We start from the raw sequence: 72,089 nt of genomic DNA, 5'->3' as shown, positions 1-72,089 counted from the left end.
GATAAGAAAAAGACTTCGTGCCCAAGAACTATACAGTAGTAGATAGTTACGGATTCCCGAGTTAATCAGGCAGCACAAGATTGATCGCCTAAATTGGTGTCTTCAATATTGAAACTGGAACATTGAAAACATATGACTGATAAATTTGTGTACTTAGAGGGCGAGGAAGACAAACAAGAACAGAAACAGTCAGATCTGTTTACAGACCTGAGGATGGATGTGTTATGTTCTGGGGAAGTAATATGGTCGCTAAAAAACACTCTTTAAATTCCATTTAACCAACTTTAATAGCTCGAAGGTATGTTGATTTGGTTCTTGAATCTCTGGTTAGATTCTTAAAAAGGGCAGTGCGAAAAAATTTAATTTTCATGCACGTGAATGCACCTCCATATACCACGTACGCATAGTCACTACAGACTTTCTTGAAGCAGAAGATATCGCTATTCTGTATTGACCTGCTTGCTTACCCGACCTTAACCCTATAGAGCATTTGTAGGATATGCTTAAAAAAAGAATTAGATCTTTACCACAATAAAATGTTGACAACTTGTTTAGGAGCATGCCCACGGGAATTGAAGCTTGCATAAGGCCTCGAGTTAGTAACAATGACTATTAAAAAAAAACATAAATAAATAAAAACAATTTGAACATCATTCCTTGTACATTGAAATTTTGTATGAATTCTTATGAAATCTTATTATTTAAGACTTTATATTCTTTTTTTAATTTTTATTCATTGGTGATTAAATTGCTTTAAAATAAATATTATTTGACTTAATAGGTTGGTTTTTTTAATTCGCTTAAAATAATAAGAACTATCAGCTGATTCCATATAAGTTTGGTTGTGTGTAAGTGTCTGCAGCAGTAATAATGCAGCAATTAAATGAAGTTAGGTTATAAATTGTCAATGCGTTCTGATAATTGAAACTGTTATGATTTGCTTTCATTGAATAAATGAACAATTCTCCCAGTCTAGCTGACTTAATTTCCATTTAGATATGATATAATAGATTTATCTGAATTATCTGATATTATGATCGGAAAATGATTACTACTTTTATCAAAATAATCATTAAACAAAGAATCCCAAGAGTAATAAATTAAAAAAGAAAATCCTAGATTTATTCACAACGGTGCTTTATCTGACAAATACACATACAAATAAAGAAGTCTTAATGTCAAAATGAAATATAAAGCTGTGTAACATAAAAATACATATCAATATAAAAACGCAACAACTGATTAGACCATTGAATAAAGACAGCTATCAGGTGAATACACCGAGAGATATAAATTAAAAATTCCCATTGTTGGAGCTCTCCCTATGTTCCACCACCCAGTTCCAGTTAGTTATCCGTTTTTGCAGACACTCACATGTCAGTGTGAAATATACATCGTAATTAAACAACTCCGCTTTTGGAAATAAATCACGTAGACCAGTAGAAATCGAATATTTGATTCTAAAGAAAAATTCACATTTTCCCATTATTTAAAAATGTTTCCTTAAAAATTATATCAAGAATTCCCTTTTTTATATTTACAAAATATATGTCGCCATAATATTTCTTCCCCTTCTATTTCTTTTTTATATAATGAATGTTTTTTAAAGGTATATAATTTTAAATTACCAATCCTTTTTTATGGCAGCCATTTTAACAGCAGGTAATTGATTATTGTTTAGTTTGGCTTGCCATTTTAACCTGAATAGACTGACGCCTAAAACAGAGCTTCCAAATTGTGTAAATTAATTTCAAAAATCATGGTTGTCTTCAAAATACTTATCGATATGTAAGTCCATTTTAAGCTCAACATTATCGCCCATCAGCACAATTAACTCGATTAACAAATAAACATTTTCCCACCACGTTTACTTTTAATGATAAGCCTCATGAAGGGAGAAGTCTCTTCATTCTAAGCATCCCTCTGTAACACCAGATTTCAAATGACTGTAGCTTATTTATGTTTTCTTGCTTCAGTGTCCAGCTTTTAAGTCCGTATTGTAATATATAAAACACGTATCATCTTAGAGCTCTTCTAATCTAAGGTCTTTCTTGGAGACATTTGTTTTCATTTTTGCAAAAGCATTTCTTTCTATTTCTATCCTTACCTTCATTTCTGCTGTTTGATAAGTATTTTATGAATTCCCAGGTGTGTGTATTTTCAACCCTTTCTATCGGTATATCTCCCAAATGTATGTTTGTTTGTATATTGTTTTATTTGTTATCATGTATTTTGGGCTTTTAATATTCATTTTTAGTCAGTATTTTTTAAAGTAACTATTTGTCTTGCTTAATAGTAGTTGGAGTTGTTTAGCAGAGCTCGCCATAATCACTGCTTATCTTATGTTTTTAATATTTATTCCGTTAATAATTATTCCTTCACTTTCAGAGATAGTAATGCTTCTTCAAAAATGGATTCACTATATATATATATATATATATATATATATATATATATTATATATATATATATATATATATATATATATATATATATATATATATATATATATATATATATATATAATATATATTGTATAGTAATGGAGACATAATACATCCTTGTCTAGCTCCTTTAGTGATTTCAATGTCTGAACTCGGACTGATATCTATTACAACTTGTGCTCTTTGATTCCAGTAAAGGTTTGTTATTATTCTTAAATCTCTTTTGTCTATGTTTTTGTCTTTAGAATTTGGACATATTTTTCATGTCTTATTTTGTCAAATGCTTTTGCTACATGAACATAACAAATATGCTTATCTACATTAATATCCATGCATTTTTCACATTAAAGGCAAAAAACGCATCTCTGGATCCTAGACCGTTTCTGAATCCAAATTAATTATCATCTATTCCTTCTTCCAGTTTTTTATTTATACGACCATGTATTATTTTCAAGAATAATTTAAGAACATGACTTAATATTAATATTATTCTGTATTCACTGCAGTCTTTAGCGTTTGTATTTTTAGGAATAGCGCAAAAGGTGGAGAGTAACTATTGTTTCGATATATGTCCTGTTTTGTATATTAAGTTAAACAGGTCTACTAGAATGTCGTAGAATGGTAGAAAGTAGAAGGTTAGGATCATTTCTGCATCTTAAGCTTTCAACTGGGATTTGGTCTGAAACTACTACTTTACCATTTTAGTGATATAATTAATAATTATTATTGATGATAGTTTAATCGACTATCATCATTTTTGTTTTTTGTTTATTTATGTTGAGACCATATCCATTACTTTTCGTTTCCACTAGCTGTACAGGCGTAACATTTCTTCTTCTAATGCAGTTATTAGAGTTGTATCATCTCCATATCTAAGGTTTTATTTTTGTTTGTCTGCGATAAAGATATCTCCATTCCATTTGACAAGAACTTTTCTCTGGAAGTTAAAGAGAGTTGAAGATAGAATTCATCCTTGAAGACCTCCCTTTCTGACTTTAAAAGGGTTGGACTGAAATTTTTATTCTGGTTTCATTCCTCTAGTATAGACCCTTTACCAGAGCAAACAGATGATCTGGAACTCTTATCTCGAGCTGTTTCATATTGAGAATTTGTTTCCTTATACCCTCACCGTTAACAAATCCTGATTGTTATTATGGTATTTTTTTGTCTCTACAGGTATGTTTGCATGCAACATTTGATGATTCTCAATAATTGTATTTAGGTATAAAATTAGTGAAATGGTTCGTTAGTTACTGCATGCTGTAGTTACACCTTTTTAAAGAATAAATAGCGAATTCTTTATAAATGATTGCACAGTTTCCATATTAATTGGAGACCAGTTTCACCCATGTTCTGTCAAATCATCATAACCAGGAGATTTAATTCTTTTAAGGTGTTTGATGGCTTCATTAACTTCATACGTTAGGATATCTGGTTGAATAGCGCGTTTTGCAGTAACTTTGCAGTAGGAGCATAGGGCATGAAAAAATCTTAAGGAACCTTAAAGCTCAGTGTTGCTGGTTTTAAGTAGGTGGAAACACTTAAAGTTCGTCTAAATATAATATTCCAGAATTTTCAAACACCTTGATTTAACTAATTCATAGACATTACGGAAGGTATTTATACGATATTAACTATATAGTATTTGAAAATTATAATTAGCCTGTGATTAATATTTAACCGAATATCCATTTTCTAATATTCTTTTCTTAAATACGTAAATTACTCTGGTTATTATTACGATTTAAGATCATGCGTTGTTTTCACGTAAATTGATGTTTAATTATTACGACTATTAGTGTAACTACCTTAATACAGCCTAATGTTTTTGGAGAGAATATTAGTTAGTGGGGACAAGAAAAATTAAATTTAAAAGAGATCATGTTTAGAAAATTGTTAGTCCATATTTATTAGTGTATGCTTTTAAATTGTTATTTAACAATTGTCATAGTATTATTTTTGTTATTTTGCCATGAAAAATATTGTAAAATATTCGCTGGAAAAGCATTACACATTGTGGAAAATAAACGTTAATGAATCTTGTGAATCATCGAATAAACCAAAGAAAAAAATATATTATTAGAAACATATAAAACTAGTACGCTATTTTTATTGAGTACAGACAAAGATAAAAAAATATAAATTCACGATCGCTCATCAGAATAAAGATATATATTTAAATTTAGTTCCGCCTAATTCAACCGGACTAGTGCACTTTTTCTGCAATCACCTGTGGAATATGGATGGATCATTTCCTGAAATCGTAATTTACAGCTGGAAATCACCATGAGATCACGAAAGGTTGTTAGAAACGCTTTCTGGAATTTATAGCAGAATTAAAAGGAAGGGCAAAAACTATATTTATTACTCTTCTTTCTACAGTTTAATGTTTCTAGGTTAATGTGTGTCATCCATTTTAAAATGTGTGTAGTCTGTACCTGTTGTTTGCTTTTTATTACTACAGACATAAAGATTAAAATATTGCATGAACAACAATAAATTGAATGCATTATTTTAGCACTCTCTAGCACAAAAAAATACGGTCACAAATTAAAATATCTTTAAAGTTGCAAAAACGTACAATTAATTAAACAATTTGTAATGTATAATGGTATATATTTATTATAACATTTAAATTATGCAAAAGACTATAAAATTTCAGAACGTCTTTGGTCTTATCAGACCATCATCAGTGAAAACCTAAAAGTAAGTATTTCCACATTAACATAATTAATACATACATAATATATAATAAAAAGAGATAAAATGTTGACTGTTTAACGCAAAAAAGAGTGGTTAATTCTAATAGTAGATAAGACTGGCCACTTAGTAAGGTCTAATAACCCCCAGATTACATTTTGAAATTGTAGATTTTGCTGCAAGAAGGAGGCAGCTGAATTTTTAGTCAAATTTTAGTTTATAGATGCATATTATGTAAAAAATTAGTTGAATCGATTGGTGCAAGAAAGAAGCAGATCCATTTATAAATGGTAAACCTATAACTGTTTATGTACCTGCCTCCGAAATTGTTTGCTGCAAGAAGGATGCAGCTCCGGAGCTGCCCCCTTCTTTCGCCAAACATCGAGATCCTTTGGCTGTAACCGTTAGCTTGGCCTCGAATGGAATTAACGGAAGTTTAAGTTTAGTATTCAGTCTATGATTCAGTCGATTTAATTTCATTGCTCTAACGGTCTAACGTATTCTCGCAGTGCATTTTACGAAAGTTGACCACGTTTGTTTCTATATAACTGTTTATTTATTTTTTAAGTGTTTTTTATTATCTATTTGTATCATGAGTGGTACAGAATCTGATTTTGATAATGTTAGTCTGTTTAGAGAGGTATCAGTACAGAGGATCTGTATAATCCATTCGAATCGGAAAAAAGCTCTGATCCTGATGAAGCGGGGCCTTCAGTGAAAATAAGTGTAAAAAAACACAAGCTTCCAGTCAATACGATTCAAAACGAGGTTTAGAGTGTTTCGTTTGCGAAGAATAGAAAAAGTGTATTGCAGAAGGAAAAAGTTATGGTAACTGGAAAGGTAGTAGTGTGGGACCTAGGCGAAGTGGACCTAACTGTGAATGTAAGTTTAAATGTTTTGAAAATGTAAACGAAGAATAGAAGCAATCAGTTTTAGTAACTTTTAATGAAATAGAAGACAATCAGATTCAAGCTATCTACTTGGGTGATTTAATAACAACAAGCAATGTTGCCAGAACACAAGCTAAAACTGGTGAGCGAGAGAGGCGTAGTTGTATTCACAAGTACTATATTAAGCTGGGTATGGAAAAATACGAGAAAAATACTGCATTCGAAGCAATACACGGGATATCCAAAAAACGAGTGAATAATATTGCTAAAACTTTGCGAAGTCATAACATTACACTCCCGAACAGCAAACAAGGTAGACATAAAAATAGAAAAAAACCGCATTTCAAAAGATTTACTACAGAAGGTAGATAATCACATAAAAAGTTTTCCACGACGTGAGTTACACTATAGCCGAGTGAAAACATCCCGTTTTTATTTGTTTCCTGATCTCAATGTTAAAAAGATGCATGAATTTTATTTTCAAGTGAATGAACCGGAAAGTGTTGTTGATAAAAACTATAAACCAAAAGTAACCTACGATTTTTATTTTAGGTATTTTAAAGTAAATTTTAATTATAGTTTTGGGGCGCCTCGTTCAGACACCTGCAAATAGTGACATATTACACAATAGCCTTCAAGATCCAGCTCTTGATGATACTGAAAAGGAAAATTTACCACCAGAAAAGAAAGTATATGGGGAAAAAACTGAGCCAGTAAAATAACGACGTAAAAATTTTAACGTTTGATTTTCAGCAGAATCTTCCTCTGCCGAAAATTCCGGCCGGCGAAGCATTCTACAAACGTCAACTATGGGTCTACAATTTTTGCATGCATTCGGGCAAAACCGGCAAAGCTCATTTTTACATTTACGATGAAATAATCACTAGAAAATCACAGAATGAAGTTGTTTCTTTTCTTTATCATTACATAAAAAAAATCCTTCTAAAAAATGACAACTGTACCTACCTCTTTTCCGATAATGCTGCAGCTCAAAATAAAAATTCAACGATACTACAGTTTCTGCATCTTCTTGTAAGAACCACGTCTCTGCAGAATATTCAACATCGTTTTCCTGAACCAGGGTACAGTTTCCTACCGTGTGACCGTTGTTTTTCATTTCATTTCATTTCATACCCATTATGGTTCATCAAGATATCATCTTGAACTTTAGCAGTAATTTTGAGAACCATTTTAAAAAAGTTATAATGAATTCTCAGAAACAGAAGTTTAACACCGGATTTTTGAATACAGTAAGGACCACATGGATACAGTTAATGTGTCTATTACAACCGGTATTCCTATTTTTGAATGGTACTACATTTTGAGGGACAATAAAGATAATCTTTTAGTTGAAACTAACTTGATGGTGTATGATTCATTAATACCCGTAAAAAAGGCCAAGTACAAAAACTTAATGCAGTTAGGTACCAACTACGTTCCAGCGAACGAAATGTAGTTTTACCAATCCCTTAAATGTGATGACGTTGGTAATGATAACCATGATTCCCAGATTTCATGCACGGATGACGACGACCCAGCAGAAGAATAGACTGATTTTCTGTTTGAATATAAAACAAAAAACGTTTTTTTGTTAATTTTTAATATTAATAAACAGATTTTGCAGTAACTTTTTTTTTTAATTTCCAATAATAACTACAATGGATACTATTTTTTTGTAATTTTGATGCAAGAGAGGGCCAGTTCCAAATTTTTTTGCATTTTTTCTGGAAAAATAAGCTTATATAAATAAAGGAAAAAGTTGGCAGGTGTACCAATATGATTATCTTTTAACTAAACTGCTTTATTGTAATTAATACATGAGTAAATTTTTATAAAACATTTTTTCTATTTTCCCAAAAGTTACTATAAATGGAGCTGTCCCCTTCATGCAGCAAGGTCGTCAATTCTTAAATTTTAAAATTGATGTAACACCAGGTTGATATTAATAGAATTCACGTTAATGAAATATAACTTATCCCTACTCGAAAGAAGCACGTTAGTGTACTGAGGAAGATACCAGCTAACTGACTAGATCAGGAAGTGAAATTAATTACAATTGACAATTACTTCAAGACAAGTGATAGTTAATTTTTAGTTGTTACTAAAATAGTAAACGCCCACTATGGGTTTTGTTTTGAACCAAATTTAGGTGTAAATTTGGTTTTTTAAATTATTTTAAAATAAATAAAGTTATTGTTTTTAAAGTAAACTTAAAACTTACTTATATGGTATGACGTTATATAGTCAGCTGATTTGCTATGAACAAATACATCAGTAAAATACTCCTAAACAAATATATTGTTGCAGTGACTATAACATGTCGGTCAACAAGGCTATACATACACCAACCGTCAAGCCCAACGTTCTCGTTCACGACAGTTGGGTGGTCTTGTCGGGACCACCTGTGTATATATTTAACATGAATATGTTATACACATATTTTAACATGTATATATTCTGCCCAGCTAAGGAAAAGTGCAGTAAGTAACAGTAGTAGGGTTTTGAGAAAACTCCACGTGTAGTTTAGAAGCATGCTGTAATTTTCAGTATGATATTTCAGTTGTTAATTGTTTATTCTTCAAGTACATTTATTTTAAATACAAATAAAAATTTTTAATCCATTATTCTAATTTTTAATGCAAAAAAGGTGAAAATACAAAATGATGTCGTACATACGGCACTCTTCCTTAGTAATGTGAATGGCTCTATTTGCCGTATGTACTGCTTTACATTTTTAAAAGTTTGTTGAAAAAACAATGCATTTAGTTAATTTTTGATCTATTAACTTTATAAAAATAAACTTAATATAATCTTTGATTGACATTAATAAACAATATACAGTGTTAGGAACATCTTTTCTAAAAATATATTATAACTTATAACCAATACTTTCACATAACTAGATGGAATGTCACAAGAGGTTCAGTCTTTTGGCTGAGATGCATATATAGGCAAGTCTTTCCAAAATTGTTTTCGATTTTCTGGCAGTACTTCGTTTAATGACTGAAGGATATTTCTCTTCTTATCTTCTGGAAATCCACATGGTGCAGTGTGATGGCAGAGCAGTTTAATCCCTTTCATTGATTTTTTTTTGTAGGAAGTCCGGTTGTTAGTAGGGGCTCATTACATCATAGTTTGTCTTGCACAACAAATGGTAACTGCCTCGTTCAGCTTTAATATTAACTATGTCACTTAAGTACAAACGTGATGGTAATTTTAGCTTTTGTTAGGACACGAAATTGGGCTAGTGGTGGAAATCAAAATGTTGCATTTTATATACATTGACATTTTCAGATTTAGATTTTTTCACTGCATCAACAAAGTCTTTAAAATCACAAGTTTTTTCTTGAGCCTTTAATGATTGCTTTACATAGATCTGATTGCCCAATGGTGGCATCTATCTGTACTCATGAATGAATGACCAGGTTGAAAATAGTTTAAAACTATTTCAGTAGCTGCATGTCATCAGAATTTATTATGAGAATAAAAATGTGTAAAGGTTTTTGCTTTGGGAAGAGCAGTCGTCTAACCAAAGCATGTACAACGCACTAACACTGTCTTCTTTATTGCGGCCGGAAATTCCTTCGTGCCACAACATAGAGTAAACTTTTTCTTTACTTTTTCTCCCTACAGGTTTTATGATAGGCTACCAAACGCTTTACAAATAATACTTTTTTGAACATGTCCACTCTTGGCAACATGATAACCTTCTGCATGTCACTTGAAAAACATATTCCATTATTTGATGTTTCCTTGTCAGAAAATCTTTTATTTACGTTTCTTGCTTCTATAACTAATTTGTTATGAACTTTTTATTGTTTATAAATATCACACAATATATCAAGAGTTTCTTTTTTGTAGGCATGAAGAGTAAACTGTTCACATTTTTCGCACTCCTCGCTTACTCTTTGTGTAAATGATATATGTTGTTGCTTAAGGATTCACCTGTATAAATCATATGATACTTTCCCTTTAAACTCAGAAATTTTTTTTATGAATTCACTGGGCGTAAGTGCTACTTACGCACGGAGGAGCATGCTCTCGTCTGTAATGGGAAATCATGGGCTGAAATGATTTGATGTGTTCGATAATTATGTGATGGGGTCCTTTATTTTTTCATGTCTGGCTTTCTTTCTTATCACTAGGTGGAGTTGAAGCACCTTTAGGAGTATTTGTGAGTGTGTAATGCACAAGCCTGTCATTATTTTTCTTAAAGTCTAATGTGGCGAGGAAAAAACTCTTACAAACCTCTTGTGTAATGTCACAGCAATCTTTTAGTTTGTATTGAATATAGTGATCGTCTTTCTTTTTCTTTGTTTTTATTTCTTCTTCGTTCAACATCAACCTTATCACATTATGTCAAAATGAAATGCCAAAGTTCAGACCACGCCATTTCCCAAAACTTTTTGTTTATAAACTCTCTTCTTTCTGCAGTAGTTTTCTGTCCACACTTTTTTGGAAAAAGCATCAGCGTTTTCACACGGTATGTGTTTTACTGCATAAGATATTTTCATGACTTTTATATTTTTTTCCTTTCTTATAGGCTGGTTTCAAACCTTTTTCTTTTCTTTGTGACAGGGGTTAATTGATTTTCTATGTCTATATTGCCAATATGTTGGCCTGCATTGTCATTATAATATACACTCGTTTGTTTACTATTTTCACTTGCAGTTGGCAGAACATTAACACTAGCAGCTGGCAAACCTAAATCTTCTTCTAAGTTTATATTATCATTGTTTGGTTGGACCACATTTGTAAATAGATTCTCAAATACTTCAGTTACAGCTATAACTTGGAGGTTAGTATGTGATTCTAAATAAACAGATTTAACAACATCAAATTCTTCCATTGGACGTGATATCAGTGTATTTGCACTAAGGTCAAAAACTAGTATATGGTTGTCTGTTACCTGTTAAATTATATTGTCAGGTAATCTCACATCACCAACATCTGACAACGTTACAGTGGAGCTGGATAGTTGAGGTCTTTCATTAGCTTCTAATAAATCACTGGAAGGACATTTTGTAGGTAAAATTAGCTCGAATTTCTGATCTTGTTTAAATCTTGTGTCAGTCTTGGTGCTTTTTAGAGCTAAGTTTACAATAAGTTCAGAACGAGTTGACACAGTATTAAACTTTGAAGCACTCTTCTTCATTTCTTCATTCGTTCGTTTATATACTTCATTAATCACTGCAGCAAAACAAATATTGGCTTATTATAACCTAAACTGAACACAAAAAATTATTAGCAAACTCGTGTGCTATAAATATAACTTCACAATTTACAGTTAATATAAATAAAATATAGTATGTACATCAGCTGTTTATAACCACTAAGCATGACTGCAGTAAGCTTAGCGTAATAAGCATAAACTTAGTATATGCAAAGAAGTTACTGTATTCTTGATTCTTCTTCTTCTTCTTCAAATGCCCTGTCCGTTGCGAACGTTGGCTATTAACATGGCAATTCTGATCTTGTTTGCGGCGCTTCTGAATAGTTTGACCGATGTGAGCCCGAACCACTTCCTCAGATTTTGGAGCCACGAGTGTCTTCTCCTGCCTGGCACTATTCTTGGTTAGTCTATTATATTTACGGCAGTCTTGCTTACTATTTTGAAACTTTTGATGCACATACTGCAAAAAATTCTTTTATATCTCAATTCTTTTATATCTGTAAGGTTGAAAATATAGAAAACCATATATAACTCAATATTCAATATTTTTGGACTTACGGCACTTTTCTGGCAGCTGCTTTTTCTTAGCTAGGCAGTATTATTATGTACATGTTAAAAATTATTGACAAACTTAAACAGTTTTAGTATTATATTGGTAAATGAATCAGAATAAGTAATGGGTAAACTGGAAGTTGTCGGTAAAACTTGAAAGTTGTAAGAAGATAGATTGGAAGTAATGAAGGAAATAAATGTTTAAACTATCAGAGACAAATGGGGGAAAAGAAGGTAATTGAAAACATATGTTGAGGTGTGAGCATTAATTTGGAAAACGAAGTGAAGGGGGAGGACACTGAATTAGAAGATATTAAAAATGGTCATATAAATAAAGAAGATTATTTAAGGTGGATGTGGAAAATTTGTGCTTAATCGAAGACTACGGAAAAATAAAAGGGGTAAAAGAAAGATTGTAGGAGAAAGAATGATTAAAAGGACAAAAGTCTCAAAATAATATTAATTGGTTAAATAATTAATTGTAAATACTTGACGATGTATATGAATAAAGTCACGATTGAAGAAGGAGTAACGATTGATGCAACTGAGACTATTCCTTATGTTTCTAACAATTTGTAGATCTTCATACAAATCCAAACGTCGTATATTATTATCTTGAATGTAATGTATCAAAGTGACACTATCTGAGATGTTGAGATGTTTATTAACTTTTAGGTGGTCAGAAAAAACTGAAGTGTTATCTCATTACTGAAATATGCTAATCAACTGAAGGATAATAATCTGTACGTTCTACATTTATAGGAGGCATCACAATCGGAATATGTTAATCTGTAAACTGCACTGCTGTTCACATAGTTGATATAATCTTTGGTGTTAGTTAAATTTTTTTAGAGTATTGTAAACTTTAGAAGATATATGAGTATTTTCAGATGTGCTCAACAAAATGTGTTTGATTTTGAGACATAATTGAGTTATGGAACGCAATGACATGTAAGTGGGAGCGTTGATGAGTTCGTAAGAAAGGCAAAGTGCTGCAGAAATTTGTCTTCTCTGGATAAGTTTCTGGATAATATTTAAGTCATATCCATTGTTGACTGCTATTTATTTGATGATGTTTATTTCCTTATTGAATGCAAGTGTAAACAAAAGAATGGCATGTTATCTGTGAATGCAACTTCTAAAGAAGGAAAATTTGTGCGATAGAGGGTGATTAGATGAAGAGTGAATAACGTGGTCGGTTTGAGTGTGTTTACAGTAGATACTAAAGTGTAACTGAACGTTGAGTCTGTTAATAGACAAATCTAGAAAATGTACGGCATTTGAAGATTCTAGTTTCAAAGTAAATTTAATATTGGAGTAAATTTTGTTTATTTTTAAAAATAGGTGATAAGCTGAGTCAGAGTTACCTAAAATGAAGACGGAATAGTCGTCGACATAACTGAACCAAAGAAAAATTTCAGAATTTTTCATAATATAATTGGATTCTAAGTGATCCATAAAGACATCAGTTAGGATTGGGGATAAGCAACTGCCCATTGCTAAACCGTCAGGTTGTTTGTAAAATGTATTATTAAACATAAGAAAATATTGAGAATATCTAGTATCGATTAAATAATGTGAAGCTGACTTGACTTATTTAAGAGTGTGTATTAATTTAAGGTTACTTAACAGTGAATTTACCAGGCCAATAATTGTTTCCTGCTTAGGCACTGAAGTGAATAAATTGTCAACATCATATGAAAGTACTGTAATATCGGGATTTAGAGTAGCGATTTGAAGTTTATCAACAAATTGATAGGAATTTGATGCTGATAATTGTAAAGTGAAGTTTATTAACGTTTTTAAAGTGTTATGAAGGAAATCACGAAACGAAATCCAAAGATTTCTAGTTGTCGTAACCAAATTCAGATTTCTGCTTTAATCTGTATCTTCTAAAAATTGCAAGGCAAAACAGACGTTGATAAAGATGTAATTAGAGATATGGGGAATATAAAATTGCATTCCACAACATATCTCCTCAACTAAGCAAAAATCCTTAACGAATTGGTTTCTAGTACTCATAAAGAGTATACCAAAATAAAAGGAAGGACAGTTAAGCTTTAATTTCACGTACAGTGCGTTTGTGTATCCGCTTATACGTATTTCATCCTAAAAGAAATCTTCGTAGCTTCTATTCAGAACCGCTCTGAACGTGAAATCAATCTTTCCTGTCGTAGTAAAAGCAACACTAAAATGGCTTCGATATGGATTCAATAGCGACATCTGATGATAAATCACGATATCCGAAGATTTATAATTGTCGAAATTGTCCAAACCAAATTCAGATTTCTGCTTTAATCTGTGCCTTCTAAAAATTGCAAGGCAAAACAGACGTTGATAAAGATGTAATTAGAGACATTGGGAATCTAAAATTGCAAACCACAACATATCTCCTCGACTAAGCAAAAATCCTTAGCGAATTGGTTTCTAGTACTCATAAAGAATATACCGAAATAAAAGGAAAGATAGTTAAGATTTGATTTCACGTACAGTGCGTTTGTGTATCCGCTTATACGTATTTCATCCTAAAAACCAAACCACTGTACGTGAAATCAAGTCTTAACTGCCTTTCCTTTTATTTTTGTATACTCTTTATGTGTACTAGAAACCAATTTGCCAAGGATTTTCGCTTAGCTGAGGAGATATGTTGTGGAATGCAATTTTAGATTCCCTATGTTTCTAATTACACCTTTATCAATGTCTGTTTTGCCTTGCAATTTTTAGAAGGCACAGATTAAAGCAGAAACCTGAATTTGGTTTCGACAATTAGAAATCTTCGGATTTCGTTTCGGAATTTATCATCAGATGTCGCTATTGCGTCCATATCGAAGCCATTTTAGTGTTGCTTCTACTATGACAGGAAAGATTGATTTCACGTTCAGAGCGATTGTGAATAGCGGCTGCGAAGATTCCTTTTAGGATGAAATACGTATAAGCGGATACGCAAACGCACTGTACGTGAAATCAAATCTTAACTGTCTTTCCTGTTATGAAGGAATTTAGATAAAATAAACACAAGAGTAATAATCAAGCTGACGACGAGATGAACAGGAATGTCAACTTAGTGTATGTTAGGCAACCCATGTAGCCTGAGGGTTAAAGGGTTCTTGCGGATTTTGCTATATGTTACATTATAATCAGACAAGAAGTCAAAATCAAATTTTTTTGATAATATTTTAAGTTTGGAAATAAATCTTTTAGAAGGGTCAACCGGTAATAGAGTGAAGTGGTTGTCATCCAGAAAAGATGTAATTTAATTATTATAGGAATCATGTTTATAAATTACTAAACAGTTGTCTTTGTCCGCGTTACTGAAGATTAAGATGTGGTTAGATGTTTTTTGTTTGATGGATTTAAGGGTTCTAAGATGTGAATTGGTTTTTTTAAAAGATGGATTAAGAGAAAATTATGAGTACGTAGAGAAGATGAAGAAGATATTAAAAAAAATGGTTTTAAATTTATTGATAAAGTGATAACAGAAATTTCTGATTCTTTCATTCTTTGCAAAAGTGACAGTAACAGCTTTTGTATTACTATATCTGTCTCAATATCTACTCTTGTTAAAATTTTAAGACTTCTTCTGAGTAAGGTAATTGTACAATAATTGGTAGGATCTTTCCAGTTTCCTTTCTTGTGTATTGTTATTGTTGTACTTGTCCTCCACTGGACGGTCTGAAGACACTGGCTATATATTATCTCCCAAGAGCTTTTTTATGTTTTCGATCAGCGTTTATTCTTCATGTTTTAACAGTTCATTCGGTATTTCATTGGGCTTTATTGTTTTTTTTTATTTACATATTCCTTCTCTTTTGTGATTTCTGTTCGTTTCTATGCTTGATTTATATTCACTTTCTATTTCTTCTTCTTCAGGTATAATACACTCCCCGACGCGATAAACGGAGCTCTTCCATTTTTAAAATAAAAACTTAAAATTTTAATTCCCGTTAAACTTTTATTATTATAATACCGTAAATACAAACGAAACAAACTCTACAAAAGTACAAAAAACAAAAGAATAACTATTCTTATCACTTTTAAAAGTGCAAAGGTAGCTGTTGGTATTTTATTGTTATTATTTTGTTCTTGTTGATGTTAGCAAACTGTCAAGTCGAATCAAGTATCAAGCACCATTTGAAGCTGTATTACGTTGATTTAATCTCAAGAATTATGGTTGTAAATCCCGAAATAGCAGCTGCTATTATTGCGTTGCTTCAAGATGGAAGAAGTGAGCTACTTGTTTCTCAAAAGTATCAAATATCCAATAATACTGTGCACTGTATTCTAACATGTTCCTTGCCAACCGAAGCTTACATTAGATGACCTGGAACCGGTCCCGAATGAAGAACTAGCCGGTGATGATCGCTTCATCCTCTTACAAAGTCTATTGAGATCGTCGTGCCACCTGTACAAATCCGAAATCAACTTCAGTACGTCCGGAATACTAACGTAAGTGAAAGAACAATTAGACGGAGTCTTAAAGAAGCAAATTTAAGCAGTGCCAGACCTGCAACAGGCCTACAACTTCTTAGGCGGCATGGAGTTGCCCGGTTTCAGTTTGCCAGAAACCATGCTCATTTGACTGTAAATAATTGAAGGCACGTTTTATTTACCGATGAGCCCAGGTTTACCTTGCGGTCTCCAGATGGCCGTCCTGGGGTAGGCTATCAAGAGAGCTCAATTATGGTGTGGGCTGGAATTTTTCTAGAGGCACGTACTCTTTCTGGTTTTGTTGGAAATGACTTTGTTCTGATGCATGATAATGCCAATCCCACAGTGCGAGAATCACTTAACAGTTTTTAAATGAACTAAACATTTCTGTAATGGATTGGCCAGCACTGAGTCCAGACGCAAACCCAATCGAACATGCTTGAGACATGCTTGGGCGAAGGATACGAAGTCGTGTTCCTGCCCTATTAACCTTAAGTGAGTTACAAGAAGCCCTTTTAAAGGAATGGAAACTTATCCCTTAACAGGACATTTCTCATTTGATTGTAGGCATGCCAAGGAGAATTCAGGCAATAATTCGAGCACGTGGAGATAACATTCATTATTAAAATCAGGACACACGATTTAAGTTTTCATTAATTAATCGTCATTTTGTTATAACATATACTTACGTTTTTTCCTTAATTTTTAAATTGTTATCTGCTGAAACAGTTCTTTGCTCAAAAGTTAAATTTTTATTAAAAATTACTCAAAACAGTTTGTTTCGTTTGTGTTTACCTTATTATAAATAATAAAAGTTTAAAGAGAATTAAAATTTTAAGTTTTATTTTAAAAATGAGAGTGCTTCGTTTTTCGTGCCGGTGAGTGTAGTATCTCCCTTGTATAGTTCTTTTAAATATGCGTTCCATGATTCTGTTTCTATTTTATTTAAACTTTTATATTCGTTAATGGGGTTTCCGGCCTTTTAGTATTTTCCAAACCACATTTTTTATGGTAAAATTTATAATATCTCTATGACTGTCGACCTATTTCACAAACCGTACAAATATATTTTATTGCAGTCATTAAGTTATTGTATTAGAAATTGTTTTTATCTACCGATATTCTTATCCCTGTCGTTTTTACAATCATAAAAAAGCTGTCCAAACAAAAGATCCAACACGTAGATTTTCCATTAAGTAATTCATAGAGAAAATATTAAACGAAAAGGAAATCTATCTAAACGTTTATCACATTCACAGAAAATAAAAAAGAATCTCATATCTCAGATGGCACTTTCTCCTTATTGAACAGGAAGTTATCCGCAGTGATTTCATTTTCCATAGCGATTGGACTATGTGTCGTCGACGGTGTCGAGGAAAAGGCGACATAAACCATGGAATAAAAGTAATTTTTGAATATGGGAAGAGCAATAAAAGCGGTAACTAAACCAGGACAGGGGTGGAATTAGGATTTTGAAATTAAAATTCGAATTAAAAACTATTTTTTTTAACTTTATTTATTGCAATCTGTTATTAATATTACAATGCAATCTGTTAACAATGCAAATATGTAAAAAAATTAAACAGTGGGACTGCATCCAGTGGTAAGCATCCTTTATGTATATTTAGTTAACATTACCAAATTTCTATCTATTATACAAATGGGTAAATTCTATCTAGTTTTTAGCGGCGAAGAGATCTAGAGGAACCAACTTTTTAAGTCTTCTAAGCAGTGGTGGGATCAGAACGTCGTTCTTCTCTTAGAACGACGTTCTGACTTATATTCTCTTCAAATAGTTTGTTTTCAAAAAACGAATACAAGAGGATCCACGCAATAATCATGCAAAAGATAAGACACGCAAAAACATAATTTCATAGTAAAGAATGTAATGAAATTGAACAATATGAAAAGAAACACGATACATTTCATCTGCACAAGAAATTAAAAGAGGTCGCTGAAATCAAACGGAAACAAGTATCCCAAAGTTTAGAAGACAGAAACGGACACAGAATATTAGACATCAATGAACAGTTAAAATAATGGGAAAACTACATTTCTGAATTATTTGAAGATGAGAGAGTAGAACACTATACACCGATTGCTATATCAAGTCCATCTATAACAGAAAGTGAGGTTACACGTTCAATACAAAGGGCAAAAAATGGAAAAGCACTTGGCCCCGATGAAGTAAGTGCTAAAATACTAAAGTTTTTGGGAGGATGGAATTAAAGCTCTGTGTAATCTCTTTAACAGAATTTATGACACTGGGATATTACCAACTGATTGGTTAAAGTCGACATCTGTCACAATACCTAAGAAACATCGTCCAAAAACATGCGGTGATTATCGGACAATAAGTCTGATGAGTCACGTTTTGAAGATCTTCCTGCGAGTAATTGGCTTGGGTACAAGAGAAGCTTGTTTAGTATACAGGTGCTAGTATAGAGATGCAGAGATATAAATTAAAATGTGTACATTTGTGCAATCGATTTTGAAAAGGCTTTTGACAAAGTCCGACATAACACAATGCTAGAAATATTGGAAACAGCTGGATTGGACGATAAAGATCTACAAATAATTACAAATCTATACTGGCATCAAGTGGCAAGAATAAAGGTTGAACAAGAACTGTCGGATGAAATAAATATAAAAAGAGGAGTGAGACAAGGCTGTATATTGTCGCCTTTACTTTTTAACTTATATTCGGAGGAAATATTTAAGGAAGCCTTAATGGAGACAACCGAAGGTATTATTGTGAATGGATTAACCGTCAACAATATTATATATGCCGACGATACCTTAGTGCTTGCTAATTGCGAAGAAGACCTTCAAAATCTAATGAACAAAATAAAACAAACTTGTGATCAATATGGATTAAAACTCAACGTTAAGAAAACTAAATATATGACAGCAAACAAAATTATATACAGGATGACGGTATAAAAGTCGGAGATGCCACACTGGACAGAGTAGAGAAACTCGTGTATCTCGGCAGTAATATCAATGAGAGCTGGGATCCAACCGCAGAAATTAAAAACCGAATAGAACAAGCCCGAGCTGCCTTTGTAAAAATGAGAAACGTACTTTGCAGTCACCATCTTAGCATTGACCTTAGAGTTCGAATCATATCTTGCTACATTTCTCCTGTCCTGCTGTATGAAGTGGAAGCGTGGACTTTAACTGAGGCTATCCTTAGACGCTTGACAGCCTTTGAGATGTGGGTATACAGACGACTACTGAAAATAAGCTGGGTCGACAGAGTTAGAAATGAGGAGGTCCTTAGACGGCTGAACCAAACAACACAACTGGTCAATATAATAAAGAAACGCAAGCTGGAATACTTCGGTCACATTATGAGACACCCTGAAATAGATGATCTTTTACATTTGATCATTCAGGGAAAGATCCAAGGTAATCGTGGTCCTGGTAGAAGAAGAACATCATGGCTGAAAAATCTAAGGCAATGGTATGGAAAATCAACTACATCGTTATTTAAAACTGCTGTCAATAAAGTCACGATAACGAATATGGTAGCCAACATGATATCCCACGATCGATAACGGTCATGGAACTAGAAGAAGAAATAGTTTGTACACTGAGTAACGGCTGCTTCTTTAACAGTTTTAAGATTCAGGTTATAATGAATAACATAGTTTTGTACATACCATGGGGCATTAAAAACATAACAAAGGACTTTAAATTGGGATCTTTATAGTCTTTGCAAATTTGTATTACTGGCAGTTCCAAAGATTTGAATCCCGTACACCCATATTGGTTGTAGTATTATCTTACAGAGAATATACCTAGTTGTAGCCGTTAGGACCATACATGTTTTGCCAATTTTAAGTGATTATCTATGTATATACCCATACCCGTGTCATCATTCCTAGCAGGTAGTATATCGATTTATAGATACCAGAGGGCAGTTCTCTGTTTTTAACGTGAACCTGAATTTGGTATAATTTACTTTGACACGCCATAGTTTTAACCAATTTTCCAATTTTTTTAAACAATTTTGCAAATTTTTTGATGCTAATCTTGGCTTTACATAAGTAATCATTAAGACAGTAATATCTGCATACGTAGCAATCATAAAGGGTGTCTTTTTTGAGATGTATAGAAATGTAAGTTGGTAACACTTTTTTAACTGTCAGCTATATTGATAGCTGTCAAGTGATTTATGTTAAGTGGTGTTTGGCATTTCAGCATAAATAGACTTGACGCCTGAACAATGCATCCAAATTGTACAAATTGATTTTGAAAATTGTGGTTCTGTTCTAAATACGTATCGCGCGCTACTTCCATTTTATGGTCAACATAATAGTCCATCAAAGCAAGTAATTCGATTAAGCATAAAACGTTTTTGCACCATGTTTATTGTGAATGATAACATGCATCCACAGATCGACAGACACGTCTTACAATGCATACAGAAGAAGTTGTAGCTGCTATAGAGCATAGAGCATATATTCGGAATAACCGAATCAGTCTATATGCTATCGTACACAGTAGTTGGATATACAGTATCCAATATATACACAGTAGTGTCCATCCACTTTATGATTATGATTATTAAGATCTTGATTTGCGTGCTTACAAAATCCAACTCATACAAAAAATTGAAGGTACATCACCACCTAGCAAGGCGTAGATTCGTAGATTTGGTGAGTGGGTCCAAAACGAGATTGCCGTTGAGTCCGACTTTCATAAGCGAATTTTGTTTAGCGATTAAGCTCACATTTCGTTAAATGGCTACGTCAACGGACAAAACTGCCCTATTTGGAGTTAAGATAATCATCGAATGTATATTGAGAGACCTTTACATCCAGTAAAACTGACTGTTAGGTGTGCTTTATGGTCAGGTGGAATCATTGGACCGTACCTCTTCAAAACCGATGCTGGCCAGAACGTTCACTCAATGGTAACGGCTATAGAGCCATGATTACTGCATTTTTCATTCCCCAATTAAACAATTATAATGTGCATGAGCTGTCGTTTTAATAAGACGGCGCACCACGTCACACAGCTCGTACCACAATTGATTTATTGAAGAAAACGTTTGGTAACTGCATAGTTTCACGTTTCGGACCATGATTTGGCCTCCAAGATCGTGCCATTTAATACTACTAGACTATTTTATGTGGTCAATTTTATTGATAAAAACCATCTTTGTTTTATTCTATTTGAAAGTTCTTTACCTCTAAAAAACACCAAGCAAGCAAGCAAGCAATTTAATTAAACCCAGCCTGTGAGACATGTTCACCCCTAAGAATTACGTTCGAGTGTAACAATTCATTGGAACGACGTGTATTAACTCGAGTAAAAACAGGAGTCACCCTACTGCGCTCCAATGCTCCAGACCATCCCGTCCCCCCTATAGCACTCTGATGCGCGATAGGGACACAAATATTAGCCAAATGCTCTTCATGTGGAAGTCCTGGGTAATAGAACTTCAACATGGTTTCCTAACCGAATTCAAAACTCAGGACAGCGCATTGTCGCTATAATCCTGTTATCTTACTGTGGCTTATCCGGGAACTAAAATTGCTTACTTGGGCCTCAAGTCTCCGCTCTGAGCTAGGCTCAGTTCGGCGACTTGGTGCTCAAGGGGTTGGGCCCTACGTGCCCGGGTTTTTAATGGTTTTTGTTATTATTTTTTTTTGTGGCTTGAGCCGGTTTTTGTTAGTAGTTTTTTGATTTTTTTGGTGGCCAAAGCCGTTTTTCTGTGTTTTTTGGATTTTTTTTTTGTAGGATGCCTGAAACATAAAATCAGAATTAGTGGATATTAGTATAATAATTAACCCCTTAAAATTAACTGGGTCCATGCTCTACGTTGCGATTGTCCAAGAGTTTTTTGAGCTACGAACTATCTTCTTGGTGCGTTGTTTTTGTTGTTTTTGGTAGTGTTTTCTCTCTGGTTTATTTACTGATTTTCTCTCTAGTACGTTTGGTTTTATTCTACTATTTGTTTTTTGGGTCTCTTGTGCTTCCATCTGTGGAAAGCGTCGTACCTCATAATCTCTCGCAATATGTGACTAGTATGGTTCTCTATCTGCGCGAACTTTGTCCTTGCTTTTTCCTTCATTATATCACTCTAATTTGTTGTAATTCTATGAAGAGGAATGTTTTTGCAACGTATCTCGGTACGTTGACTGCTTCTCTTAGTCTCTTAGGGTGCTGTTATGTGCCGTTTGTATTTTCTTTTTTGTTGTGTTACATATGTGTCCTCATGCAAGAAATGGATATGCTAGTATAGGCAGAATTATACTATTTATTAATCTTATTTTTGTTTTTATTCTGAGTTTGCTTTTTCTTCCTGCTAGGCCTCTTATTAATGCTCTTGCCATGTTGGCTTTTTGTATTGTAGCGTCTACGTGTTTACTAAACGTTAAACCTTTGTCCATGATTACTCCGAAGTATTTTGCTTCGCTTTTCCACTCGATGGGATTGTCTTGCACAAGCACCTGTTCTTCTGGTTGTTGGTGCCTCTTTTTGAAAAGTATAGCCTGTGTCTTTTCGGATTTTATAGCGATTTTCCATTTTAAACTCTATTCTTCTATGTCATCTAGCGCTGTTTGTAAGTTGTTTACCGCTGTGTCTACATTTCTGCGTTTGGCCGCTATCGCTGTGTCGTTTACACACACCCTTTACACACACCGTAAAAAACACCCTTTAGTATTATTTGTTGTAGGAACGTCAGCTGTGAACAGTAAATATAGTGTTGGACCGAGTACACTACCTGGAGGGACTACTAATTGAATATAGGAATCGTGTAAGCTTCGCCATGATTAATTAAGAAGGATCGATCGGTTAGATATGACTGTAGAATTTTGGCTATGAGATAAGATAGCTGTGACTGTAATACAACTAAGAAGAGGAAATACTCAGTGTTAATTTTGATTTATTAAGTTAATTTACTTTTATATTCATTACATAATGACTTTCATTCATAACATGTTTTCTCACATACAATAATAAGTTAACTTTGGTATGTTCTTTACTTACTAAATTTGTAAATATTGGTATCATTGCAATAAAAAGTACTTTTGTTTACGATATTTTACTTTCAATTTTACAAAAATGTGGATATACACTGGCCAAACAGAGTAGTCAAAAAATATAACTTATGTTACTTTTTAGTCAATTTTTTTGCTCGGAAGTGTATATACGTCTTTGCAAATATATCAGAATTAAAAAAAGGGCATGCGAGTATAAATTGCTGACACATTGTCGTGGAGCTCCTGGGGACCACTATTTAAAATTCATCATGTTACCAATATCTTGTATCTTTATTTTAGCAGTTTGCATTTGGATGTGTAACATAGTTCTAACTTACCAGAAGAAAAGCAAAACTGTTATAGTTTTATAGTTTGAATTTTCTAAAAAATATTTTTAATAATATTGTTTTAGCGGAATATTTTTTATAGTAAAAATAAATATTTTTTGTAGTTTAAATTAATAATTTAACTTATTTATTATTAGTTAACTTACTTAATAATGTAATTTTATTGTGTGATCATGATTAAGACGGAGATAATAATATATGAAAAGTAGTGACCTACTCCCAAAGAGATATGGAAACTAAAAATTGACTAAATCGAGCTCTCAAATAAATAATTAAAATGACTGGTACATTTTACATTCCCGTGTAATCTAAACAGCTATTTCACACAGGTTAAATTCATAAAACTACTTATACAGAGATAGCTCCCAATAATTATCTGTCTGCGGAAATTACACTAACGAAGCACCAGTTTGTCACATTAAGAAATTACCTTTCTCTTTACGAGTGGCGGAGTACTTAGATAATTATAAGTGTTATACATGATTTTTTCATTTGTATACCAAACTTGTATGCTAAACAATGTAGTGATCATCGCACTATCAGTCTGATGAGCCATGTACTGAAAATTGTCTTAAGAATACTGCACTCAAGAATTAACAACAAAATAAAAGTACAGCTAAGTCAAACACAGTTTGGTTTCAGAAAATGCCTTGGAATCAGAGAAGCATTATTCAGTTTGTAAGTCATGGTTTAATATGTCAAGTTTTATATATCAAGAACAGATGTATATAGAGCAACCGGATTATACGTGTTTTATCGACTTCTAAAATAGTTTTGACCGGATCACCCACGACAATCTGATATGTGTTTTTTAATGGGTGATAACTGATGATCATCTGAAGACCACCGTATTATTAACAATTTGTATTGGTATCAATGAGCAAACATACGAATTGGTCAGAACATGAGAATTGCAGTAGAAATATTACGTAAAGTGAGACAAGGGTGTATTTTATCGCCTCTTCTTTTTAATATCTACTTCAAATTTATTTTCAAAGAAGCCTTAGATGAAGATGCGGGCATTAAAATCTACGGAATTATGTCAACGGAATGTCAACAATCTCAGATACGCAGACGACACGGTCCTGATTGCTTCCAATGAAAAAGTGTGGCAACGATTTATAAAAAGGGTGACCGACACATGTATTGAATATCGGCTAAAACTTAATACTTCTAACACAAAACTTTGATTGTCAGCAAAACAGAGTTACAACGGATAAACATCAGAGCATATGGGATAAAGTTAAAAAGTGTCCACAATATCACCTATTTGGGAGCTAATGTTAACGATAACTCGGAGAAATAAAAATACGCATTGGAAAAGCCGGAGCCGCCTTTATAAACTAAAAAAAAATTGATTAATAGAGATATAACATTACATTAAAATCAGATTAACACGCTGCTTCATATTTTCCACTATGCTGTAGGGCATCGAGAGCTCGAGAGCTGAACGCTTAGAGAAACAATAATAAAAAAAATTGGAAGCCTTTGAGATGTGGATCTACCTACGAATACTCAAAATAAGTTGGGTTGATTGAATAAGAAATGAAATACATAAACAAGAAAAACAATAAAAATTCGGAAGTTACAATATTTCGGCCATGTAATGAGACATTCAGAGAGGTATAATCTTCTATACCTCATATTATAGAGCAAGATCGCCGAAAAAAGAGGCTCAGGCCGAAGAAGAACATCCTAACTCCGAAATTTCCGAGAGTAATATCAATAGACATCCGCTAATCTACTTCGAGTTGCCGTAAACAATGTAATTACTGCCAATATGATCGTCAACGTTCGATAGTCGGACAGGGTACTGAAACAAGAAGCAGATTACTTATTTAGTAATTATTTTCATTGTATATATTTTGTATCATTTTTAATATTTTGTTGTATATTATTTTTTCTATTAATCTTTGCCTTAGTTTATATCTGGGTACTTTATCCAAGGCTTTTTCAAAATTATATTTTTTATTGATCACCAAGCCTGCAGCCAATATTTTAAAATTAACAAATTTTTAAAAGAATTAAAAATTAAATTTTTAAAATAATAAACCTTGTGCATGAAAGGGCTGGTCTTTTCACGTTCAGATAAGTATTGTCCTATCTGACAGATAGTTATCTAGAGGATATACATTTATTCATAGAATAAAATGTACCCGTCTTTTCACGTCAAATTATGTTGCGGTTACTTATTTGTAAGACAAACGTAAAATTTATTTCGAAACACACCAATATTTAATTAATTATAAAAGAAATCACACCAATGTTTTAATATCTGTTTTGATTATACAATTTATGATGACAGGAATAAATTAAAATATGTACAAAAAATTAATAACGAATAATAAAAATGTATATTAATGATTCTTTTGAGGTTTTCCCATAATACTAAAATATTATATAAAGTTAGCTCAAACATCTTTAACTTCAGTAGGTTCAAGGATGTCTTCATTTAGCAATTCATCTTCAAAATTGTCTTCATTTTAATCTCTCGTTAGGTTATAAAATGTTGCTGTAGATTAGAACGGTTAAATCTTTTACAGCCACTTCCATTAGATTAAATAGTACCTAAACCTCTTCTAGACATAAAAAGTCCTATTACATCTTCTTCTTCTGCTTCTTCTTCTTCTTCTTCACTGGCTTTACAACTCGGGGTAAGTCTTTGCCGCATCCACTATCGCCCTCCATCCTCTACGATCTTGCGCTTCTATTTCCCATTGTTGTACCCCAATTACATACCTAGTTTTAATATGTAATTTATTATAGAAATTTTCTTCATTGATTGTTTAGTGTACTCCTTAAAAATGGCTTCATTATATAATCAGAATCTCAAAGTAAAAATCAATTTCTATTATATCCATTTAAACTTCCTATCAAGAGTACAGAATATATTTATACCTATATAGTTTTCATTTTCTATACGGCTATTATTTATTCAATAGCACCAAGTAAACGTTAATTATTGCATTGTTTAATTATCAAGATTATTAAAACATTGAATGCCAAACTAATTGAAGAAAAGGTAGAATACATACTTTTATAATCTTTTTTTAACAACTATTCTCAACTATTCTCATAATATAGATTACTATCGGATTACTTAATCTAAACCCCTTTTAAAAGTCATCATTACAATAATTAAAATGGTCGATTCTGCTTCTAATATTATATTCTCGCACTAAGTTCATAAAAATAAACATGATATTCTTTAATTTTATTAAATCTTCTAATACCGGATCCTTGTCTCTCACCCACAATAAACAACAATATTTAGGTTATATTTTTAATTTCGCGATAACCTACAACAATAAACTACAATAAACAGAAGTTATCTTCCAGATAACTTCTTATTCGGTTCTTTATTTGGCAAATAAATATTTTACATTTTATTTGACAGATAAGTTTATTCATGTCAGTTGGTAGTTCAGATTTCTTTCCTAGGTGGTACTTGGCGTATGCATATCGAAGAAAAATAAGATGAAAATGACTGCTGGAGTACCCCAAAGGTTAGTCCTGGGACCCACACTATAGAATATTTTATACAACGGGGTACTAGAAGTAAACAAAAAACACAAGGGGTAAGGGTTATAGCATACGTAGATGACCTAGCCCTACTTATAGAAGATAGGATTTGGGGCATTATAAACAAAGTAAATGAAACAATAGAAAAAACTGCGAGATAGACAGAGGGAAATTGCCTAAAACTTGAAGTAGAAAAGACAGAAGTAATCATACTAGACGACAAAATGGCATTCAGGCATCACATACAACAGGCATGTCAGAAGGCGGAAGACCCTTAATAAGATAATGCCAAATATAGGAGGCCCCAGGTCACACAAAAGATAAGTTATCCTATAATCAATCATGTCCATCTTCTATATATTGCCCCAGTGTGGCATGAGATCCTCAACAAAGCAAAATATAAAGACATGCTTCTTACGACACAGAGGAAACCATTGATCAGCGTATGCAGCGCGTACAGGACAGTATCAACCATTGCCGTACAAGTAGTGGCCGGTGCTGTGCCGGTGCATATTCTGGTTAATGACAGGGTTCAAATGCACCAAAGGGGCAACGGAGCTTTAGGTTCAGAAACGCAAAAAAGAAAAAGGAGTTTGAAGATCTGGCAGGACCAATGGTCAAGAGAAACAGAATGGCTGTTTGGACGAGGGTCCTCATCCCAGATGTAGTAAGGTGGTATGAGTGTAAACACAGACGTGCCAACTACTACTTTACCCCAGTTTTGACGGGGCATGAATCTTTCCAGTCTTATACATATAGAATAAAGAAGACCGAGGACGATCTGTGTCCGAGTGTGGAGTGGTGGATGACGCGCATCATGTGGTATTCGTATGTCCTGCATACAATGTGGGGCGAACCTTGCTGCAGCTGGGCCTGGGGTCACCTCTAGGCAAGCCACACAAACTAATAAATAAAGCAATTAAAAACAAAAGAATTTTTGGCTTGATCATTGGTTTTATAACAGAAAGCATAAAACACAAGGAAGAGAAAGAGAGAAGTCTGCAACAAAGATGAATTGGTTATTTTAATGTGTCCAATCTGTCGGCGTCAGTAGGGTGGGCCACTATTTAGCTTCCACTACTAACGCCGAAATCTTAAATGAATTCTCAAAGAACCTGACTACATTACAGAAATCAATTTACATACGTGTTGTTTTGTTTCTACTTGTATCTAGTGTCAAGTGTGTGTCTCCTTTTTGGAGCAGCCTATTACTAAGTAATGGGCTTGTGTAAATGACGGGATGAATGGACCACCCCCTGGGGTGGAATATGAATGTCTGGAGTTGCTTGTACCTGTTTTCAGATCTTTCTCGTTAAGTTCAAAATGGTTGAAATAACGGCGCTGTCGCTCCTTCCTGCCTTTTCTCTGTACAAGGATGGTTATGCCAATCACGGAGCGCAGACAGAGAGCGATAAATGGGAGTTATAAGTAAAGGCCCGTCGGTTGCCTTTACTTATCGTCAGAATCCAACACACCTGAGACACCTTCTCAGAGGTCTTTGAAGATTCTCACCTTAAAAAAAAAGGTTTAAATCATTATCTTTAAATTACAGCAACCAATATTTTTGGCAACTCTGCGAAAAAATGTATCGTATTATTAGTTATATTCATATGTAATCAATATTATTATGTAGTATTATTCATTAAACGTATCATTTTAAAAACAAAATATGATTGAAATGTCAGATGTTGGTAGTTCAAATTTCTTTCCTAGGTGGATTAGTTACCTTACTGGACAAACAGTGTGGCTTTTCGTTCTAGCCTTTTATAATAATACAAGGTAATTATATCTATGTAAAAATTGGCAAATGTAGCAATCTTTACAAAATCTCTACCATAATTCAAATTTAATGCTACTTAACAATATAAAATCTTGTTTCCTTCAGAAGGGAAAATTAAATGTACAGGATATTTAAGAACACAATCATTTTAACCAAACGCTTATATCTTTGCTCAAAGAAAAATGTAGCTGATATAAAAGTCATAATGAAATTAAGTGAAGAAGAGGGATTTAAAGAGTACTACAGCCAACTTCTTTCTGCTAATCAGCCTGAGTTACCATCTGAGCCCGATAATCTTCCCGATGATCAAAGCGATTTTTAGAAATCAGATTAACTTTAGTCAATAGCTTGTAGCTTTATTTGTAAAAAATAGAATAAGAATAAAAATGTAATGATCTGTTCAAAGAAAGAACCTATTCAGTCCATATTTTGTTTAAAATAATAAATAACTAACTACGAAATAAAAATACAATACAATCATATCATAATTCATAAAAAAAAGTACATATCGAATTAAATAAATAAAAATATTTAACTAAAAAGGTAATAAAGCGTAGTATTTGTATGGTTTCAAATTTTGTTTTCTTTCTCCTGAAACATATAATTTTTAGACTTAGTTGCTTTTTTCCCTATGCCCTTTATTTGAAAAAAGCCACACACAAAATAGTTTAAAACCTTTGTTTTACATCCATAATATTGTTAATTCAACTTAAAATTTAATGAGAATGAGAATTTACTGAGCCTTTACCCGGAAATTGGGACTATGTATGGGTCAAACCAAAGTTACAAACCAATCATTCAAGAAAGATATTAGTCACAGTAAAGTTCTCGTTTTGACTAAATTAGATTAGTCTGATTCTGTTCTTATTTCTAATACCTAATCGAATTCCTCTATATAACCTTCTACATTTTCACTAACTTTGGTGTTAAAGTGTCCCAGGATAAAATTAAATGTTTTTAAGACTGCGTTAGTAAATATAATGAATAATTTTGCACATGCATAATGTTGATGATTCATTCCGATGAGTTTTATTCTACTTGCAAGGCTATTCGTTGCTTGCTTTAATATTTAGTTCTGATATGTACAATAACGTAACAATAATAGTTTTATTTTTTTCATATTTCGTAGAATAAATAGTAACTATTTTACTGTTGTTTACAATTTTTTTAGAAAACAATTCGGTCCTGATCAAATAGGGCTTAAAGTAGAGCGTCCTCTAGTGGCCGGGTTCAGATCCGCGCGGCGTGGCGCGGTGTCTCACCAAATCCGATTGTGGCTTTGGCGGAGGAGAGGCTATCACAATAAATCCTCGAAATGGGGCCACATCCACAGGACGTACAATTCGGTTTCGGGTATTTGGGAATCCGCCGTCGCCCGTATCACAAATCTGGTTTGCTTTGTTTCGACTCCTCTTTTGTTATTGCTCTCTGGTTATGGGACCAACTCCGGACCCCTGTTCCCTTCCGCACTTCCCTTATTAACGGTCGGCGGTAGTGTAAGATCGCTACGAAGCTGTTATTTATTTGTACTGCTTATACGAGTTGGTTTCATCAAATACAAATTCAACAGTTGTACACTATTTCTCCTAAAATGACTAACTTTTAATTATCAATCGACATCCGAAAATTAGAATTAAAATAGAATTAAAAATTTAAAAATGTCGACTCTATATAGTTGGTGGTTTTAAGATATCATTGATTAAAGGAATTAATGGTAAAAAATTTACGGTTTCTAAATTGTACCAAAAATTAATTACCATATGATGTAGCTTCTCTTTAAAAAGTTGTAAAATAATAACAACTCTTCTGATCTCATCTGACATTATTGAAGTTATTTGTCGCATTGAATGCTTTATTATTTGTAATTTCTTTTTACTGCCTTTTCCTGTCCACTTTTGTTAACACTCTTTCCCTTGTGTTTTCCTTGTCTTAAGTTATCTGTTGCCTGTTTCTCCCTGCTTTTTTTTTACTGTCAGTGATCCATCTTTTTTTGATCTTCCTATGCCTCGTTTATGTGCTTTTGATCACCATTTATATTTGTTCACTTCTCTGTCTACTTCTCTTTACGTGTCTTTTCATTTTACCACTTATATTTTGCGATAGCTTTGACACAGCCTTCTACGTTGGCTATTTTAGATCTTCGTTTCTCATATGATCTCTTAAACGTACATTTATCATGATTTTCACAATAGCTTTTTGAGTTGTTTTAACTCTTTTGAGAGATTTGTTAGTAAGTGTAATGATTTTCATTACATAAGTCATGACAGGAAGGATACATGTGTCAAAAACCATTTGTTTTAAATTATTTCGGATATTCGGATCATTATAATAAAGCTTAATTTAATTACTGCTAGCCAGGTCATTTTTATTTTTCTTGTAACTTCTCCAGTTTTATTTTGTTTTCCTCGCTTTATTTTGATCTAACCGACTAATCTGTTCTTGTGCCGCAGTCATTCAGTGACGTTTTGATTTCGTTTGGTGTAGCTTTTATTTTTGAGTAATCTGTAGCAAAAGTTTGATATTGATGAAAAATGTGTACTAGAAGACTGCAATTTTTAGAAGATCTCCGAAAAGAGTGTACTGAACGTGTAAGTATGATTATTATTACCTATATATATATATATATATATATATATATATATATATATATATATATATATATATATATATATATATATATATATATATAATATTATAACCTATAATTATAAGGCAATAAGACCTTCAATAAGGCAAACACTCTTACAAAACGGCTATCATAAAACCCAAATCAATAGAAGCATTCAAAAACATCTAAACCCCATTCCATCCAAAAAAGAAATCTTGCCGCTGGATCAACCCAAAATCTTTCTACCTTTATTAAAGGTGTCACTGACAAGATCAGTAGAACTTTTATCCCTCTAAACATCAAAACGATCTTCACTACTCACTCCAAGTTGTCCAATCTCGTCAGATCCGTAAAAGACCAAATCCCCAATGAAGACCATGATGTCTACAAAATACCTTGTTCCAGTTGCCTACGTTCATACATAGGACAGACAAACCGACGAATCCATAATCGTATTTACGAACATTCTCTATCAGGCAAACATTCCGATACTACTTCAGCCCTAGCCCAACATCATATTCAGACAGGCCACAAAATAGATTTCGAAAAAGCAAAAACCATCGCTCCAATCCGCTCCTTAAAATCAAGAATCACTCGTGAAGCCATCGAAATTGAAAAACGGCCCAACAGCTTGAATAAGCGCGATGACGCTAAACGACTGCCGGCAACATGGCGACCGCTACTTCATCGACCAACCACCCCAACCCACAGCGCTCAGGCCACGTCATCTCGCGTCATCTCGCATCAGCGCATACTAGTAGTATAAAAGCAGCATCACAGGATAAGACCGGTCGTCACTCGACACTGAGGAGTAGGCAGATTGAGACCTCAGTGCCGTTTTACGGTTCTTGTATTTATACAGAACACGATACTGGTACGTCACGAGTGCGGGGAGTAGGCAGATTAAGACCCCGAACTCGTACACAACCCTACCACTCTTGAAAATGGCTCCAAAATGGGCGCCGAAACGTCCCCATGGTTTCGAAATCGAAATGGTTCCTGAGAATTTAGTGATTTTCATTCTGGTAACAATTCTGGTTTTAACTGATGTCCATTAAAATTAACAGTGTACATTTTCAACCAATCTATAATGTCTGATTTTAACCATTTAGCGAAGGGGTTTGTATTCATGATTTTACCATGGTAGGGTGTGTTGTCCATAACAATCAAAGATGGGTCTTATAAATCAGGAACAATTTGGAATTTTAGAACAAACTAACAAACTGACGTCCGAAATAAAACGTTTTGCTGAACCAGCATGAACCACAATAAATCTTTTTTAAACATAACCACCTGGTTTATGTACACTTCTGCTGTTGTCACCCTGCCACGACATCATTTTATTTCCCCTTGAAAAAATCTTCGTTTCGTCTAAAAGTACAATACTTTTCGTGGATATGTTCTACTTCTGTTTTCCATGCATTTACGTAAGAAACACGCTCGTTGTACTGCGATATGAGTTTTTAAATAAATGCTTTTTGATGATCATATTTTTTAAATTTAAAGCCCAAATCTTTTAATATATTACTCAAGGATGTTTTACTTATGTAGAAACAATTTCTTTGGCCTGCAGCTCGTTGATCAACGCTTAAGCCCCAATCTTTTAATATTGTACCTGAACAATTTCCCTTCGTTGGCTCAGTGAAGATGTTCGTTCTGTTGTAATGGAAACACCAAATAATAGTAACAGAGTTTATTGTTGAGACGTACACTATGGGTGTAGACCCGGGATTACTTTGAGTAGAGACTGATGAAGTTGATCGTTGAAGACTATATGTTCGTTGAGTGAATATTGATTGAATGCTTCTCTAGTCAAGAGATATTAGTTTTATATAAATTCTATTTGGGTCAATATTTTTCGCGTACCTAGCGTGATATGTGTATTTAATTTATGTAAATTGTTTAACTTTGTCAGTACTTTTGACTGATGTCCAAATTATTATTTATAATTGACCAAATGTGTATGTAACCTAATTAACTACGTGTGTGTATTTAATAACAAATAGATTCATTCGGTCTACTGGGTGATAAAATTATACTGTCCAATTTCGGATATGAATTCTGAAGATTTGATATTGGACAGTACCCAAGGATGTTTTATTTGTAGAAACAATCTCTTTAGCCTGTAGCTAATTGATCAATGCTTCACGGGTTTCTTTAAAAAGTTATTTATTTTAATATATTACTATAACAGAAAGTTGGTTTACTTACTATTCTGGTACATATTATATGTTGTATTTCACATTGCCATTTTATTGCCCTCAGGTAAATCAGTAGTTTTCGTTTTTAAACAAGGTCGGCTTTCTCCCGGAGAACACAAATCAGGTTTTTTTCTTTTCTTTTTCGTATATTGTATACTGTTTTTCTCGCCAATTTAAGTGCAGATGATACCCTCTACAACAAAGATAGAATATTATTAATATTTTTAACTTAAATTGAAAAAAATCAAAAATAAAAAATTTCTAATTTTAAATATTTTGTTATGCAATAAAGAATGCAAATAAATAATATTAGTAATATGTATATTTATATGTATATATATATATATATGTATATATATATGTATATATATATGTATATATATATATATATATATATATATATATATATATATATCTATATGTATATGTATGTTATAATATGCTTATCATCATTTAAGCTTTATACTAGTGCACATTCAAAAATTGTACTTTTTGTAACACTTGAACAGATGACAACGGTTTTAACGGTCCCCCATTTTTTTCTCTAATTTAAAGTACTGAATTAAAGTTAAAACGAGTTATTATATTTTTGATATCATAATCTACAAAAATTTAATAAAACATTTCCTTTTTGTCATTTCTTTCACTTTTGCGGAAACTTTACAAAACCATTCCTTTACTGTGTAAAAGCAAAATAAAATACACTTACCATAAAATTTCAAATTCCAATATATAATTGATTGTGAAAATTGTTTGTCTATAAATGTTATCTATCTTCTAAAACCGACTAAGTCAATTGGTTCAGCAGCCTTTATAGTGTTACATAATAATTCTGTTATATAAGACTCGTCGTTCAACAAGAACCACGTTGAGTTAGTCTGTGTCGTTTTAACTGACAAGAACCACGTGTTAAAAACCGAGCAGGGAGACATGTAGCTCCTCAAGTATTAAATTTTATTCAATGTCATCGACCTAAAATCACCATATAATTTCATTTTGGAATGATGTTAACCCATATATAGATGTCAAGGCCACACATTTATTGTTACCTTCAACTACATAAGGCACTGAGGATGATCTGATTAAATCGAAAACGTTATGCTACTGTATAAATTTTGAAGACACTTGTAAAAGTTGTAACTATATGTTTATATATAGCTAAATACAATTGTGTAGTGTTATAACTTCTGTATGTTTTTTTAAAAACAGATATGACCTGGGTCTGCAGAAAAACAACAGTGTTCGCAGAGCATCTTGCAACTGTATTCGCAGCATCAGGTACTATTAACGATAGAAATGATGATATAAGAATGTATTTTGAAACTTCATGTCAACTATATCTTCCTCTGACAACATTTACTCCGACTCATACTTAGTTATGAAATAACAGGAGAATTACTTCAGAAGCTACCGAGAAAAGCAGTGATGTTATTACCAACAATTTACAAAAGCCTACTACGTCTTCGATAATTTTCAATACAATGGAAATTTGCTCAAGTTACTATGATTTCGAAACCTAGTAAGCCCGCAACGCAAGCAAATTAATATCGCCCTATAAGCCTACTCCCAATAATGTCGAAAGTATTAGAAAGGCTACTATTACATAAAATAGAGCAAGTTGTTCTCATAAACGAAATTATACCACAACACCGATTCGGATTTAGACGTAAACACTTAACCATCCAACAATGCCACAGAATAGTAAATATAATTAAAACAACTCTAGAAGAGAAATTTTTTTGCACTGGATTGTTTCTAGATATACAACAGGTATTTGAGAGAGTATGTCATAAAGGTCTCCTCTACAAACTGAAATTACACCTAACAGACCAACTATATTTTATACTATCGTATCTTACTGACCGTTACTTCCAAGTCAAAATTGAAAAAAGCTACTCAAATTACCATATCATATAATCTGCGTCCCTAGCATCACAAAAACTACAAAATCATTTAGTTAAACTATAAAACTGGCTTAAGCGATGAAACATCAGTGTTGATGCTGGCAAATCAGTACAAATTTCTTTTACAACAAGAAAATCTAAATGTCCACAAGTTTATATTAATAATACTCCCCTTCCTATAAAACCAGTTGTCAAATACTTGGGATTGCATCTGGATGAAAAACTTACATGGACAACGCACATTAAAATTAAACGGAAACAACTAGATCTTAAACTAAAAAATATGAACTGGCTATTTAACAAAAGGTCTCAGTTATCTCTTGAAAATAAACTGCTTCTGTACAAAGCTATACCCATAGCAGTTTGGACATATGGAACAGAACTATGGGGCTGTAGAAAACCTTCAAATAAGAAGATACTTCAAAAATTCCAATCCAGAATAGTCCGTATGATAAGTAAAGCTCTATGGTATGTACCTAAACAAACACTTTACAATGATCTGGGCATCCCATTAATTAAGGATATAGTCACTCAAAATAAAATATAAAAATCGCACCACTGGTCACAACAAACTGGTAAATAATTTTTTCTTCAAACGTCAAATAATGATGACATTACTTATCTAACTTGATCCTGTCAAAGTTTGATGTCTCCGCCGGCAGCAGTTTTTTTCCCATTTCTTTACGGCGGAGGGAAAAATGTTGTCATGGCAACAATATGAAACATGTCACAAAGCAACAATACAAATGTCATTAACAACAATTAAACATCATTTTTATTGATAGTAATATTAAAAGTACAATTAGTTAATGAGGCATTTTCAAAATTGAAACCGTGCAAAAATTTTCCCGACTCTTGATACGCATTGGTAATTGTTGATGATACTGATGGTCGAGAACAACTTTCAGCAATCATTCCCGATGTTGGCGAATCATGAGGGTTTAAAATTTTTTGAGCATTATCGTTCTTATTTCTTATTTTATTTAGGTTTTCCATTTTCGCACTAAATTTGCGCTTGCGGTTGCAACAACAATAAGCTGTCTTTAATAATTGCAAACAATTGTAACCAGGGAGACGCAAATCCCACCGACGACTTAATTATTTTAATTTCTAACATTTAGACGACTTTGATAGTTGTCACAGTTAATTTCGAGTAAAAATAGCGTATAAATTGTATTATTTATGGTTGAAAATTGCTACGTTTGAAGAAAAAATAGTATACTTTATTCGGGAAAGAAGCGACTTTTCTTGACTTGCCCTCTATTACGCGCCTCACTTCGTTCGGCGCGTAATATCGGGCGCGTCAAGAAAAGTCATGCTTCTCCGCCTCATAAAGTAATATACTATATTCATCCAACCACTTGCCGTAAGAAGATTGAAATGGGTTTGGCTAGAAGACCTACCCCAATAATAATTCGTCCTAACTCACGTTAATTTACTTTACTACTTTTAATTTACTATTTACTTATTACTCTGTGTGTAGAGAAGATTGCAAACATGCAATGTAAGAATAAAAAAATTCTGTGAGGTAGTTTAAAATTGTTTGATATCACTTATTCTTCTTAGTCGCTATGTGTCCCTAGCCCGTAACCTTCAGTGATATCAGCTACTTTTGTTTTGCTGATTATCTAAGCTCTTGGCAGTTTTTGCAAGAATAATCTAAGTATTATTTGTTTTAATAAGGTAATATTGTTTTTATATCAAGTGTTTTTATTCTCAAATTTTGTAAAGCTAAATTGAATTTAGAGTAAATTCATATGGTAAATAAAAGATATAATAATTAAATGTGATTTTAATATACCTATTTTATATGTCTTTTAAGTAAACGATTTTCTGTTTTATTGCACCACGTTTATTTGAAACGTTTAATTATGAAGACTTTCCACCCCAGCCTATATGTTTTCAACGAGAATCCTTATAATACATCAGAGACTTTAGCTTGGAAAAACGAATTTTCGACAGCCTCTCCGCAACTAGAAAACGTGATTTCAGAATTGTGGATTAAGTGCTTTGGCATTGCCCTTCACAACTCAAATGCTGTTACTTTTATGAGCATTCCCTTGCGAGACCTAAACAACGTTTATCATAAACTTGAGACCGACGAGATTGTGTGAGAGTATTTATTTTTTCCATGAATATGATATTCGTCTTGAGGGAGTGTTTCATAGAACTTAATGTTTTTTACAAAGGCGTATCATAGGAACAAAAAAATGGTTTCGTTTTGTGTCAGATTATAAATATCAAGTTATTATTTTTCAGAAAAAAATTAATTTTCGTAATCTTTTAAGTCCAAAATTTAAAGAATAAAAAATACAGATCTAACGCAATTAATAAACAATAACAAAAATAAAGCAAAAACTCTTTCTACTTAGAGTTCCGTATTCATTAGGACTTTAGCACCTACATTATTCATTTGATCTTCTCTACTATTGATCTAAGAAACTCACTCTATGTTTTATTAGCCTAATGTCATATATCCATCATCCAAGGATTTCGTTTTCCTTCCAATTTTTTTTCCGTCGATATTTCATTCAATGATAAGTTCTAGAAGTTAATATTTTTGGTTTCTCAGAATATGACTTTGTTAATTTTTTTTCTTCTTTAACTAGATAACTTAGTTCTTTTTTTTACATTATTTTTAGTATACATTTGTGTTCATTATATGACTGACCCATGATGTTTAAGCATTTTTCCATAATGTATCATCTCAATAGACTATCATATTCTGGACTATCATTTATCACGTCCAATGCTGGACATAGGCGTTCCTTTAACTCCTCCACTCGTTGCGATTTTGTGCTCTTTGTTTTCAATTTTTTGTGATATGCCTGATGTCGTCAGCCCAACGTGTAGGTGGTCTTCCTCTACTACGTTTGTCTGCTCTTTTGGCCTCCAATGTGTAAGTTTGCTCGTCCATCGTGAGTCACGCATTCTCGCTACATGGCCTGCCTAATTTCATTTTAGTTCCGCTATGCATTCCACAACATCAGTAATACTCGTCCTTCTTCGCAGATCTTCGTTTCTTATTCGGGGCCGCAACGTCACTCCCAGCATAGACCGTTCCATTCGTTTTTGTGCCACTCTCAATTTCGAAGCTGTAGTCTTGGTTAGAGTAATAGTTTCCGCCTTATAGGTCATGACCGCTAATACGCATTGGTCAAATACTTTTCTTTTGAGGCTAATGTTGGCCCTTGGCTAAGTAGGTCCCGCAGTTTTCCAAAGGCTGCCCACGCTAAAGTAATTTGTCTTTGGATTTTGCATGTTTGGTTATCCCTACTGATTCTTATTTTATGACCTAAAGATGTATATTTCTCCATTAGATCTACCACTCTGTTTTGAATAGTTAAAATGTTATTGGGGACCATATTTGTCATAAACTTAGTTTTGGTCAAGTTCATTCTGAGGCATACGTTCGAACATGCAAAGTCCAATTCATTTAACATATCTGTCTTCTTCTTCTTCACGTGCCATCTCCTCTATGAAGGTTGGCAACCATCATGGCAATTCGCACTTTAACATATCGATGACTTCTCCTAAATTATCTGTGATAAGGATGTCATCTGGTAAACAGAGATGGTTGTTAAGTTTTTCGCCGTCTGTTTTTACTTTTCTGTGGTCCCAATTGACCATCTTAAAGGCATACTCTAATGTCGTTATGGTAATTTCGGTGACAATGTATCTCCTTGCCTTATCCCGCGTTTTATTTTTATTGGTCGTGTTTTATCGTGTATCTTAACAGTCATAGTGGCATTTTTGTAAATATTGTAAATAAGTTCACTACACCTATGGTCAATCCTGCTGTCATTCATTGCTTCTATAAGGTTGTCTATTTCGATCGTGTCTAACGCTTTATGAAAGTCTATGAAAGTAAGGACAAGAGGTTATTTTGCTTGTTTCTTAATTTATAAATTTCGTATTTTCCATTCGTTAGCTCTCTACGTAGAACTTCTAGGCTGTTATTTCCCTATATAGTACGTTTAATATTATCAGTTTTAAAATGTACTTACATCTCTCCTGGTTGCCTTCGAAACAGTTTAATTTAATTCTTTTATAGTGTGACTCTCTGCATTCTTATCGCTTCTCATTTGTTTTCTTTGATCTAGCAGCTTTTCAGTATATGGACTTATTTTACTATCTGATTTTCTTTTAGGACAGTGCACTCGTTGACTTTTATGTAAGGCGGTTATGATACAATTATTAAAGTTGTTAAGATCGTTTTCCGAGGTTTCATGCAGTAGTAGCTTATTATTGATATGTGCCTGATATTGGTTGATATCTAATGGTGGTGTCCAGATACCATGAGATTTATTTTTAATCATTATGTTTCGTTCTCTTTTTGTGTTGATTTGGACTTTTGCTCGTATCATCCTGTGGTCGCTGCTTCTGGTGAACTTGTTGAGTACTGTTACATCTTTACTTATTTATTTTTTGTCACTTATAATGTAGTCGATTTCGTTCCTTGTTCTATCGTTTGGACTTTCTTAGATCCATCTTCTGTGCATCTTTTTGTGAAAGCAGCTGTTCCCGTTCAATAAATTATTCTGGAGCAGGAATCCTAGTAGCGTTTCTCCTCGGTCATTTCTTCCTGGGGAACCAAATTTTCCCAAGAATGTTTCTAGCTCTGTTTCTTTTACACCTATTCTTGCGTGGAAATCGCTACATAAAATTTTAAATTGAGTACGAGAGTCATTGAGTGCAGTAGATATATCGTCATAAAATAGTTCGATTTCTTCGTCTGTATGGTCTGTTGTTGGAGCGTATACTTGGATAATTTTGGGTTAATATCTACTGTTCAACTTCAGAATAAGATATGCCACTCAAGATAATACACCTTGGATTTTTAATATCTTGTTCACATTGTTTTTATAGACAAAGAAACCGATGATTTCAACTGATGTAGTTTCAGGGCCAGTCTGATAGAATATATGCCCTGATTTCATTGTTTTTAAAGTTTCACCTCTCTTTATAATTTCACTGATACCTATGACATCCCATTTAATTGTATTCATTTCAGTTTCCATTTTTGTGAATCTCTCCTCGGACAGTAGACTTCTGGCATTGTATGTACTAACGTAAACAGTTATTGGATTTTTCGGTTTCCGTATAGTAAGCTTTTTGTCCCCGCTAGAATCCTTGGGACAAACTGATAAATCAGTCAGAGATTTTGGACGCATCTTACTCACCTGGGGTAAATCTGTATTTGTTTTAAAATCTGACATTGCGGTTTTAAGGGGTATATTGGCATTAAAACACCATGCCTACCAGACTGGTTGGTGAGTGTTCGCAGTATCACAGAGGGTTAAATCAACTTGATTGCTGCCTGCGACTTTGTGGTACCGCACCTCTCAGGAATTGTATTCTTCAGCCACGGGACACTAATGACACATTTGCTGACCTATGTCATGTCCTCAGTTGATCAACGGGTACTTATTTGGCTAAGTCTTATCCGTACCTGTCCTGCATATCTACAGGAACTTCCCTATCAGCCCTTGGGACGCGCCGTGTCGGGGTTGAGAACTCCCCCGCCCAGTCTGTCTTGCGTAGAGTACTGAAGGAACCCTACTTAGTTTAGAGTCCCTCCTTTACGCAAGCTAATACCAGCACCGAGCTGAGGTTGATAGCACAATAAACATTCAAAAATGTGTCCGAAACACTAGAGGGTCGTTCACAAAATTAAAGCAGCTCGTAAGCATTTCTTTATTGGAAATGTGTCATTACTCGCTATCTTTCGTTGTACCCTGCCTGTATTATGAGTTTCAGGTAGCTGATACGATAGGTTCGAGGGTTAACATAAAACAAAAACCAGAGATTTGCCGATTCAGTGCCGGGAAATTGGGTATAAATGTTTGGAAAATAAAATTTTATTATAATCCAAATTTATTTTATTATTAAACCAATCAAGTTAATAAAAAATAAGAAAAATTACTAAGGGTTAATTAATACAATTTTCCATTTTCGCATTCGTGAGATATGCTGGGAACTTCAGCCATTCTGTTGGTATCTTTCCAGAGTTGTACGAGTATATGTTGTTGAATATCTTGTGTAATGTAATTATTGTCATTAATTCGTTGTCCCTTAATTTGACTAGTTCTGTTTATTTATTATCGGGGCCTGCTAATTTACCATCCTTTAGCTGTATTATTTTTATTTGTATCTCCAAAATGACGTTTCTTTAGAATAACTTAGATTTTCTTTCTGTCTCTCCATAGTCCATCTGTGAGTTCCTTAACTTTCCTGTGTACATTGTAGACAGAAGTAGAGAGGTATAATCTTATGAAAAGTCTTGAATTTAAAATTAAAAATAATAAAGTTCATTTATCAAGATTTAACAAAGATGAGACTAAAAATATAAATTATTTTATAATTTTAATTATTTTCTTAATCAGGTTTACATCTATTTTTTTGTTGGTTACCGACTTCTCACTGTCAATTTTCCCAATCAAGAACTGCCAATTATAATTCTTAGATCTTACCCATGATTTTGATTACATCTGGTATGGTGGACTGTTATATGAAATATGCAAAACTCTTTCACTCATCTTCTATTTTAATTAATTTAAGTAGGTACTCAAATCATAATTTTCCTCTTGTTAGATGCCACAAAGATTTTCCTCAGAATGAAAACTAATCATCTTTGCTTTTCTTTATCGCACTTATATACAATTTATCCTGGATTATGGTATTACTCTTTATAGTTTCGCTTCCAAAAATCTTCTGAAAATTGATATCTTTAAAAATTCTCTCATGGGGGTATGTTTTAGTGGTATGAGATCTATTCCTATAGAACCATTTAATAAATTAAAAAAAACTTTTTAAAATTCAATTAAATTCAAAAAGAAATTATCTTAAAAAATTGTAAAATATTCTTAAATATCTGTCAACTTAACGAGTCAGATCTCACTGGTAAATATTAAGCTATAATACCACCTCCCCCATTGCGTTATAGAATAATCCATGTTTTTCTATGTAGTTGTACGCAGTGGACAACACATTTGATTATTTTGCTTTATTCCATAAAGCTAGCGTAATAATGCCCACATACAGTGATAACACCAACATCGCCAACAATATTCTAAGATTTCTTTTAAACTACTGCAGAGAAGCGAGAAGCTACAGTCATTATACACAGATGCATTTAAAACGTTAGAAGGAACTGATTGTGCATATTTTTACCTCGAGAATTGAGGTTCAAACTTACCATTTAGTTTTCAATATGTTCAATAGAATCATTTTCTATACTTCAATCATTAAAATTAGTTAAAACCTCTTTTTAAAAATGATATTTTAATTCTTATAAACTGTCTTTCAGTTCTACAGATCATAAAAAACATAATGCTTCCCAAAACATTTAGTTATCCTTCTATAGTTCTGATAAAGAGTCAGTTAAAACATTTGGTATCCGCTGGATTCACTATAAAATTCATTTGGTTTAAGGCACGTATCAGACTCAGAGGTAATGAGTATGTAGACTATTTAGTTAAGATTAGTGTTACAGCAGATTTTCCTCTGGCTTATTCTTTAAACACATCAGGTGCAACCGAAAAAGATTTACTATTTTACAGCCAGTAATTTCACAAACTACTTAATTTAAGCATCTTAATTTCATAAAGAAATGAAAATAGGAGCATGGAACATAACATCATTAACAGTAAAGAATACGAAAAAACCAAAAAAGTTTACGAACTAGAAATTAAAATAATGGGGATCAGTGAAACCAAAAAATCAGGGAATGGTAAAACAAACTTATATGGAAAGCACGAACTTTGCAACGAGTGCAACAAAGACAGAGAGCCAAGGAAGGAGTAGGAATAATTCGGTCAAGAGAGTTTAGCATTAGAGCAACAGAATTCCGACCAATCTCCGCAAGAATAATATATATGAAACTTGAAATGAAAGCAGTATGGTATATCATACAGATATATGCCCCAGTAGAGGGAACATATGAAGATACAATGGACACATTGTGCAAGAAGATAATAAAAACATCTTGATGGGAGACTGGAACGCGCGGATAGGGAATGATTTAAATAAAGGACATATATATAAGAAGTTACGGCGAAACAATATTAAACAGACACGGAGTAAAAATGCTAAACTTTTGCCAAATAAATGACTAACTGATAGGTAACTTTTTATGGTATCAACCACTGCATGATAAATACACTTATGTAGCGAAACAACGTAAGCTAGAAGTGTAATAGATTACATAGTGTATAAGCTGGAATTGAAATGGAAAATAAAGAAAATCTGGATTGAAAACTGAGCTGAATTAGGAACACAACATACAATGCTGATGGCAGATATAAACTCAGCGAGCATCAAAGAATTATAAGACAGAGTACAACATAATTTACATACATAGATTGAGAAGAGAAAATGTAACAGAACGATACCAGCACGAAACAGATTGTTTCTCCTAATACAGGGAATTGACCAAGGATGGAGTCTAGAACGAAGATGGGAGTTATTAAGAAAAATTAAAAAAAAAACGGGAAAAAACAAGATGGTAGAATAAAGAAGTAAAAGAAGCAATACAAGAAAGAAACTGGGATAAAAACAATACCAAAAATCAAAAAAAGAACAAGATAAAAGGGAATACATAAGAATTAGAGACAATGCAAAATTAAAGGTTAGAGAAGCGAAACGAACTAGCTGGAGAATGTTTGGTGAAGATCTGGATCACAATTTTGGAAATAATAACAAAAGTTAATACGAAGTCTAAGAGGAAGAAAAGAAAGAAAATACGAGGATCAAAAAATGACAAAAACGAAATAAAAACAGACATAAAAGATAAAATAGATATTAAAAAGACAATACTTTACACTAGGGATGGGAAAAACCTACCGGTTTTAACCGAAAACCGGTTTTTTTACTTCGCAATAACCGGTTTTATCGGTTGTTTTTTTTGTCCCGGTTATAACCGGTTTTTTATTTTTAAAGTAAAAACCGGTTATTAGGTTTTTACGGTGATTAGGATTAGGTTAGGTATTATTTTGGATCCCAGTCATAATTATTATTCTCAAGTAATTATTCCAAACAAAACCATAATTCAAATTTTATTTTATTTTATAAATACAGAAGCAAACTGAAAGTGCAAACTTGTAACCTATTGGATTAAAAAAACCGAAAACCGGTTTTTGGAAAAACCGGTTTTTTCGGCCAGTTATAACCGCCAGGTTAAACCGTAAGCAAAAAAAACCGGTATAACCGAAAACCGGTCTTTTGTCAAAAACCGCCATCCCTACTTTACACAAAAATTTATTGAATACGAGGAAACCCAACAAAATTAAGAACCAAAGGCTACACAAGAAGAGGAACTTTTAGAGAACACAACTGGGAAGAAATAAACATGGAAGAATTGGGGAAGGGGTTATCAAGAATTAAGACAAGAAAAGCGGGAGAAGAGAACGATATCGATCCTGAAATGGTTAAGTGGATTGGGAAGGAAAGTAAAAAATCGCTACTGGAAATCCTGAGAGAGGCATGGAGAACAAAAAGCATACCAAAAAACCTGGAAAAGAATTTAATGGTACATATTTACAAAAAAAAAAAGAAATAAATTGCGAAAATTATAAATGTTTGTCATCTATAACTTTCAAACTCTATACAAGAATAATAGAAAAAAGACTACGCGTAGCGATAGAGAAAAAATTGTACGAGGAACAAACTGCATTCAGACAGGGAAGAAGGACAACAAATATATCTATCTTGAGAAACATAATAGAAAAAATAAACGATAAAGAAAAATATTTATATCTCAGATTTATAGATTTAAAAGCGGCATTTGATACAATAGATAGAAGGAGAGTATGGAAAATCCTAGAAAAACGAAACGTTTCGAGGAAAATAATAAACGTAATTAAAAACACTTATGACACAGTTACTGGCAATATCACTGGCAATATTACTGGTAATCTTCTTCTTTAAGTTCCGCTCCTCTCGGAGATTGGAAATCATTCTGGCAATTATAATTTTGTTGGTTACGCGCCTGAATAGTTCAATTGAACTGCATCCAAACCATTCACGGAGATTGCGTAGCCACGAGATTTTACGTCTTCCTACGCTTCTTCTGCCTTTGATTTTACCCTGCATTATATTCCTTAGTAGTTCGTATTTTTCACCTCTCATGATGTGCCCCAAGTATTCCAATTTCCTGATTTTTATGGAATTTAAAACTTCGCATTGTTTTCCTAGTTGTTCGAGAACTTGTTCGTTTGTTTTGCGATCCATCCATGATATTTTCAAAATACGTCGGTAACACCACATTTCGAATGCTTCTAGGTTTTTAATGTTGGATTTTTTAAGTGTCCAAGCTTCAACCCCATACAAAAGAGTGGAGAAAATATAACATCGAAGCATTCTTATTCGAAGCGATATATTGATATCGCGATTACAAAAAAGTTTTCTCATTCTATTAAAAATTGACCGTGCAATTTCAATGCGGCATCTTATTTCTTTTGTCTGATCAGTATCTTCTGTGATCCATGCTCCAAGGTATTTGTACGAAGATATTTGTTCAATTTCTGTATTATCTAGTACTAGCTTAACTTTGATGTTTTGTGCTTTTGTAAATACCATGAACTTGGTTTTCTTCAAATTTATTTTTAGTCCATAATCGTTGCAATATATATTTAGTTGTTCAGAAGGTGTTGCAGTTCTTCTAGTGTTAATGCCAGAAGGACGGTGTCGTCAGCATATCTTATGTTATTAAGTGGCTCACCGTTTATTATAAGGCCCTCACTGACTTCGACAAGCGCTAATTCTGAGATGGCTTCACTGTATAAATTGAATAACAAGGGTGATAAAATACACCCTTGGCGGACCCCACGGCGAATTTGGATATCCTCGATCAGTTCATTTTCAACTTTACTTACTTCAACTTCAACTTTTCATTACTGGCAATACAAATCAACAAATCAACGATACAATATCAAACGAATTTAATATGAAAAAGGGAATAAAGCAAGGTAACAGCCTTAGCCCAATACTATTCATCCTAGTAATAGATGAAATTCTGAAAAATACTAAAAGGGTCACAAACCATTTGCAAACTCCGGTGGGATATTTGAACTTAATACCGGTAAGACTTGACGGACTTCTATATACAGATGACATTGTACTAATTGCAGATACTAGAGGAAGGATTTAAGAATTGATAAAAATATGGGTGAGAAAATTAAAAACACAAAGAATGAAAATAAACATAAAAAAAGTATGATAGTTTAATAAAAAAAAGTTGATATACGAAACTATTTTCTACTTTACTGAAATGAAATCCACATTGAGACAGTATCAACTTGAAAATATTTAAGAGTAGTGATATCAGAAGACTTAACAATCGATCAGGAGATATCAAACAGAACGAAGAAAGCAAACAAAATTTACTATGCACTGAATAAAACGATTTTTGAAAAACAAGAACTAGAAAGATGAGTTAAGCTCAAGGTGTATAATGCAGTAATAATACCATTACTGTTATATGCAAGCGAGACATGGATCAATAACACCAAAATGAACAGCGCGCTAAACGCAGCGGAAATGAAACAACTAAGAAAAATAGCTGGTGTCACAAAAAATGGGTCATATCAGAAATTATTACATAAGAAGCGAATTAAATTAGGAACCGATAGGATCTAAAATCAACAGAAGAAAATTAAATTGGTTTGGACACATTATTAGGATGGAACAGAGCAGACTAGTAAGAAGAGTAATGGAATCAAAAAAATACGTAAAGACAAGAAAAGGAATATCAAGGATGGGGTTGTTAGAATAATCACTGCAAATAGACAAAGAAAAAGGAAAATCATTTCAACAAATAATAACTAGTAAGGGATGGGTACAAAAAAGATGTAAATATCACTCCGGCGCCCAAACTAGGCATTAAGGAGTTCCCGAGAAAGAAGAAGTTAAAAGCCGTTAAAGTACTATACAAGCAACCCAGAACAAAAATAAAAACGAAAGTGATGGAAGCAAGGATGTTGCCTTATTTAAAATATACCTCGAAAGCGCTTAAAAAAGATAAAAACAAAAATGTAGAAAAATGGAAATACCACTTACCAAAACTATGATTTATAGTCCCAACTTTGCAGACGATAAAGCAATATTGACTCAAGATTATGACAATTTAATTTACACTATATTATCCGAAAATTATTTAAAAAATACGATATATGGAATTAGTCAACAAAAAGAAATCCGAATACTTGAGCATTAGACGTCAACAAAAAGATCTCTTAATAGATGACAAAATCACAACGGAGCACTGCTACTATTACAAATATCTATATATCAATATTTCGTACGATGGAATATTATACAAAGCCACAAGAGAAAAAAATACAGCAAAAAAAAATTTATAATAATTAATTTTGAAATTTTGAAAAATAATTGGAAACTTTTGACACGGTTACAAGGGCAAGAGAGAACGAGGTAACCCGAGAACCAAATGGAGAAAAGGAATAGAACAAGAGGTGAGAGAAAGAAATATAACAGGTGATCCATAGGTCCCAAACAATCGGACAAGTGGCGATTGAAAGACGAAAAATGACGAAGATCGTTATAAACCGACATGTTGTAGTAGTCTACCAATTTATCGTCATTTTTGACTTAATTAAAAAAAATTCACATACGTTCTTGATGCCTGAATTAAAAAAAAAACTATACTAATTCTTAAGTTAACATAAGTACAAGAGTGAAATAGTGCAGCATATAACGTCTAGAGTCATCTTTCTTTATTACTACTGTATATTCAGTTTCTAAAAACGAGGCGACTAGAAAGAAGAATAACTCACCCATTAACACAAAAACTTCATCTGAAGAGATAGGGTAATAAAACGCTTGCACTTTACTCAGGTAAATATATTTGTTTTTGAATAATAAAGTTTTAAAAACATTTCCAAAGTTTCACGGAAATAAAGCATGGAGTAGTATTGCATTTGGCCATAAATTTTTGTATTCTGTGAAATTTTATATTAAGATTCTGTAAAATAAAATATTTTGATGTTATTTAGAACATTTATACGTTTGTTATGTTCGTATCGTGATATTCACAGTTAGGTTAAAACTATCTATAATAAAACCTATCTATGTATATTATCCATTTTTGGCCATTACGTATATAGGTTTGTTTGATGAAAAACAAATACCAAGTTTACAAAAGGTTTTATTTTCTTTTTATTTGTATTGGTAACAATGAATACATTGCGTGATAGTGAGGTAGATGGTCAGCGGAAAAAACGGCATATTTCTTAATTAAAAAAAGACATTGTGTTTAATGATCACAACAATATAGCAACATTAAGAAAGTCTAGAAAAACATAGGCAGAATAAATAAAAAAGACTTATTAAACATCTAGCAGCAATCATTAAGGCAACAAACGGAGAAATGCAGGCAAGAATAGGACATGCAAGAAATGTATTCAAAAAATAAAAAAACCTTCTGCCTAGGCGTGACACCATTTAAAGATGAGACTGCTCAAATACGTGATGATTTACGGAATGAAAACGTACATTAACGAAACATATTACCAGTGTATGAATTCGCCTGATAAACTAGTAGTACGGTATAGGTTAGAGCTTATGCATCGATAATAACTCATTCGTTGATTCCTACTTCGTATAGCAGCTATACCTACAAACATAACGTATTAACGTTATTCAGGAACCTTGCTCTGGGTGTTCTTCTTTTTTGACCAACGGGTCTATCAAGGAGCGTTTTTTAACTGGATCGGATTGTTCTATCCGTATAACATGCCCTATCCACCTCCGAAGTCCTACCTTAATGTATTTCACGTTATCTGGTTCTTGGTATATTCTATAAAGTATAAGGTTGTATCGTCTTCTCCACACTTTATTGTCATTCGCCACTCTATAGATTCGCCTTAGTATTGTTCTGAAGCTATTTTCTTGTAACATATTAAAGTAATTACTATATTAATGGGAATAAGTTACAATTAAAGTTTAAAACAAGTTTATTGACGTTTCAATTTCCACTTCGAAACATTAATAAATTAAACAAATTTTGTTTTTTGTTACTTGGTGAAAAATTCTTCTAATAATTTAATAATCAAGACTTATTTATATTGACAATTCAGACATATATTATACATTTTAAAGTAGACGATTTTAAAATGATATTACCAATATTGCTGAGTTGCGTTCCTGGGACGACTTTATTCGATTACATGATATCAACTTTAACTTGAGAATATCCTCCAAAAAAAAAAAAATCATAGCATGTGATTCGTCTTTAAAAAGACAGCCACATACGATGATGGCAGTAAATTCTCCTGTTAGTGATTTCATAGTAAATCGTGAGGAAAAAACCAGGAAAAAAAGCCTCATAATACTATTCTGACATGGTAAGTATATGGTTTACATTTAGTTTACATTTACATTTGACGACGAATGTGAAAGAACTCTAAAAGAAGCAAACAAAAGAAGAATTGATTATCTGTCGAATCTATCTGAAGAAAAACGTATACAATTTCATAGAGAGAGAGCCGCAGCTAGAAGAACACTTAGACAAAAAAGAGACAATATCTGCAGCAACAAATTGAAAAAGTAGAAGGAGAACACAGACGAAATCAAAATAAAAATTTCTACAGAGAAGTAAGACACCATAAGAGAGGCTCGTACATAAGCACACCCAACTTCGTCAGAGATAAAAATGGAGAAATGCTGGCTGCCGAAAACAAAATAATAGAAAGATGGGCTGAATATTTTGAAGAGCTCCTGAATATCCAAAATTTCACTGATGAAAACAATGAAAATGGTGGAAACAACGGAGAACATGAGTATCAAACGGTCGAATTAGAAATACCCCCACCAAGCATGAAAGAAATTACGCATGCCATAAAAACGCTTAAAAACGATAAATCCCCTGGTCTGTGCAATATTGATGCCGAGGTAATTAAAACAGGCGATCATGAACTCATAAGTAAAATCCATCAAATACTAGAAATGGCCTGGCAACAAGAAATAATGCCGAAAGAATGGTGTGGTAGTATTATTGTACCAATACACAAGAAAGGAAAAAGGAATCATGCATGAATTACAGAGGAATCTCACTTATCAATACTACATATAAAATATTGGCTTCGATATTATTAAAAAGATTAGTACCATACGCCGAAGAAATAGTTGCTGACTACCAGTGTGGTTTCAGGCCTGGCAGATCGACTATTGATCAAATATTTACAATAAGACAAATGCTTGAAAAGTATTGGGAATATAATCACGACGTGCATCAGATTTTTATAGACTTCAAATAGGCTTATGATTCAATTAATCGTGCAACATTATGGAAGGCAATGGTCGAGCTCGGCGTACCCAAGAAACTAGCTGCGGTAACACAAATATGTGTAAGTAACTCTTTTGCACAAGTTAGAATAGGGGGAAAAATATCAAATGCTTTCTGCGTAAATTATGGACTGAGACAGGGAGATCCGTTGTCCCCATTGCCATTAACATGGCCTTAGAATATGTCATGCGAAAAATATATCCAAAAATCAAACCAGACATAACTGCTCGGGGAGCAAAAATCATACTCGCCTTTGCCGATGACGTAGACGCAGTAGCACAATCAACATTAGAAATTAAGGATATTTTCTCGAGCTTTGAAGAAGCTGCATTAAACATCGGTCTAAAAATAAATGAAGACAAAACAAAATACATGGTCGTCTCAAAACAAGAACGACGGCGAATAAGGCAAAACATTACTATAAATGACCACAACTTCGAAGTGGTTAAAGAATTGAAATATCTAGGAGGAACAATCACAAATGACAACAAATTAGAGCGAGAATAATGGCAGGAAACAGATCTTTCTTTGCAATGCAACATCTAATAAAGTCAAAACTTCTTTCACGAGATACAAAAATCCGGATATATAAGACCATAATACGACCAGCACGCATGGAAGCGAAACATGGACGCTAATAAAAAGAGAAATAAATAAATTGCTGGTGTGGGAACGTAAAATTCTTCGAATGATATATGGCCCTTGCAGAGGCAGCGTGACAAACGAATGGAGGGGCAGATACAATAACGAGCTTGAGTCTCTATTCGGAAAAGAAAATGTAGTCAGATATATAAGGCCAATAGACTCAGATGGGCAGGGCCTGTGATACGCAGTAACGACAATTGCCTTATAGTAGATAAGGAAGCGGGGTCCTGAATCACTTTGGTAACCTGTCCATCAGGGTCTCCGATGCGAAGGTATCGATGCCATGATTTGACCTTGGGGGTGTACAAGAAGTACAAGAAGTGATCGACAATGACCAGAGGGTTGTAAGAACTGGTCGCTTATCGCTTGATCTCTTCTTCTTCTCTCCCGAAGAAGTGATCAACAATGACCAGAGGGTCGTAAGAACTAGTCGCTTATCTCTAGATCTCTTCTTCTCAGCCGAAGAATTGTCACCTACGTTACCTGTATGTTTTTACACCTGTCTCACTTGTCTCTTCTTTGTCTTACCTGTCCTGAAGAAGTAAAAGAATCGGTCGACAATGACCAGAGGGGGTGTCTTTGAGTGGAACGGACCACCTTGTATGTCGAGTGCAAAACTCATCGCTTATCGCTTCATCTCCTCTTCTTTTCGTTAAATTTGTACAGGGTGATCGAAAAAATAAATTTTGTATTGAGACTTGGAAATATTTTAGGTGTTGTTGCGTCAAAATTTTTTTTTTTGTGTACGATGCTTAGATATATCTGTATAGCCTGCCTAGCCTAGCCTGCCTAGTCTTATCTTTACAAACTTGTAGGAAAAGGAAAAATAACTATGTATCACATAAATGCTTTATTGTGTATATATATTTTAATGATATATGTGGGTAGATGTAAATAAAACAATATTGGATTGATACTATAAATTTTATTTGTTTTGAAACAAGTTATTTATCTGATTAAAAATATACACTCTACTGTTATAATGTATATTTTTCTTAACCTGTCGATAATAGTCCCTCGTCACAGAATCCATGTAACTCGCTCTCACCAAGTTATCATGATGTGAAGAATGACCCCGTAATATTTGGGAATCGTACCGGTCCTTGTACCTGACCACTTCATTGGATACGATTCCATCCCTGATCTTCTGGAGGGATTCGCGGTTCTTTGGAATTACATGGTCTAAAGGCTGAAACATAAAAATAATTAATTAAGAAATATTTGTTTTACAAATACTACTACCTTTGTGTGTTATGATTTAGGCATGGTTTCGAAACAATACAAGTCAGGTAATATGGCTCCATGCATCTCTAAAGAAGTTTGACAAAAACAAAAGAATTTTTTACAGTTTTCACACCATAACGTTCCATACATTTTGATGATAGAAGTAGTAGGTTGGGTGTATGGTATTATTTTTCTTCTTGTATTCGATTGTAATTTTATAAATCTTTTTTGGTCGGTAAAAACTTTTTCCCATGACAATTTACTTTTCTAAAGAAAAAAAAACAGCTTTAATTACCGATATATTTTTTAAGTTATATGTGAAATAACTTACCACACCATAGAGGACCCATTTTAATTTGTAGATTAATCGGTTAAAGAAAACCTGATGTACAAAAATAGAAAGATAATTTAAAAAACAAACTTTTATTTATTACCAAAATAATAAATAAAGAATAAGGAACTTTTTTACTATCAAACGTATTTAAGAATTATTTATCATTGAAACCCCATGGTAAAGTGTCAGTGCTTAAAAAATTAACCATTCTTTTATCATCATATGGACTAAGTGCAACTTTTCTTTGAGTTATTGTATAGACGTCATGTTTTTTGGAGACAATAGAATTTTGGGAAACCTCTACAATTGTTTTTTTAAATAAACTTTTATAATAATCTTCATAAGTTAGTTCCTTTAAAGCTGATTTCTTAATTCCTTTTGCTTTTTTAATTTCCTGATCCTGATTTAAAGTTTTTATCGTGTACATTTTTGAGCGCAATCCTATAAAATGTGTCATAATTTGACCTTTGTTTTCATCTTTCATCAAGCCCAATACTTTTTTATTCCTTAAGGGAATGTTATAGACATTATTTTCAGTGTACTCTGATGTGTCAAACTTATGAATATCCTCTTTAATATGAGCATATATATCATCAACAAAAAACTGATATATTAAACTATCTGTGTCCGTGTATAATAACTTGGCTTTATCTTGAAATTTTTTTTAATATAATTATAATGGAAGTCATACAAAATTGTTTTCGAAATATCTAAAATACACATCCCAATGTAAATAGGTTTGTTAAAATTAATTTTCTGTTTTTGCATTTCAATTATTACCATATTTTCATCAAATATGGTACAACTATGAAAATTCGGTTGGGAAATGTAATAGTTAGCACCGTATGTACCACCCAGTTTGTTTACAATTTTTATATCCTTATATTTACGTACATTCTCTATACTTTTGCCATACGGAGCGTTTATAAAAAGTTTGAATAAATTTTTTTCAAATTCATTTTTGCTCTCCTTTCTCAATTCAATGTTTAAGTCAATATATTTCTTTAACCAAGGTGATTGTTTAAATTTTAGGCATCGATGAATCTTAGCAAGCTTCAGTCCCAAGCTAATAACTTGTTTTAAATACATATAATGAATAACATACTTCTTTTTATCATACAATGTCGTTAAGAGTTTTTTAATGGTAGAATTAGAAGTTGGTGGAGTTATGTGTTCTGGACACAATGGCAAATCTTTGTGTGAATTAAAAAGTTCTTTTGGATACTCAAGGTCCACTTCCAGCATGTATCCGTATTCACTATCATTGGGACAATTTAATATATTGTAATTGTAAATATCATTTAAGGGTATCCATTCAAATCCTCCATAAGGAAGGAAATAACTCATAGCTGAACCATATAGATTGTTCACATCAAAGTACATTGTATAAGAGGTCTCTTTACCAGGATTATATTTATCACCCATGTACTTATTGTTCGCTTCTGCATATCTGTTACTACATTGTGACACTCCTCCTCGTTTTGCTTTTTCAAAGAACAAAACCATTTCGATATCTGTTAAAAGCTCTAATTCTACATTTGTTACTTTTAACATGGCATCAAATGCTAACCCTGGTAAAGTAAAATAATGCAAACTATCTAAACCGTATGTTTTTAAACACATCAGTCTAAAGTTTTCAAAAATATCACTTAAAAGTAATACGTCAGTTTTTAAATATAATTCCGCGTACTCTTGCAAGTTTTTTATCTCAAACGTGTTCCAAACAGTGCATGCGTGTTGATAATCCTCATGAGTTATTCCTTCATTATTAATTTTACTAAAGAAACTATCAATAGGTGGCAAGCAAGTATCTTGCAACTTTTCCCAATTATCGAGGTATTCATATGGGAAAACACCTTTTCGTTTAACTAAATTAAATTTAAAATCATCTTCAAAGTACCTTCTCGTTATTTGTTTTTGATCATCATCTAGATTACAGGAAAGTTTATCTAATGAATCAGACATAAATCGAAACGAATCTATAAACCTAAAATTAATATTTGTATTTTGAATGTATTTGGTAAATGATATATACCTCTCTTTGTTTAGAGGAAGTAGTGATATATTACCTTTAACGTTATTATTAAGGCTTTTAATTAAAAAATGTGCGTCATAGCCAGAGAGATTATGAAATGCAATCGGAATTGTATGTGTATGTTGATAATTAGCATTACAAGATCTATGAGCAGCTCCTCGAAATTTTCCTGTAATATGACAATGATCTCTAACTTTATCCAATGGATCGACTATAGGTTTAGTGCAAATATGACAAACAAAACTCAAATTAAAATCATGTCTTTCTTTATCAGTTAATGGACCTAACTTGTTGAATTTTTGCAATAAATTTTCTCTAGTTATTCTCTTTGCTATCTTTTCAAGTTCTCTTACAAACCACACAAGACAGTCGTGACCGGTAAATGATTTATAGTATGATAAGGAATCATTATAAGAAGATTTAAAATAATAAGCTATACTAAAAGCTTCATGCTTTTGAGACAAATAAGTTTTTATATTAGGATCATTGTTATTGTCAATGCATTTTATAAGAATACTTTCTAGATCAGCATAAATAACAAAAGGAACAAGTTCTTTATGTTTAAAATTTTTAAATTTCATAATATTATTCTTTTCTGTTGGTAAAACCATCTTAACTGAATTTGAATTAATACAGTCCTCTAAATGATTTTGTAAGAGTGCATCATTACTAAAATGATTAAAACATCTTTCACAAAACCATTTTTTGTTTCTAACATTTTTAACTTGTTGATTTACTAATCTTGAAAAATTTTTAATATAAGCAAAATGAAATAGATCTTTTCTACACAAAGGACCATCATCCTCATCACTACTATTATTATTTGTACTATTATCTTGAGAATGAATTAAAAGTAAATTAATACGAGGAGAAAAACTAGTCTTACTTAATAGCAAAGGTAAAATTTCCTTTCCTGTTCCTTTTGTTGTAAAAACATTTATTGAAAGTTTATTTAAATTTTCAAATTTAGGGATATCTTTTATGTCAATGGGAAAACTGATATTATGATACTTTAATATCTTACTAAAATGAGGATAAGATGAGGTTCGTGTAACATTGATTTTAGCAGGATGTAACGCTGCAACAATTGACCAGAGAAAACAATAAGGATCAGAATTTTTAATGTTAATTACACTCTTTGTATTGCTTATATATTTAGGTAATTTAACATAGGTGGAAATACCACTCAGTATTGGATTATACCTATTTATATTAACTTTTAAATGTAGAATCTGTGATAGTGCCCAACCACTATCTCTTTCTTGAAATTCCTCAAATTTTTTTAAAATCACATTAATACAATTAATTTTATACCAATCCTTGAGGTCTGTATTTTGGTCAATTGTTACATTTTTGGTTGAAAAATGTTTAATAGAGGTTTCACCATTTTGTGGTTTGATAAAAACACCATATAAAATCAAATTAACTTTTAAAAGACACGACAACAAACTTTTTCTAATTTGAATTGAAAAACTCCTAAAAGCTTTTTCCAAAAATATTTTGGGTTCTTTATATTTTAAATTGACTATTAGCCCTGTTTTTATTCTACTATTAAAACAAGATTCCACATCCTGCCACAATAAACACCTTTTAAGAGTTTTTCTAGCATTTAGTCTGTTCTTAAAGTTTTCAAGATATGTTTTAAGAATAGTTAAATTTGCTTCTATACAGTGAAAATTTTTAACACAAGAAACCCTATTCTTTAAACATTTATTCAAAATAAAAATTTGTTTTTTCAAATATCTTATTACGTTTCGTAAATCAGATTTTCTCTTAATTAATCTACTTACCGATTCCATCTTCTCTACAATCTGGTTGGAAAGTTCATCGACTACTTGCTGACTCATTTTTTTTTTTCACTAGTAACTGGTTCAACTTAACTTGGTAACTTTCGAATGCACAAATAAAACCCAAATATTAGGATGCTCTCCAATTTATACTTATCCAGTAAAAAAAAATCAATTGACGTATTTCTGTAACTTGTTATTCAACGTGATTATATTTTAGGATCAAAAAGTTTAAATTTATCAATAATTCTGCAAACTAGTTGTTATTAAACGTGATTGTATTTTTAGAGGTCAGAAAGATCAAATCTGATGCAGATAAGTTGTTATTCAATGTGACTGCATTTTTATGGGTCAAAAGATTAAATCTGACGCAAATAAGATGTTGTTCAACGTGACTGCATTTTTATGGGTCAAAAGGGTTAACTCTGATGTAAATAAGTTATTTGCAATGTATTAAAATTACAAAGTCAGGCAGATAAGCACATTTTATTTAGATAATGATAAATTAATTTTGGAATAATAAACGTTTTAATGATAAACATGTTTTGTACTATTTTCTGCATTGCAATAAAGATCAAATAGGTCAGTCAATTACGTTAATATATATTTTTTTATTCTTACTATTTAAATTCGGTTAATTTTAAATTGATCTATCAGTTAGTCAGTGAACAGTCAGTGAACTATCGAAATGGCCAATGTACCATGCCAGTTGGTTATTGTATCTGAGGATCCAATTAACCTACCAATAAAGGACGCCTTTGTAATTGTGAAGCAGTTATTTATGTAAGTATTTTACTTATTTTTGGTTGTTTTTCCATTTTCCTTTTTTGATTTGTTCTACATGATTTTATTTCGCTCTTACTGGTTTATTTTTTTTATTATAAATATTTCATGGGATTATTATAAGTTTTTCGAATCGGTCTTTTTTTATTTTGTTTTCTTTGTTTGATTCATGCTGCTGTTGGTTCATTATATTTTTTCTATTAAAGGTATGGCGTAAAGGACGTTTCCCTTAAGGGAGACAGAATATTTGTCCATCTTACATACTCGCCGAATAACAAAACATTAAAAAAAAAATTTGGATACCTTCCATTAAGATACATGAGAGTTAAAGTGGAAAATGATAAAGAGTTCCAGGTGCTGGAAAATATATGTAAGAAATACCGTTTTAACCTCCTAGATGATGAGGTGGAGGAGTTTGAAAAGTACCAACAACAAAGACAGTTGGTGGGGACAAAAAGGCCATATCTTCCTCCCCCTCCCCCTCATTTTGGCCACTCGTCTAAGTATTCAAATCCAACTTCTCCACCTGCCACATCAAATGACGACGACGACGACGATCCTCAGCCATCCCCAACAAAAAAAAGAAAGGTGACGACGAAGACGACAACGACTCAAAACCAAGACATAGTGGATCTGGAAGAGCTGAACATGGAAGATTTTCTTAGTCAGAAATAGAAAAGTAAGTGATTTATTTTTGTGTTTCGATATAATTCTAAATTTTACTATTTTTGTTTCAGATGCTTTAGGGAAATAAAAGTATGTACATAATTATATCTTATTATTTTATTAAATAAACTAATTTTCTAATTATTATCTCTGTATTTTATTTCATTTACACCTTTTACTTGATTAAAAAATATTGATCAATCTTTTTGCGATATCGACCATCATTAATGTCGCTATCTTTGAAAATTGATAAGAATCCATAATTCTCTTTCCAGCATATCGAACATATTTTTTTTAAATCTTCAAAAGTCATATCTGTTCCGACGTGGTCATTGTAAATGTGTTTTAGGTTTAAATCGTCTTGTTTGAATACAATTAAAATATTTGCATTGTCTCTTATAAGGTGTTTAGGTATTTTTGCATAACTCTGACTCAAATAAAATGGATCCACCTGAGAATGACGAGACATGCTAAAGTATTCTCGAATAACATCTTGGTTGTCACAAGCAACATCATCAAAGATAAAAATTGAATTGGGCTTCGCTTCAGATGGGTGCATTATATCCGTACTTCCACTGTAAGTATAATATCCTATTCCTTTAATTGGTTCTAGCAAAGTTTCTAAATATTTGTACTTTGGTTGCATTAATGATTTTGAGTAAATATACACATTTTCAAATTTTAATCCATTAGCATGTTCCAATAGACTTATCATCACATTGGTCTTACCACAATTTGAAGGGCCAACTATAAGACATCGAATAGTTGAAGGGAACAAAACTCCATGCTTTTTAAACTTATTCTCAATTGGTTCCAATAAATTATTCTCCACATCAAGCGTAGTCTTTTGTTTTACAAGCTTCATGTCTGGTATCAATTTGAAAATAAATGTCTTGTGTGTATCTATTAATAAAAGACTTTTTTTAATTTTTATTTTTTTATTGTCAACACTTTCTACAATATTTATACCAATAATGAATATTAAATACATTGTTTAGAGCACATTGTAAATTTTCATTGTTATGTTGAAAACATGGATGTGATTTAAAAATATGATTCATAGTCTCATCGGAAAGTATATTAGGTTCATCTTCTACACAATCAATGCGATTTTCCATGAATTTTTCCAAATATTTTTTTGTTTCATGATTTCTTACCAATATTGTTTCGTCTAATACGTTGTCGTGTAAAAATTTTGAAATTTCTTCATATTTTAGATGAGTATCACAAAAATGCCAAGATTGCCAATTTAAACCATGGTTTTGAACACATTGTTGTTCGATACATTTTATATATGACTTATTTATCATTGCTTCTGTTACTGGTAAAACAACCATTCTGTGTATAATGTTTTCTGTAGTAGGATCTAAAATAGCAATTTCCCTACAAAGAAATACATCTTCCCCAGGAAAAGAGAAACCTTGGATATCCACAATGAACATGTTTCCTCTCTCTCTCGATATTCTCTAACAACAAACAAAATCTTGCAAGTGGAACGTCTTTTACATATTTTTCTATCCCCTCTTTATTATATTGCGTCACTTTTATCTATCCATGAGTTGTGAGAACTATCAAAACCTAACCACTTGACAAAAATTTTATTTTTCTTTCTCTTTAATACCTTTTCAACTAAATAACTGTCTTTATGTTTAACTTTTTGTAGCTGTTCTTTATAAAATCCCCCAAGAATTTCTTCACCTTTATAGTCTTTTAAATAATATGTAATAGGGTTTCCCAGTTTTATTTTATAAACAGTGAAAATTTCATTAGACCAATTTGGATTGTATTTTTTGTCAAAAACTCCTCGATGTTTTGAAATGCGTACATGATCACCAATATGAAATTTTTGACTTTCCAAATCGACAATTTTAATGTGATTGTATACAGTGTTTAACAATAGTTTTTCATGCTTCTTCTTAACATCCACTGGTTTCATTCCTATTGTTCTGTGAACTTTATTGTTGTATTCAATAACAACTTGTTGTAAATTATCAATCCATTTGTAGGTACCGTTGAAACTAAACTGTTTCCAAATCATTGATTTAATCGTGCGAATAACTCGCTCAGCAATCGCAGCCTTTTTTTCACTGTATACATTGTAATGATTAATATTATATTTTTTCATCAATTTTTTCATATGTGGATTAAAAAATTCAGTTCCCATATCTGTTTGAAGATTATTTGGTTTTTGCTGTTTAAACACATACTCCATACATTTGGCTACTTCAACACCTGATTTATTTTTTAGTGGTAAAGCCCATAAAAATTTTGAAAAACAATTTATTACAACCAAAATATATTTGAAATTTCTGTTTGTATTTGAATATTTTTGCATATCAATCAAGTCGGCTTGGAACAAATCATTAAGAGATTTTATAATAATTCTTCGTCTTTTAAAGTTAATTCTTGCAGGTTTGTGTAACTCATTAACGATATCTCTTTTAACATACATGATATTTATTCTATAATGTTTGCCTCTTTTAGTTCTTCAATAATTGAATTTATTTCATTTGTATGTCCTGTATGGCCAGCTAGCTGTGAAGATAGTAATAAACGTAATCGCTCTACAAGTTCATTTGGATCATCCCAGTGGACGTAATCGATTTTATTGTTGTTTACTTTCATAACCAATCCTTTACCTTCTGTTATTGGTGCAATTATTTTTTTATATTTTTCTAATCTACTACCATCTATCTGTTTACTTGATCTGTAATGCCTTCTGTGAGCATTCGTCGCTACAACTATCTTTTTATAGTTATTCTCATCTTCATCTGTAAAACTAGCTGGATATTTCTTAAACAAAAGCTCATATAAACCTGGTGTTCCTCTGTACCTTTTCTTTTTTAAAAGAATATCAGCACCATCTAAATCTATTTCAGAATTCCCAATCAGTAGCTTTTCAGATGTTTCATCAAATCGAATTCCATATTTATGATCAAATTCTTTGTTTAGAACATCAGCGTGCATATTTGTAATATATTTCCTAGGCAATGGATCATATTGATCCCAGTAGTCTACACGCGCCTGGTTAGCAATATCTTCAAATCGATTTTCAGAGTGTTTATCATTTTTAATCTGTTCTTTTATATCATCCACTTCAATGTTGTCCAATATCGATTGTTTGATTTCACTTGTTTCAAAGTCAGTAGTTTCATTATCGTCATCATCGTTTTTAATGTACCTTAAAGGTTCATCGTTTTTTGTTTCATTTTCTGGACTGGAATTTTGTGAACTATTTAACTTGTTCTCGATATTTTTCAAGTGTTTTGTAATTGGATTAAATAAATCTTCTTGGATTATTTGTCCTTGTTTTAATTGTCTTAATTTACTTTGGATGTTTCTCCGTTTAGTTATAAGTTGTCTTTTCAAATCTTTATTCATCGTAAAATGTAGGTATTCGCTTAACTTCTGAACAGGTCTTAAACAGGTCCTGATCAGCTTTGAACAGGTCTTGAACAGGTCTTGAACAGGTCTAGAACAGGTCTTGAACAGGTCTCGAACAGGTCTTGAACAGGTCTCGAACAGGTCTTGAACAGGTCTTGAACAGCTTTGAACAGGTCTTGAACAGGTCTCGAACAGGTCTAGAACAGGTCTTGAACAGGTCTCGAACAGGTCTTGAACAGGTCTTGATCAGCTTTGAACAGGTCTTGAACAGGTCTCGAACAGGTCTAGAACAGGTCTTGAACAGGTCTCGAACAGGTCTTGAACAGGTCTTGATCAGCTTTGAACAGGTCTTGAACAGCTTTCAGATTTGGTACTAGTCTAGCCCCCAATTAGACACTTATGTCAACAAGGTTATGAAAATATTTATTGTGTACAGGGTGTTAAATAAGAGTAAACTTTTTTTTTAACTTTTTATTTATACTTAAAAAAACCCAAAGTACAGATTTGCTTCATTAGATGAACTACAGTTAAAACATTTGAACTACATTGGTTAGAGGATTATATTTAACAATACGGTCATGTATAATTATACAATAAGCAGTTGTGTTAGCTGGTATATTCTTATTAGTTTCTATTTCTATTCTCATATCGACACTTCCTGATTTAATTGATTCATTTTGTCTGCTGCAATCAATAACAAATATCGGAGCAACAGCACAGAATTGTAACATAGTAAGGCATGGATCTCCTATGGATTTGTAATAGTACGACGGTTGAAATTGTGCATACATTTCATATGCAAGGGCATAATGTCTTTTACTAAAGTTCAAGTTCAAATTGTCATACGGGTACATTTCAGAATTTAGAAATAGCTTTAAGTTTGTAAGATTACAGTGATCAAAATAGCTGTTCTCTTCTTTTATTGCATTCTTTTTGGCAGTTTGTAATGCAAACAAAACAAATCGTGGTCTCTCCAATAGACTGGTAGTTTTTACATTCCAGTTAAATTTCATTGTCTGAGGCAGTAGAGGAATTTCATGATATTCCCAGCTTCTATATGCAAGCTCCAAACTGGACCCATTTTCAATAAATTTATATAAACGTAACTTTTCTGAATCGGACACTTGAATATGAGGCATTTTCCATATTAATTTAAATATTTCCACTTTTGGTTTCAGTTCAGTTTCTACTGTAGACATTACTGCATTTAAATCAGTTGAACTTCTTATCAATACGAGTTCTTGGCGTATGTTAATAAGAATTTTTGTAAAATCTTCAAAAAATCCAAGTACAAGTTTGAGTGGAATACAAACATTAAAATTTCCTGCTTTATCAGCAACTGTTGGTGTGTCATTAATACTCCAACCTATACAGTTGTATCGATTAGATTCAGTTTGTGTGAACGAAGCATAGTTTTTCATTGTCGTTGTTATACCTAAATTTCTCACTCTATCTATTACACAGCCTCCAATTTCATATCGTATTTCATCAAATAAATGCATCAAACCATTATTAATAAAGCGCAAAGTATTGCTTTCTTTCCCATCATTCGTTAAACGTCCTTCAATATACAGATAACTCTCAGAAGGTAGGGTGTATATATCTTGAGTCTGAATTGGTATTCTTATTTCATCACAATGATTAAAAGTTGCATTGGCATAGGGTAAATGACTGTGCATTTCTCGACTCACAACTGAATTGTCAACCAATACACGATCTCCAATATTTAAAATGTTAAAACTCATATTCACTCTTCTTACAAGTACACCTCAAGAAAATCCCTAGTATTCTAGTATTAATAAAAAACTTTATTCTACACCAAGTATTTCTTTTCTTTTTCCCTGTCACTGTCGTAGTTGTTGTGTTTTATTTTAAATCCTAGTGAGGTTAAAAAGACTTTGTTTTCTGTTGTCAACGGTTTGAGAGTCTGCTTGTCACTAATGTTTTTATCAACACTCTTAATATTATATACACTGTCCACACCTGGATTAAATTTGCTACAGTTGTAAATTAAAACCATTATTTATACTTTTTTTAAATGTAGTCTTAACGTAATAACTTCTCGTGTGAAATTAACAAGATTACCGTCCTGGTCAACTATTTTAATGAAAATTTCATCAATATATCTATTTGTGACAGGTAAATAAATTACCTTTTTTGGAATTTCCACAATTTTGTAACCCGGTAAGACATTTGGATAAAACATGTGGATGATATGACCTTGGTTTTCATTGACGTATGAATTAGTGATTAGATTACATTCCACACAAATAGAATTAACCTTTGTGATATGCACAGGATTCTCAGCTACATGAGTCTTTAAAGGTGAGAGCCGTTTTGGTGTAAATCCCAATAAGGGAGCAATGGTATTTGGTTTTTCAAAATGGATTACTTTGTTGCTTTTTATTTCACATTTGAGTGTATTGTTATTAATTCTCAATATCAAACTTGTAGGTTGATCTATATTATGATTTTTTCTAGGCACACCTTTACCAATTGTATTATTTTTTTCTTGACTCTTTCCTTTATTAATTTCTGTATCATCTTTATCTGGTGTTTGATCTACTTTTAATTCTAATTCAGTTATTTTTTCAGTTAAATAATTTGAAAGATCTTCGACTTCATAAGAACCATGTGGAATCGTTATATCGTAACCATCTATATAAAACTTGTTGTTTGTTTGGTCTACATTTGGAATTGTATTGTATGACATGAAATCTATTAAACCTAGTACATACTGTTCATTTTCGTTTAAAATAATTGGTGGGTAAATTTTTGTTGATAACACCGATTCTCTTCCAGATAACACAAAAGTGTACGACATGTTCAAACGATAATCATAGAGTAAATAAAAGAATATTCTTTTAAAAAGGGTATTTATTTAAAAAATCTAAACACAATTGTCCACAATTTACAGTGTTATAAGTTTGATAAATTTTATGATTATAAACAATTTGAGAATAACCATTTGAATTAAAGTATGATATAGCTTCCAACGGTGGTCTCAGATTACCAAAACTATCAAAATATACGACTTTGGATTTATTCTTCTTGTAAGCTGTCCAATGAGTTCCAGGACCGTCTTTATTGTCTAAATTAATAATTCCACTCTCATGTTGCCAAATTTTTTTCGGAAACCCATTTCTCATCATTACACCTCTAAAATGTGGGATTTTCATTAATTTTGCATATTTTTGTAACTCTACATTTGTCAAAGCATGTTTTGGAATTTTTATTTGATCCATTTTCTTATTCATAAAAAAATACCCATTCCACTTTTATATGGTTTCAAGTATAAACCTTTTCCAATTGCCAGTGCTTCCATTTTACGATTATGACGTTGTTTTTCGAGTAAATCTTCTTTAGCTGCTTTTGCTTCGTTAATAGTTTTAACGATAGCTGATGTACCCCCAGCAATAGTGCCCAATGCGCTCAACCCAGCAAATATCGGTATTAGAGGTAATATACCCCCAGTTTTTGGAACTTGGATTACTCGACCACGTGGTTTTTTAATGTTTTTGTAGGATTTCACAATTCGTAATGCTTGTTGAATAGCTTCCCTTAACGTTCTTGGTTTGCTTTCCAATAGTTTCTTTCTAATGTCTCGAATTACTCTCAATAAACTAAATGACTTTTGCTTTGAAATTTTTCTTTTAGAAGATGAGGAGGAGGATGTGACCTTTCTTTTAGTGCTGTTTCTTGTCTTTTTCTTATTACCAACCATCTTGACTGTTTCCAACCAACTACCCATAATACACACAACAACAAGTCTTTATTAAAAAAAAAAACGACAATAGAAAATGTAGCATATATTAATTATTATTAATTACATAAAAATTTTTTAAAATTACTGTCTTCGAACGTGGTTGATTCCTTCGATTGGAAATGGTAGCGGTCTCCTTCCCAATGGGTAATCGGCATCTCTATGGGGTTCTAAATGGTTAAGCCTCCCTAGTTGTTGTGCTTGAACACCCTCATCTCTTTGCCGATACCTACTAAATTCTCTCGTGAAGAGTCTTGTCCTGGCATTGTCTCTTTGCTTACCATGGAATTCAACAACACAACTCTTAACTCCCATTTCACTGTTATCTTTACTTTTTTTCTCTGTTGAACTGTTAACACACAGCTTATTAACAACGATACAGATCAGACTGAATTAGTTATTGGTATATGTGCGTATATATATAGTATCTACATATTTTTTCATTATATTTTTTAATTTAATACAATTTACTTATTATATCTTAACTTTTTTCTTAACTGGATCATCATCATCCTCATCTTCATTGTTTATGTCTCGTTTTCTTTTTTGGGTATTGTTTAATAAGTAATTTAAGTTGATTTTTGCTTTTTTGACACCAACTACATTGTCATCAATTATTTTTCGTTTTTCTCTTCTTTTGGAAAGAAGGTCATCATCATCATCAACAAAATCATCTGTAATGTCCACATCCATATTATTTTCTAATTGTTTTGCTCTTTTATGATTTAAAAGCTTTTGTTGTATTTTTTGTTTATTTTTTTTTACATTTTGTTTGCGTTTACTTGATTTGGAAATAGTTAATCCTTGGAGTAATAAAGTACAATGGTCTATATTTTCAGTTAGTTTTTCTAAATTATTTTTAGCTTTGTTCAATTCTTTATTACAACTTTTTGTTACAGCTTTATATTTAGTAGAACCTAGACCCATACCTAATTTCACTTTTGCTTTCATTGCACCAGCTACACCAAGTGCTGCCAATTTTTCGGAAAATGCTGTATTTTTCGATCGAAACTGTTCAAGAGCTTTTTCACCTAGAATCTTATCAGCCTTATGTCGTTCGGATAGATCTTTATTTTGAGAATATGCAATATCATGTTCACGACACGCCTCGTCTAATCCATTTATTCCCCTATCTCCTCGTGCTAGTCGTTTCTGTAATTTGGTGCCGGGTCCACAAAACCTATAACCTCCAGGGATGTGCATTTCGAAAGGTAATTTATTAATGACAGCGTTTAACATATTGGTAGCGTACTCGTAGACGATTTACAAATTAATACATAGTTATTCTAAATATAAGTCTTTATATATTTTTTCTCTTCTTCAGACAACTGACCTCACATTTCACCAAACATACTACTTGGTATATTTTTAGCACCAGATCTGGATCTCAAATATTCTATGTAGTCACAGTTTATACAATTCCTATTAGATATTTCAGTCTCCCCACCACACTTTGGACATTTATACTTTACTGGTACAGGCATACTTATTTTTGGATAAATAGATGACTTGGGTTATTTTTGTCACCACCAAATTGTCTAAATATACTTTTTAAGTAACAATTTACACAAAGTGTATTTGGAATCTCAGTTTCACCACCACACTTTGTACATTTATATGTCACAGGTACAGGCATATTCAAAGGGCAAAATAAAAATGAGCTTTATGTTATATTTACAGCTATTTTATTATTCTAATTTTTTATCATGCGATTACATTATTTTTGCGGTCTCTGTCTCTTTACATACATTCTACTAGGTATATTTTTAGCACCACTCTCTTCCTTGTACACCTCTTCCAATTCACAATTTATACACAGGTCATTTCGTTCTTCAGTGTCACCCCCACACTTTGGACATTTATGTTTCACAGGAACAGGCATATTTATTGTTCTCACTCACAATTTATTTGTTGTTGTCGTTGATTCTCTGAAAAATGGGATAAACTCTTTCTACAAAGGCACAATCGGGACTAAATTTTTTGTGATCTTCGATTATATTGTCATTTGATTCCCATTTGTAAATCTCTACGCCACACTTGAAACACTTTACTATATCTTCCACTTGGAGAAAGTAAAATCCACAAGCAGCTAACTCTATTTCAGATTTATTCCCCTTCCAATTGTTAAAAGTTGAGAGCCTTGAATAAAACTCGTCTAGCATGTACACCTCAAGACACATCTTGATTACTGACAAAATTTTGCTGGATACATTTATTTAAAATAAATAACTTGTTTCAAAACAAATAAAATTTATAGTATCAATCCAATATTGTTTTATTTACATCTACCCACATATATCATTAAAATATATATACACAATAAAGCATTTATGTGATACATAGTTATTTTTCCTTTTCCTACAAGTTTGTAAAGATAAGACTAGGCAGGCTAGGCTAGGCAGGCTATACAGATATATCTAAGCATCGTACACAAAAAAAAAATTTTGACGCAACAACACCTAAAATATTTCCAAGTCTCAATACAAAATTTATTTTTTCGATCACCCTGTACAAATTTAACGAAAAGAAGAGGAGATGAAGCGATAAGCGATGAGTTTTGCACTCGACATACAAGGTGGTCCGTTCCACTCAAAGACACCCCCTCTGGTCATTGTCGACCGATTCTTTTACTTCTTCAGGACAGGTAAGACAAAGAAGAGACAAGTGAGACAGGTGTAAAAACATACAGGTAACGTAGGTGACAATTCTTCGGCTGAGAAGAAGAGATCTAGAGATAAGCGACTAGTTCTTACGACCCTCTGGTCATTGTTGATCACTTCTTCGGGAGAGAAGAAGAAGAGATCAAGCGATAAGCGACCAGTTCTTACAACCCTCTGGTCATTGTCGATCACTTCTTGTACTTCTTGTACACCCCCAAGGTCAAATCATGGCATCGATACCTTCGCATCGGAGACCCTGATGGACAGGTTACCAAAGTGATTCAGGACCCCGCTTCCTTATCTACTCCTTATTAACAATGTGTTCTGGGAAAGGCCAGAGGGAAGAAGGTCTGTAGGGCGGCCTAGAAAAAGGTGGAAAGATGCAGTCAAAGAAGATCTAGAGAAAATGGGAGTGCGACAATGGGAATTACTGGCACAGACTCACGAAGAGTTGTAGCGCCATTGATGATGATGATGATTTAGTTTACTCTTAATAAACACCAAATTATGATTTTATATGTATGTTATTTAAAAAACATAAATGATGTATCCTCGATATGTTACTAACTTACTAATAGTGGTATTTTCCTTTTATTAACTTCCTCTTTTATTATGGGTAACCAAATCCTAGTGCATTCTGTCGAGGAATTTGCGACACAATTGGTCTTATTTAGCATAATTAGAGCCGCTTCTTTGATTTTTTCCTTTTTACCATCTGTTTGTTTTAGGACTATACTTAAATCGTTCCATTCAACCCTATATTCATTCTTCCATGCGTCTTTACATATTTGAGATCTAACAAATTCTTTATTTTTAATGTAAAGTTGATGATCTCTTATTTTAACATTTAATGGCCTTGATGTTTCACCTAAATAAAACTGATCGCATTCACAAGGTATTTTATAAATACAATTCATTGTTCTTTCTTGTTCATTGTTAGGTTTAGTTTTAGATAAAATAGATCTCAATGTGTTTGTTGTTTTTAATGTTGTTAAAATGTTGATCTTATTTTCTATCTGTTTAAGTTTTTCTGATAACAATATTGGCAATATCATTTTACGTCATAAGACATCTACTTTAAAATGTATAATATATGTTTGAATTGTCAATAGAAACGGGTTAGATAAAATTAAATTATTAGAAGAATTTTTCACCAAGTAGCAAAAAACAAAATTTGTTAAATTTAGTAATGTTTGTATTTTGAGAACGACTTCCGAAGTGGAGATTGAAACATCAATAAACTTTTTTAATCTTAAGTGTGGCTTATCCCCATTAAAATAGTATCGCCTTAGTACTTTTCTTTTGAAACATCCTAACATTATTTCATTACTTTTTGTTTAAAATCTAGGTCTCTGAACTTGCGACCTTTTTAATGTAGTCAACCAATTACTCTCTAACAGATTGTTTAGTCTAGTTCTTACATTCACACTCTATGTGCACTTTGTTTGCCTCCAAATTAACACCAAATTATCACTGACATGTTTGAGTGTGAGATCCGCATTATTATATAGTAATTAATATAATTTTATATTTCATCAGTTGTCATATGTCAGATGTCACTTTAACGTTTCCGTTAAGATCAGGAGCCATTATGTCTCCTGCCCACAATGTAGCTTTAAAATAATTTTAAACTGTTTGTCCTTTTTCTAGTGGTAGTTTTTGTGTAAATATTGTAACGATATAATTTGCTTGTAGGGGGCTTAAAGGGGGGACTCAACAATTACTGGGCTTGGAGATTGGGTAAGCAAAAAAACTTAAAAGTTTGCGAACAGCTGCTAGTGTTTTGGTTGGAGAGCAAGGTTGTGGATAAGGATTTTTTTTTGACGTGGGGGAGGGGAAAGGACTGGGAGAACTAACTACGAAAAAGAGATCAAGAAATACTTACAGATGTCCTAGGCAAATACTAAACAAGACGATTTCTAAACTATTTAAAATTAGTACGCCGTTAAAAAAATCCTCTTGCTGTTTAGAAAGAAAGGGTTAGGATTTTGCTCTCCTAAAAAATTTTAAGAATGAATATCTTTAAAAAAAATAATTTTTTGGGTCGAATTTTTTGCACCCGAGTGTACATTGATTTTTAAAAAAGTATGTTAAAACAATAAACACATTTTTGATAAGTAATAATTTTTATTGTAATAACAAAAGTATCTAATTTTAAATAATTTTTGTTTTTTATGTTCCATAAAAAGAAATATGTGATTGTTGTGTACCTCTTAAATTTATTTAAAAATTTATACTATGTACGTCACTGTCTCGTCTATTTAAATATTGATGTGTAGTTAACCTCAGGTGGTCGCTAACAATGACAAAGTAAGACATTCCGGAAATGAGGTGTACCTAAAAACTAAAATAATTGCTCGGCCTTACTTATAAAGTTTTTACACTTAAAAAAAATTAAAATTAAACGACTTGAATAAATATGTAATTTGTTCTGATACAGGTTTCGATATTTCGTTTCGTTTTGTTAATATTAGATAGTAAATACTGATCAATAGTTAAAAATCATAATAGAATGTTGTGAAAACGAAATATTTGGCATTATCAGGTTTAATAAGTTTATTAGTTCGATTCAATTACTATCCATATATATTTTTCATGAGTTTGTCTACAATCTATAAATTGTAATAATTATATTTTGCTTATTGTAGTCCTAATGTTAAATAAAACTACGAAGTTGCAATAAGTATCTGTAATAATTACTATTACCTATTACACTTGTTAACAATATATTATGTGTGTACCTATCAAAAACTAAACCACGTATTATCTCCTTCGGGTCGAGGTAACTAATCATCAAAACAAAAAAAGGGAAGTTCGTCTTGAAAAACATGACTGTATGCGCACTCGGTGTTCCACGTTATCAAGTAGAACCTCCAATACAGGGTGTACAGATATATTTGACTGCATTTGACCATCCTGACCATCGATCGTCCTCGGTCGATATGCTGAAGACTGGAAAATTATGTTGTAGTCAAAATTAGTGTTTCCCATAGACCTAACAAATATGCGTGTAAATTGTGATTTACGTACTATGTTATATAAATCAGAAATTTATATAGATATCGTTTATATTTAATCAAATTACAAATCAGACGTTTATATAAATTTATCTTAAATAAATCAGAAATTTATTTCTGTCATATAAATCAGATATTTATATATAGATATAGCAGTTGTATTGAATAAATCAGAAATTTATTCCAGTCATATAAATCAGATATTTATATTAAGCAGAAAAGAGAACCATAATTGAATCTAATATTCAATTCATAGTGATGTTACCTCAAATAGTTTTACTAATCAAGTCAGATACTTGAAGATAAAAAATCTTACCTTAGTTAAGATTTTTGAAATTCGAATAATTTGATATTCTCGCTCCCTATGACGGCTCTATAAGGTCTTTGACTTTTGGTAGAATGAACATCTTTTACTCTGTATCGATCGTTCGTAAGAACTTCCACTATTCGAAATGGTCGTCTATATTTGTCCGACAGTTTCTTACTTTCACCATTGTTTGCAAGAAAACTTGTTACTTTAGTAACAACCAAATCGCCGACCATATTATATTCGATAGCTGCTCTACGTTTTTTGTTAAATTCTTCATTTTGCTTAGCCCTATTATTTTTAAGCTTTTGAGCAACTTCTTTTCTCAACGAAGTAACATGTATTAATGTTGATTCGTTGTCGCTGACGTATCTATTTTCGTCCATTCGGAGTTTACAACCAAAAAACAATTCTGACGGCGTGGTTTGAGTTATTCTGTGTTTTGTGCTGTTAGTACCTTGCTGTATGCTTGCGTGTTTTGTATCCCATAAATTTGTATCTAACTTTGCCCCCGTAGGGGCTAACGCATCTAACACTGTCTTGTTGGCTCTTTCTACTGGCCAATTTCCTCTTGCCATACCGACTGACGTGGTGAATACCCTTATATCCCTTTTCTCTGTATATTCTGAAAAATGT

The 72,089-nt window shown here is 32.5% G+C and overlaps 2 protein-coding genes across 2 annotated transcripts; one reads left to right on the top strand and one right to left on the bottom strand.

Annotated features, from left to right (window-relative positions):
- Positions 1 to 53,736: 53,736 nt before the first annotated feature.
- Positions 53,737 to 55,697, bottom strand: LOC140446394 (uncharacterized). The gene is made up of 2 exons (XM_072538942.1): positions 54,157 to 55,697; positions 53,737 to 53,761 (listed from the first exon to the last, which is right to left on the bottom strand). Exons 1-2 carry the CDS (start codon positions 55,695 to 55,697, stop codon positions 53,737 to 53,739), a joined length of 1,566 nt encoding a protein of 521 aa, XP_072395043.1.
- On the top strand, positions 55,253 to 58,458 carry LOC140446771 (uncharacterized). The gene is made up of 3 exons (XM_072539360.1): positions 55,253 to 57,656; positions 57,863 to 58,335; positions 58,394 to 58,458. The coding sequence occupies exons 1-2, from the start codon at positions 57,562 to 57,564 to the stop codon at positions 58,329 to 58,331; spliced, it is 564 nt and encodes a 187-aa protein (XP_072395461.1). The 5' UTR covers positions 55,253 to 57,561; the 3' UTR covers positions 58,332 to 58,335; positions 58,394 to 58,458.
- Positions 58,459 to 72,089: the final 13,631 nt, after the last annotated feature.

The sequence above is a fragment of the Diabrotica undecimpunctata genome, chromosome 7 (genome assembly GCF_040954645.1).
Source record: "Diabrotica undecimpunctata isolate CICGRU chromosome 7, icDiaUnde3, whole genome shotgun sequence".
NCBI classification, from domain to species: Eukaryota; Metazoa; Arthropoda; class Insecta; order Coleoptera; family Chrysomelidae; genus Diabrotica; species Diabrotica undecimpunctata.
Note: the sequence above shows the minus strand (reverse complement) of the source record. Positions and strands in the feature narration are given on the sequence as shown.

Coding starts and splice junctions, on each gene's coding strand:
- LOC140446394 (XM_072538942.1), bottom strand. CDS start 55,697: ATGGTTTTACCAACAGAAAAGAATAATATTATGAAATTTAAAAATTTT. Junction 53,762..54,156: donor ACATTGTATGATAAAAAGAA/GTATGTTATTCA, acceptor TGTGTATTTTAG/ATATTTCGAAAACAATTTTG.
- LOC140446771 (XM_072539360.1), top strand. CDS start 57,562: ATGGCCAATGTACCATGCCAGTTGGTTATTGTATCTGAGGATCCAATT. Junction 57,657..57,862: donor ATTGTGAAGCAGTTATTTAT/GTAAGTATTTTA, acceptor TTTCTATTAAAG/GTATGGCGTAAAGGACGTTT.